Raw genomic sequence first — 72,089 nt, 5'->3', positions numbered from 1 at the left:
AAGATCACATTTCTTCAGCACAACCCAGTAACAGACTTGGTTGTGGTTCTGGGCTTCTGTTTTGACCCCGTGCCCATATTTTTAAGGTGTTTGCTGTTGTCCCGCGGTTAAACTGCACGTTGTAACAAGAGATGTGATAGCAAGCTCTGTTTCACACTGCAAGTTCATAACAGGCCAGGACTGGAGCCACGAGCATGTTAGCATCAGGCATAGTTAGTGCAAGACCTGAGGCCATCTCCTAGCAATGGCAATAATATATTTACTGGATCATTAGGTGAAAAAAATACCTAGATATTAGTCACCAGTTATGCTGTATCTCTGCACTTGAGTTCAAAACAAGCTGATATCACTCTTGTGATTACTGTTTCAAGTGAATATTTTTAATCCTGCTTAATATTCTTCTATGTTTATGAGTGATATACTCCTCTGGTTTAGTATATTATATGTACAGTTCCAGCCATCTGCTATTGTGTCTTTTAGCTCTGAGGGGTGCCCTTATCTATCCAGCCACTGTGGATTCCGCCTGCTGTGATTCTCAATTATTTTCTTTAAAGTTGCTATGGAAAAGGCCAACGTTTCGTAATTCACCTAAGGCTAGCTCCTTAGTCTTATATTTTAGCAGCTATCTATGTCCTGGAGTTAGGCAGAAGCAGCAGACTTGTATTCAAAAACATTATTTTTTCCTCCTGTTATTCATGCTTTTTTACCACTCGGGTGTATAAAACTCAGAATAAAATGAACAATGATTATGTAAAAAATTGATATTTCCAATAGCAATGATTTTCAGTTTGTTTGTTTGTTTTGTTTTTTTTTCCTTTCCTAGTGGTTTCCAGCACTAGTGATTACAAAAAAAGAATCCATACGGAAGAAAAAAAACCCAAACAAACAAAAAAACCTCAACTACATATTTAACTGTCTAAAGTAGAGCTGAACAAAAGTATGTGTGAAGTACACTGATTAAAGAACTTCACACATACTCATCATGAGTAAGAAACATGCTGCTGAGCTCAGAAGATGTGTTATTCCCCAAACCAATCATTTCATATTTATGGTATCTTGTAACATAGAATTTCATAGAATTTCTAGGTTGGAAAAGACCTTAGAGATCATCCAGTCCAACCGTCCCTAATCCCCATTAAACCATGTCCCTAAGCAGTTCATCCACCCTTTTCTTAAACACATCCAGGGATGGGGACTCAACCACCTCCCTGGGCAGCCTATTCCAGTGGCTGACAACATGTTTTGCTTTTTCCTCAAGAGGCAAATTGCCACCTATGTGAAAGCACCAGAAGACTTTTCTGACAAAAATAATCAGAGCAGATCCGTGATTCAATTATTCCTAAAAAAATCTACACTGAGGTTCTTAATGAAATAAGAGGTCAACGATCATGCTGTTGAACTGCTGGAATCTGGAGTGGGATGCCTTCTTTCAATTTGCTTGAAGAAACACTCTTAACATAATTCCTTGTTGAACTTCAGAAAAAACAAACAAAAACTGAGTTTCTGACTCTTAAAGAACATCTACATTTACTTTACTGTAAGCTCTCCTTTAGGAATTTTGGGTAACTAACTACGATGAGCCTGAGCAGAGACTTGGGATTGATGGTTTCCCTATTATTTCTGAATTGCTGTCATTCACATGGAGAATAGCCAGCCCTGGGCTTGGGAAAAATAGAAATGTTTCTCCTCAAAGTATTCAGTGTGAGGGATATCCTACTGGACCCTGGAAAGTCTGATACTGCTGGGTTTCAGCCCTACAGCACAAAAATGAGGATCACCAGAGCCCATTTCATCCCTGAGTCTTCAGGGGTTTTAATTTCCTAAAGTCAGTGCCCACACTACAAGAGAACTTTACAGTTTTTTGGCTCTTCATTGGAAATTCCAGAAGCATTGAACTTTCTGAGGCAATTAGTATCTTGGGATTGCTTTATAAAAAGGCAACTGGGAGTTTACCAGATGCAGTGGCAAGGAGCTATGTGGTTAACCCTGCCTATTTTGACATCAGCCAGTGTAAATCAAAACATTCTCTGGGAACGCATTAGGATTTCAGGAAACACTTCCTTTCCACAAGGAAGTTTTAAAAAAAAGAAATATTTCCCAATTCTGGTACTACAACAGCCTAATTAATTCACTGTAACAGTAAGACAAGTATTCTAGCTTGGTGTTTATCAGAGTTTTAAATCCAGTATTGACTTACAATATTGTATTGGGGGAAAAAGTATTATGGTGACATAGAAGCCATAGCAACGAGATTATCCCAGGAAAATCATGCAAGACACAAAGAAGTGTTTTATTTTTCCTGTATCTGTACACAGCTGATGCCTGGTTTGGAATAAAAACCTAAGAAATATTTAGATGTATCTTTATATCGAACTGACCTGCTGATAACTGTAGCATGCTATTTTTGTTTTCTTTATTCCACACCGCAAATTGATTTTGGAAACTACAGTCATAAGTGTTCAAGGTCTTCAGGATGCTAAAAAAGCATTTTTATAGATACTAATTTTAAGGAGAAAAACGCCATAATGCAATTTTTTTCCTGTGTTTTAGAGGACTCACTGAAACGTATATGTGTGTTTAACATAATGAAACAAAAACAAACTTTCCTGGATACTTTTGTTGTCTCTTCTGCTCCATAGCAAAGTCTATTTAGTGCAGTTTCCTAATTTCTGATGCTTGCTAGATTCTTAAAAAGGTAAATATTGTCCTCAGCAAAAATGTTGTCTCAACATTAAAATCTTTTGCTTAGACAAAGAATTATCCAAAAGACAGTCAATTTTGCTGTTGTCTTTCATTATGATTACTAATTCTTTTCATGATTGATCCTGATTGTTCTGTGTCTGCTTTCTGTTTGTCCTCTCCTTCAGTACAGATTAATCTTTTCACATGATTTTCAGTTTTCTCTGCCCATATTTTTTCTCATCATGTCTGATTCATAGAAACGTAGAATCATAAAATGATATGGGTTGGAAGCGGCCTTAAAGATCATCTTAAACCCCCCTGCCATGGGCAGGGACACCCTCCACTACACCAGGTTGCTCAAAGCCTCATCCAACCTGGTCTTGAACACTGCCAGGGATGGGGCATCCACAAGTCCTCTGGGCAACCTGTTCCAGTGTTTCACTATCATCATTGTAAAAATTTTTTCCTTAGATCCAATCTAAATCTGCCCTCTTTCAGTTTGAAGCCATTGCCCTTTATTCTATCACTACATGCCCTTGTAAAAAGTCCCTCCCCAGCTTTCCTGCAGGCCCCCTTTAGGTACTGGAAAGCTGCTCTAAGATCACCCCGGAGCCTTCTCTTCTCCAGGTTGAACAGCCCCAACTCTCTCAGCCTGTCTCCATAACAGAGGTGCTCCAGCCCTTGGATCATCTTGTGGCCTCCTCTGGACCTGCTCCAGCAGCTCCATGTCCTTCTTGTGCTGGGGACCCCAGAGCTGAATGCAGTATTCCAGGGGGGGTCTCACGAGAGCAGAGGGGCAGAATCACTTCCCTTGACCGGCTGGTCACGCTTCTTTTTATACAGCCCAGGACACGGTTGGCTTTCTGGGCTGCCAGTGCACATTGCAAGCCCATGTTGAGCTTCTCATCCATCAGCACTCCCAAGCCCTTCCCCTCAGGGCTGCTCTTAATCCATTCTCTATTCAGCCTGTATTTGTGCTTGGGATTGCTTGGAACCTTGCACTTGGCCTTGTTGAACTTCATGAGGTTCGCACAGGCCCAACTCTCAAGCCAATTCCTTATCCAGCTGTCACCAATCACCTCCTTTTCTTCCATGTGCCTTAGCTTAGTTACCAGGAGGATCTGCTCCATGATCTTGCCAGGCACAGAGGTGAGACTGACTGGCCTGTAGTTCCCTGGGTCTTCCTTTTTTCCCTTTTTAAAAATGGGGGCTGTATTTCCCCTTTTCCAGTTGGTGGGAACTTCACCAGACTGCTGTGACTTCTCAAATATGGATAATGGTTTAGCAACTTCATCCACCAGTTCCCTCAAGACCCACGGGAACTGCTTTCTCAACTCGTCTCTCAAGATCAAAGAAGACATACTGGCCAATAATGCTGATATTTTGCATAAACTGTGCTAATTCCACACAATTCCCATCTCACTTCCTTGAGACAGCTGTGGTGAGAGAAGGCTGTTGCATAGCAAAACCAGCTGATAACGCAAGACAATTGACACATCTAAGTTTGTCGGCCCTTTGATGTGTTATTATTTTCAAGCCACGTAGAAGATTCGTGAAAGACATACAGTCCGTTGTCTTCCATCTGCGTGTCTCACAAACTCTGACCCAGGAGCATGAAGCAATGAATTGCTTGTGCTGCAAAGCTTCCCAAAACTCAGAGCCTGTGTGATGCATCTTCTGCCATCTCTAGGATCCATCCTGTCGCTTTCGTTGCATGCATATGCAGTACCTCTCACTTGCCTCTATGCCTATTAAGGATTTCTCTCTACAAGGTTTTCATAATTCATGTCGTGTTCACATCAGGACAGAGTGTCTTCATAGATGTTGACTATTTTAAAGGAGCTTGCCCGTTCCTGAGTGGGATTCCTGCATTTTCTCTTCACTATACAACAAGTATATTAGCTTTTGTTACTTCAAAGGCGAGCTTGAGCCACATACAAGTCATTAATCTCTAGAGCCTACTGCTTTGACACCAATGTAGTTATAAATGGTCACTTAAAGCAGTAAAAGACAGGTATATTGGGCAGAGATTTTAGGTTAGAAATATCTCTTCTGGATGATTTTTAAGTTAATTTTGGTTTGGATGCTGAAATAAAATCTGACATTGCCATTGGAGGAGGATTAGTAGGATTACTATTTCCTTGGCAATGGGTTAGAGAGCAAATAAAAATCTAATTAACAAGTATTAATTAGAATTCTATATTCTGGTCAGTGGATGCATTTGCTGAATATAATTTATGCAGGTTTTTCAGGCACTTTGTACCAAATACACAGGAAAAGTGACAGATGCCAACAGCAAAAAGAAATATGTTCTCATTAATGCAGTAGGCTTACATGAGAAGTTTTAAAGGCAATTAATTGTGCTGCATCTTCAGCTGATACGAAGGAAAGACAGTGCTGCTTTACATCCTTGTTATCTATCTCAATTTCTAGACATATGCAATAGCCACGGTTTTCAACTTTTTTATGAGTTCATGAAACTCATCTGTCCTTTCAACTGACTTCCTTCTAAAACCATACTTATAAACAAATGATTTTTAAAATGGAATTTGTGTATGGAATATATTCCATTTTTATATATATATCATTTTAAAATGGAATATATATGGCCATATATGGAATATATATACCATTTATATTCATATATAATTATATATAATTAATATATTATTAATATATTTTTATTAATATATGATTTCTTAATATATAATATAATTTTAATTAATATACATTTCCAATATATATGGAATATATGTTCCATTTTTAAATGGAATTCTTATATTTTCATGAAGGTAATACCCCAATAAAAGTACATTAAGGATTGGAATTTGAATTGGAATTCTTACCCTTACAGGCCCATACTACACTGTAACAAATGGGTGGGGGTTTTATATCACAGTGAATGAGGTATGTGTTACTCTTGTTTTTTCATGTCATACTTGCCTTTTTCCTGTTTTGAGACCTGCTTTATAGTCCATTCTTTATTTCTGAAAACGTCTGCTGTGACAATTTATATTTAAAGGTAAATACATGGATTAATTTTCACGGTCAGTTTGCTCGCAACTCAGCTTCTTATAGAATCGTAGAATCATGGAATGGTTTGGGTTGGAAGGGACCTCAAAGATCATCTAGTTCCAACCCCCCTGCCATGGGCAGGGAAACCCTCTGCTACATCAGGTTGCTCAAAGCCTCATCCAACCTGGCCTTGAACACTTCCAGGGATGGGGCAGCCACAGCTTATCTGGGCAAGCTGTTCCAGTGCCTCACCACCCTCAATGTAAAAAATTTCTTCCTTATATCTAATCTAAATCTGCCCTCTTTTAATTGAAAGCCATTTCCCCTTGTCCTATCACTGCCTGCCCTTGTAAAAAGTCCCTCTCCAGCTTTCCTGTAGGCCCCCTTTAGGCACTGGAAGGCTGCTGTAAGATCACCCCGGAGCCTTCTCTTCTCCAGGCTGAACAGCCCCAACTCTCTCAGCCTGTCTCCATAGCAGAGGTGCTCCAGCCCTCGGATCATCTCCGTGGCCCTCCTCTGGACCCACTCCAACAGCTCCATGTCCTTCTGATGTTGGGGACTCCAGAGTTGAACACAGTATTCCAGGTGGGGTCTCACGAGAGCAGAACAGAGGGGCAGAATCCCCTCCCTCGACCTGCTGGCCACGCTGCTTTTGATACAGCCCAGGACACGGTTGGCTTTCTGGGCTGCCAGCGCACATTGTCAGCTCATGTTGAGCTTTTCATCCACCAGCACTCCCATATCCTTTTCCTCAGGGCTGCTCTCAATCCATTCTCCGCCCAGCCTGTACTTGTGCTTGGGATTGCTCCAACCCACGTGCAGGACCTTGCACTTGGCCTTGTTGAACTTCATGAGGTTCTCACAGGCCCACCTCTCCAGCCTGTCAAGGTCCCTCTGGATGGCATCCCTTCCCTCCAGCGTGTCCACAACACCACACAACTTGGTGTCATCTGCAAACTTGCTGAGGGTGCACTCAATCCCACTGTCCATGTCATCAACAAAGATGTTAAATAGCACTAGTCCCAGTACTGCCCCCTGAGGAACACCACTCGTCACTGGCCTCCACTTGGACATTGAACCATTGACCACAACTCTTTGAGTGTGACCATCCAGCCAATGCCTTATCCACCAAGTGGTCCATCCATCAAAACCACGTCTTTCCAGTTTAGAGACAAGGATGTCGTGTGGGACAGTATCAAGTGCTTTGGACAAGTCCAGGTAGATGATGTCAGTTGCTCTTCCCCTATCCATCAATGCTGCAACCTCATCATGGAAGGCCACCAAATTAGTCAGGCAGGATTTGCCCTTAGTGAAGCCATGTTGGCTGTCACCAATCACCTCCTTATTTTCCATGTGCCTTAGCATAGTCGCCAGGAGGGTCTGCTCCATGATCTTGCCAGGCACAGAGGTGAGACTGACTGGCCTGTAGTTCCCTGGGTCTTCTTTTTTTCCCCTTTTTAAAGATGGGGGCTATGTTTCCCCTCTTCCAGTCATTGGGAGCTTCACCAGATTGCAACAACTTCTGAAATATGATGGATAGTGGCTTAGCAACTTCATCTGCCAGCTCCCTCAGGACCCACGGATGCACCTTGTCTGGTCCCATGGACTTTTCCAGCTTCAAGTTCTTTAGATGGTTTTGAACCTGATCTTCTCCTACAGTGGGCAGTTCTTCATTCTCCCAGTCCCTGCCTTTGCCTTTTGTGACTTGGGCTGTGCAGCTGGAGCTCTTGCCAGTGAAGACTGAGGCAAAGAAGTCATTGAGAACCTCAGCCTTCTCCATATCCCGGGTTGCCAGGTCCCCCGTTTCCTTCCGGAGAGGGCCTACATTTTCCCTAGATCTCTTTTTATCACTGACATCTCTATAGAAGTTTTTCTTGTTGCCCTTGGTGTCCCTGGCCAGATTTAACTCTATCAGGGCTTTAGCTTTCCTAAGCTGATCTTGGTTACTCGGACAATTGCTCTGTATTCTTCCCAGGCTATTCTTCAGGGTAAGCCTGTATTCATTTAGTAGCTTTTTACGTCAAGGTGTTTAAAGAAGCTGCTCATTCCCCCACAGTGAAAAAGATAAATGTGCATAGTTGAGAGACATTTAGATTTCACTTCCTATTGTTTTGTAAACAAGAACTCAAAGAACATATGCAAAAGACAGACAATTCCTCAGCTTGTGTAAATAGAAGTAATCTCATTATGTACTTAATGAGGTTACAGAAAGGAGTGCTAATCTCATTTCCTCTGAAGGACATTCAAAACGAAATTTCATACCATAAGTTGAAGATAAATATTACCTAACAGGTCATATGAGTAAGATCATGCCTAGTTTCTCTGTTTTCTCTTAATCCCTGTTTCTTTTTTCTTAAAAGAAAAACACATTTGATTTAATCATGCTAAAACACCAATGTTTCTATTGAGATAAAGGAAGCCAAACAACATTCCTATTATTTCCTTTTAGAAATAATTTTTGATTTCTCATTAATTAATTTGGTTTGCTGCAGTTTCAAAATTCTATATCACAAGTCATAGGTCTATAATCATTCAGGAGTGAAAGAAAAGACGAATGGGTGTCTTGTGACAGCAGACACCATGGTCCTACTTGTCATGCAAGTAAAACACATTACAAAAGCACTCAGCCATCACTTCCCTGGGTAAGGAGACAAAACTGAATCAAAACTAGGTGAGTTTGGAGAACAAAACATCTTTACAATCCTGCGGTAGTGAAGGAACAAAAGAAGTTTCTAATGGTTAATGCATTGGTCTTGAATGCCAGGTAAGTGGTTAAAATCAGTTTTAACATCCTTAAAATAACCATCTTGCTTGTAAACATATATATATATAAATTAATTCTATAAGAATATATAGTTCTATGCTGCAAGCTAGTAACCATCAAGAAAAGACATTCAGATGATTCATTAGGTTAATTTTTTCATTTTCATCTTGGAAGATCAGAAAAAAGCAATTAGTATCCCAGCTAAAAGAGTCAGCACTTCCCATGAGTTAAATATCAGCAGTAATGTCATATAAGATGAGAGTATATCATAAAAGATTAAATACTGAAATAGCTAAACTTTTATATAAAAAGAAATCTTATATGAAAAATGGTCGTCAGATTTCAAAATTGAAAACTTCTCTTGCAGTATTTTGCTTGTCTTTGTTCCTTTTAAGCTGAGGAAAGTGGCTCCTGGATGTGAAGTGTTTCAGTTACTACTCCTCACCTAGAACCATGTCTAGCTTTTATTTTGCCAGATTCAGATATCTCTGGATGAACTGGAACTTCCCTATTCTTTGGCATGAGTCTAGAAAAAACACTAAAACATTGTCATCGCTTAGAATTGAAAATGGGCTACCAAAACAATGTTCGTTTTTCATCCTTTTCTAAGCATGCTCAGAACATTTATCTAAAATAAATAAAAAAAAAAAAAAGAAGAAAGAAGAAAGGACTGCTGCTTCAACAGATTTTTTGTGCTGTGCTGCACTAGCAAATCCTTTAGCCTTGTAAACAAGCATTCAATTCCTTCTTCCCACCTCCCTTTTTCTGAGCATCCTCAAGATTATGAAGAATCCTAAACCGTTTGAAGCCATCTGAACAACACAGCCATCTAAATTTGTCGTGTATGACTGCAGAATTTGGGCATCAGTAGAGCTCAGTTAGTTCAAGTCCCAGTATCACCTTTGAAAATGAGTGTCATAACATTTTATCTTTATACAATTTCTCTTTAGGCTTGTCTTTTTTTTTTTTTTACATATTCTTATTATTCTTTTACTTTCAAAGAGGGAACAATGCTGATTCTGAGGTAAAGAAATATGTTAATTCTGAAATGCTCCGATACTATGGTAATAGTATTTTTAGATACACTGAAAAGGCTTTTCTCTCTTTTTTCTTCTCCCTTGCTGTTTTAATGGTTGGCAGAGAAGCTGCACAGCCAAGGAGCAGTTCTGGCCAGCTGTGCTAGTTGTCACATGGCTTAATAGACTGCACTCAGAAAAGCAGCAGAAATTGTATGAAATACTTGGTTCGATGACTGATCGCTTGTGTTTCTCAGATAATCAATTTAATTTGTACTTTCATCTGTCGTTACTCTGAAAAACGTTTAAGTACATTGATTGACGCTCTAAAGGAGCAAGTGCTCAGGTATCCTATAGATTTTCTAAGTTCCCACAGTAAAAACTGTTACAGACGCACAATACTAAGACCATCTTTAAAAAAAAAAAAAAAAAAAAGCTTTATTCAGGTAATTGAAAATGAAATACATTTTAGCCTAGCATATGATATACTCAAGGATCTTTGTTATTCCTGTTAAAAAGTTGAAAAAAATAATCATGCTTGCTTATCATCAAACCTTTGCCTAGATGTTTTTCCTTTGATGGCAGAAGTATAGTAATGAAAATCACGTAACATTCCAGGATTTATCATATTTCTGCTTTGCTTTATGTTTGTGGTTTTTTTTTTTTTCCCCAAGAAAACAGTCCTCACATATCTCGTCCTTCTAAGGAGTTCTCATAGACCTAAATTAGGAAAAAAGATCTTGAAAAGGAAAGCTTTGAGGAGATTTGAATGTTACAACAAGCTTTTGGGTTATTTGATAAATCATTAAGTACAGTTTATTAAAATACAGAATAAAATTCCATGGCCCATATGCGCTCTTTTCTCTATTGAATTTATCTTTTACTAATGTTGACTAATTTGTTTTTTTTCTTCAGAACAAGGGGGAGTCATTACTTGTACATTTTTGCAGCAGTGTTACCTAATGTCACGATCTACATTATTTTTAATAATATCTAGTCGTATGTCATGATCTACACTATTTTTCTGACAATATTCAACCAATAGGTATGAATTTTATTTAAACTTTCTATGGACTCTCCTTGTTGGGAAGCTTTCTTACAGTAGTCTAAATGTAGAAGATCTTTGCACATTTTCCCTATATAAATTATTTTGCTCATCAGAATTCTGGGCCATAATTAGCAGTTGAACTGGAAAGAGATTTATTTAGACTGTAACTTGTTTTAATTTTATCTCATAAAGTTATCTTTATTTTTACTTAAGAACAGATACGAAAAAAAAAGTAGCATTAACATCAAAAATCCTTATAGAAAATAGACTTTTCCTCTGCATGGAGCAGACTTTTTTTTCTTTTTAATGCAGCAACCTCACTTCTCATAGTGTCTAACAACAGTTTATATTAATGGTATTTTCAGCTGAGACTGAGATGGTTTGGTCTATTACTGTTCATTGTCAGTGTCTTATCCAGAAGCAGTGGGATGAACTCTGCCTGCCACTAATGCTCAATTTATGTCTCTTTGTGTCTTTATTTCAGCAGGAGAATGTGTTAGATGAGATACTGAAAACAGATGTACAACCAGATGAAAAAATGCTGCATCGTGTTGAATTTCTGTGGGCAGCTGTTATTGCACCTTTTAAATGTCGCTTTATGTTTGCCGGAATAGCATAATAGTCAATTCACTCCTCAATAACAAGCTGGCTGTTCTTGGTAAAGAGAAAGGTGTTATATCTATTTCTCTTTCCATAACAGAGACTTTCTAGTTCATCCATTAGTTTCACACCTGAATTAAAAGCTAAACAAGTGAAGGGAAACACCATCCAAACTAAGTCGTGCCCAAGTGCTGACAACAGGAAGGGCTGAAGGGACAGTCCCTGATGGAAGTACATTCAACAGATTGCAGTTGGTTGGTTGGTTGCGTGTTTTTTCTTGAATTACTTTGCATACTTACACTAGAGCATTCTTTTGGGGCCACTTTTCCTTGAAGATGCTTTAATATTATGCACATAGATACATTGAACTGGCACCCATTGTTATAAACGCGTTGTAATTCTTCAGACATTATTTATGATATAGTATAAAAAATCCAACACAAAAAAAAAAGGGTAGAATTTTTAGTAACATCCCTTTAATCTTATGTTATACTTTTCCACAATTTTTCTTTTTTTCCTGAGTATTTCTATACCTTATTTCTTCAGGAAAACATTTGGAATGAATCACTGTAATCACAAGTTGATTCCTGAAGCTTTACTCATATCGAGTAGTATTTCATTCCTTATGTTGCTCCATCAGCTACGGGATCACAGTGAAAGACACAATTTAACATTCCTAGGGAAATTAGAATTTGACCCTGAATAAAGCACTAGTCTCTGTGATTGAACTGAACAAATCTTGAACCATTGGGCATTCCCAAGCCCAGAGAAATTAATGTTTTACCCTTGACCTGAAGTTGGTACTGCGAAAACATTGTTTGGCTTTCATTGCTGGAATCCGAGGCTTAATTATCTTGCATGAAAATATATTCTAGAACATACAATATAGCCATATCTCTGTCTTATTACTTCTATTGATTCCTACTAGTAGTAGCACATACAAGGTGAAAAAGTGTGGGAGGCACCTGTTATACTTAAACTCTTTCTTTTACTGCTAGCCCATCTCACAGGCTGAGCAGGCATCTGCCTTGAATGACAGCTAACAGTGGGTGGTAGAACACATCTGCCAGCAGCTGAGGAGACTGATCAGGTCTGTCTGAGTCTGGTTTGTCCTCCTGATGTGTATCAGGCAGTCATTACTCAAAGGTCAGCTCTTTGCAGCAGTCGTAAAAACCACCTCCATTCACCTCTGGAAGTAGTGGTAGAAGAATGTCTTTTCCTCTATGCTATTTTCTGCAGACTTTCTTCTGTTTTCCTCCTCTTGTGGGAACAGCCATAGACCTAGTTTCTTCCTCTTCCTACTTCTCATGAAGAAGTGAACAGAAGCTCTTGAAAAAAAGAAAACCAATTGATGACTTTTGTGGATGTTGGGTAGGATCCCAGTGGAGGGTAATCAACTGGAAGAAGGATTCTAGGAGGCAGGAGAGAGCCAAGATGTGATTCAGAGAGAAATTTTGCTCCTGCCACAGTCCTGATGACAGCTCCATTCCAACATCCCTTCTGAACTCCCCCCTTACACAGACTGTTTGCTGTGGACAGCAACTTGTTTTTCATATTTGGCTGAGAAGCCTCAAATTTGCTGTTAGAGTTAGAATGAAATCATTAATTCTGTAATAATACTGGGTCAAGTTTTATGAAGTGCATAGAAAATATTAATTGTGAAACAGTAGAGTGTAATATTGCACAATTCTGATTGTACTTTCATTTGAAATTTTAAGATTTAAATAGTATCTTGATGGATTTCTTGCTTTCTGCTGGTAGGTCTTACATCACAGAGTTTAGATACATTTGTAAGCCAGTAGAAATATGCTGGTTTGTAACCTAAGCCATTTTCAACATTTTCCAGTACGGTATTTCATAGCTACTATTTATAACCAGCTAAGGATCTGCATAACATGGTGTCTGCTTTCCTTCTTCCTCAGGGATATATGAGAGCTAAGGTGAAAAAAACATGAGCTATAGCACCATCTCCATGATTTGCTAGGAAACGTGACTGCTCCAGGTGCTCTCCTAGTTTATCACCTTCCTTGAAAATCCTGCTGACACGAGTAGCTTTTAGCTGAGGACAGTGAGGAGAAGCAGGAGGTGACTGAACTGGCGTGAAGGCTACTGCATGAGGTATTAGTTTCAGTGCCAGCCCATGCTGCATAATGTGGAAAACAAGGAATGTGTTCTTCACAATGTAATGGATGAAAAGTCCTCTGAGAAATATGTTATGCATACCACACATTGAGCTCAGGTGGTTTCTGAGCCCTAAATTAGTGCTTTCTTGAAGACTGGTCAAGGGTGTATAATTTCCTAGATTTCTAGGCTGGAAAAGACCTTAGAGATCATCCAGTCCAACCATCCCTAATCTCCCATTAAACCATATCCTTAAGTAGTTCTTCCACCTTTTTCTTAAACACATCCAGGGATGGATTTAAACTGGTATAATATATGCTGGCCCCTTCCTTGTAACTTTTACATGAGCATTAGCTTTTGGCCACCATTTGTATGTCATTAGTTAACACTGAACACATGAAAAAGTGGTTTAAGTAACAAGTGTAAAAACTGCATAAAACATCAGCCACAAGGTCACTTGATCATGGTTTCCTGTGGTATGAGTTAGAAAACAAAGTTAAATTTATTTATTTATTTCAAGCTTTTTGGGAACTTATAAGGTTAATATACTCCCTGAATGAGAACGATGCATTTTCAAACAACGTTCAGTAGAATTGGCTTTGGTTTAGAAATACAAACATGTTTTGTATAATTAAAATTCGTCCAAATATCTTTAATAGTTTTCTTTGATCTAAACAAATAAGTATTTGTTTAAATCATGTGGAAAGCCCTTTGTAAAACTGGTGAAAACTATTAAATTTGCATTTCAGGTAATTAAAATTTGCTTGTGTAGAACTGTGCTGATCTGACCGATATTGGACAAAGGTAAAAACCTGTTTTAATACTGCCAAGACAGATGAGATTTTTTCTTCTTTGCTTAGCCTAGATTTCAGTGGGGAGATTATCACTAATACAAATTAAATAGAAAACTTGCATATTTCAGCGGAGAAGAGGAGGATAAGTCATTAGACATGGACATATTTTCCATGATAAGAGGCTTTTTCAAGTCTTTTGGTAATACTTTGGAGATGCATTTTTTTAGCTAGCAATAATAAAATAAATAATAAATAAAATATATGATAAAATAATAAAAATAAAATAAAAAGTATTTCTTGAACCTGAAAAGTTCAGTTTTGCTTAATAGCTTAATATTTTTTAAATATAGACGTTGAATGTACATAAAGTGGCAAAAGTTTTCCTCAAGTCTTTTTTTCTCATGAAGGTAATTGATAAACAATCTCCCTGTCTTTCTCTTAACCTACAAACTTTTTCATCCTTTTTCCTCCCCTGTCCTGTTGACAAGAGGGAGTGACAGAGTAGCTGGGTGGGCATCTGAGAGCTGACCAAGGTCAACCCACCACCATACGTACTGCAAAGCAATAATCAATATTCTGAACTATAAAGACTGATATAAGTATTGTTGCTGGTTTATTTTTCAAAAATAGAGAGTAAGAAATAAGAGCAAAAGACCTTTCTTTGACATTGCATCATTCTAATACTTGAATTTATCTGCCTACTTTAACAACATTTTACGTGAGGGTAAAGTGTAGAAGTGGTAAAGGCAATCAAAGTGAAATAGCACAGGAAGTTGTTACATAAATTTTATTGCTGGAAGCAGAAAACCCCTCAGATTTGTAAATAATTGCAGCTTCTTTGACAGTCCCTGATTATTCCTGAAAAGTTATAGTGATTAAGAACTAATTTGTATTGTTTCCACTGGTAGTGCTTTGCAGCCATGAATAGGTTATGTACTTTTCTTCACAGGTTCAGACCACAGGCAGTTTCATAAAGTTGCTGTTTCTTTTGCTTTACTCACTGCTTTTACTGACTTGGGGAAAAAAAAAAAGCAAGTAGAGAAATAAATATTCCTGTTAGATATGTTTGCAGGAATTTTTAAATATTATTATTTAAACTTTATTTACCAAACCCTCCCCAAATCTAATTACCCCTTAGCACCATTATTATTAAAAAACATGTTTGATTTTCTGATTTAAGCCAGGAATTTTACTACAGATTTTTCCTTCCCTGAAAGATCACCTGAGAACTTCTCTCCGTGCACAAGGCTATCTTTTGGCAATTTCATATAGCCTTTGTCCACCAGGTAGAACATGTACCAGTCCTTCACTAACCCCACTAAGCAATTCTGTTGCTAGTAGACTACTGCATGTAAGTTTATGGGGAAAGGAAATAAAGGCCAAATTCAACCCAGCTGAAGTAAAAGGAATAATTCCAGTTTATTTCACTGGGATATAAATATAGGATTATTTCTTATGTACCTAAGAGGGCATTGACATTAATTAGATTGTCTAAAGAACATTTGCCTGACCTCATTACATGCAGAAAGAACAGAGTACAGGTACCATCCTCGCTCAATCACTCATCCTTTCTTCCTGCTACCCCAAATTTCCCTGAGAGGGAATAATCAGGAGGAAGATGATGGAATAGGCCTTCAGAGTGATGCAACCATGACCTGCAGATTTTTTTTTTTCTGTCAGATATAAATGATTAAATAGCTTCTGTATTTGAGGTAGGAGAAATAAGAAGTGCAGACATCATAGAAGTCTACACAAACAAACCTTGACAAGAAATAGTCTTAAATAAATTAAATAAATTAAATAAATTTAAATTGAAGCTGAGGCTACAAATGATTCTCACAGGTGAATATGGCTTGCAATAATACTTAGGCATGTGTGTATCATGCATACAATATTCTGATTTCTATAATCTCTACAGCACAATAGCTGCAGTCCAATTACTTCATCCGCCTTTTTCTGCTTATTCCAGGTAAATAATGTCTCTCCACTCTATGAGAGATGCAGTTGGAAAAGGGAACTTTTAAAATACCTCAGAAAACTTTAATATAATTGTAAATAAAAATTAATTCTATGTTGGAAGCAGATGTTTTCATGAATATTTAAAGATTTGTCACTTTCAGGTTTTTTATTGATATTGTAACCTTTGGAGGAGAGGACTTTACTGCACATCTTCATGATTTATTGCTATACATTGTTGCCTTATAGCCTTGGACCAGACATTCAGTACCCATATTAATGTGTGATGACTAAATGCTTATTTTTCAAGAACCACTAGAACAACTGGGATCGCTACGAGCCCCAGAGCTGACCAAGTGCAAGGCTTTTAAAATATTTGGCACTAGAATATAAGTTTTTTATCAGCATAAACGCAGATCAGCCCCCAGACTCATTGCCTTCGGAAAGAAGTGCAAGACTTGTCTGCACGTTGTTGTTTTGATAGAAAAATGTGTGAATAACGTCTTGGCAGCACATCGTTAAGATAAGCAACAGAAATTATCTAGAAGAGAAATGAGATACCAGTACAGTAATGCAGGTTGGAGAATCTAGTGAACTTTATGTAATTCGTTGGCAAGAAGATTCAGAAATGATGGATGTCTTGTAATTACTGAGATGAATGCGAAATATATTTTGCAGGTGTAGACACCACTTAACTGATGTCATTCCTAAATTTCACTTAAAAGTTCCATTGTGTTAATGGTTTGTGGACCAGGAGCTCTCACCCTTGAAAGAACATCTGTTGTCAATGTGCTCATATTTTTAAATTCACTTTGATGTTTATTTCATTGTAATTCATTCTGCTTATTGGATTTGAAAGAATTGCTATTAATGGAAGCATTGGACACTCACAGATGCTTTCATCAAAATTTTTAAAACATTCACATGCTTTTAGCATGCAAGGCTTATGATCAGGCATTTTATAGCTTTTTTTAGAAGAATGCTTGGTGCTCCACCTAACAAAATTTTGCATATTCAGGTTTTTTTTTCCACATCAGATTCTACTTTGAAAGCTAATTTTGCGAATAGCATTACAGAATGACAGGATCATAAAATAGTTGTGGTTGGAAAGGACCTCTGGAGATTGTTTAATCCAACCTCCCTTCCCTTAAAGCCACATCAAATAAAGTCTGTTGCTGGACTCACCCTAGTAAGTCCATGTCCCTCTTATCTAGCAGAGCCCAGCACTGGACACATCACTCCAGCTGTGTCTTTACCAGTGCTGCATAAAGGCGAAAGATCACTTCCCTTGACCTTCTGGATATGCTCTGCCACATGTTGTCCAGGAGGCTATTGACTGCCTTTGCTGTGAGGGCACATTGCTGGCTCATGTTCAGTTTTGGTGTCCACCAGGACGCCCAGGTCCTTCTCTGCAAAGCTGCTTTCCAGACACATGGTCCCCAGCATGTATAGAGCATGGATTTATTCTTCCCCAAGGGCAGAACTTCACATTTCCTTCTGCTGAATTTCATGAGATTCCTGTTGGAATTCCTGATAACATGAGATTTCTTCCAATTGTTCAAAGAAACTCGCATCTACTTCTTCCCAATCGAATGATCTGTAGCAGACAGTCACTGTGATACTGCCCATTTTGATCTGCCCTCTACTCCTCACCTATAAGCTCAGAGCTCGGTGATCAGCTGTTTCAAGGCAGAGCTCCAAGCTTTCCCTTGCCTTTGTGGTGTGCCCTTCCCCATAGACCTCTACTCATCTATTGCAGTGCTCCAGGCATGTGAGTTATCCCACCACATTTCCATTATGTTGTGAGACACCCCTGCAGTGCTGCGTTCAGCTCTGGAGTCCCCAACACAAGAAGGACATGGAGCTGTTGGAGCGGGTCCAGAGGAGGCCACAAAAATTATCCGAGGGCTGGAGCACCTCTGCTATGGAGACAGGCTGAGAGAGTTGGGGCTGTTCAGCCTGGAGAAGAGAAGGCTCCGGGGAGACCTTCTAGCAGTCTTCCAGTACTTAAAGGGGCTACAGGAAAGCCGGAGAGGGGCTTTCCACAAGGGCATGTAGTGACAGGACAAGGGGCAATGGCTTTAAACTGAAAGAGGGCAGATTTCGATGAGATATAAGAAAGAAATTTTTTACAGTGTGGGTGGTGAGGCGCTGAAACAGGTTGCCCGGAGAAGTTGTTGCTGGCCCATCCCTGGAAGTGTTCAAGGCCAGGTTGGTTGAGACTTTGAGCAACCTGGTGTAGTGGAGGGTGTCCCTGCCCATGACTGGGGTGTTGGAACTAGGTGATCTTTGAGGTCCCTTCCAACTCAAACCATTCTGTGATTCTGTGATTCTGTGATTATCCCAAGGAGATTTTAGCCCTATAAATGCAAACAGACCTCCAATTGATCCATTTCTTCCTCATGCTGCATACAACAGTGTAAAGGCACTTCAGAGAAGCAATGAGTCATGCTGATTTTCCAGTTCCTATTTTAAAGATCTCCTTTCTAGATGGGCCACTCTTTTGGCAAAGACATTTTTACCCCACTTTGTCAGGTGGATCTTGTCTCTTACATGCAGTAGTCAGTCTTCGAAAATGGCTGCATGGTTGTAGAAACCAAAACACTCTTGCCTCCATCAGCTGCGCAATGATTTGATCTCGAGGGTTGTCCAGTCATCCTCAAGCACATGCCTGTTACTATAAGGATCAAGGAGACACAACCCTGTCCTTGACCATCACCTCCAGGTCAATGTGGTTAAGCATGATACTATTGCTGAGGTTGTGTATGACGATCTGAGCAGTGTTACTGGCCTTTCTGTACGAACAATTAACTCATTAGTGCTCAACCAAACAACTTTCATCCATCTTAGCTCCCATTGATTCTAGACCTGATATTCAAATCAAGAGAAATACAGTTTCTTCAGTCAAAAAGAAAACCTCTCTATTTTGAGATCTCATTGCCCACTTATTTTTCTCTTCTTTTTTTTTTCTTTTTCCCCCCAAGTACAATGTGATTTAGATTTTTATGTGGCAGATGGTGGCAGTTTTGAAGTTCCATTCTATAAAAGGTCAAAGAATTCTTCAATGTTGAACTGACATCAACCAGCTGAGGGATAGATCTGTGCCAGTGAAAACCTGGAAAGTACTAAACTTTTAACTAAGAAATATTCTTGTGTTTCTCTGGATGAACAGAAGGATCTGAATCAGAAAAAAAAAATGTACTGAAAAATTAAATAGATTTTCTTGTTAAGGAATGTCAGGGTTAACAAACTTTGTAGTGAGTTAGAGAAACTTGCCAAACAAAATGAATCTGAGTTCCTTTTGAAAACAAAGGGTGAAAAGTTATGGGTATGTGTTCCTTCAGGAAAAAAAGGAAGGGAAATGAACCAAAGAAAGATAAATAAATTTAAAAATAAATATTAAAAAAAATACAAACAACAAAAAACTCACATGATAAATTTCAAGCACTGTAACTTTAATTTTTACTCTATAAAAGCCCTGAAAGAGTGTTTTTTTGCTTGAGTTCAGCATAGCAACAAAGTGGCAGTACACTTTGTAGAGTTAACATGGATACGTGTACCACATTCCCAGAAAATTTCGGTTGTGCTTCTTGCTTATATGAAGTTAGGTCACATTTGCTCTCAATTTTAATAGCTGATCTAGTGCTCAGCTGTAGAATTCAGAGTTATATTGGCACACAGCAGTAACTTGTCTATCAAACAAAAGCTGAAATAAATTGTTCCATACTATTGTGTTGTATTAAATAAGACAATACTTCATCTGTAGAAGAAAGGGGATAACACATTTTAAAATTACAGTTTTCATGGGCAGTTACAATTTTCTGTCTTTGAGTTTAATGAGGTCAATAACAACATAAAAAAAAGGTAACAACTTCACAGTTTTGGAGGTGCTTTTCGTTCTGATCATTAGCAGTGTAAGAATTAGCTGTTCTCCAGTTCTTGTCCTGACCCGTTGATCTGTGTGCTTATGGACAAACAAACATTTACTGCATTTCTGCAGCGGATAAAATGAGGCTCCAGTATGCTCCCTAATGCTGCAAAGTGTTTTGGAAGTCATCTGAATGTGGAAATGGTCTTGCAAGGTGGAAACAACAGTCCACCTGTCTGCTATCAGTTTTACCACAGTGTTCAGGCACTGAGAGATGTTGTCCCTCACGTGTGAGAAGGATAACACCAATATATGTGACACTTCTTCCTATTAGTAAGCTAAAATGCTAACAGTTTTCAGTCAGCAGAGCATTACCAGAAGGTCAAGGAGGTGATCTTTGCTTGGCACTGGTGAGACCGCATCTGGAGTGCCGTGTCTCGGGTTGGGGGGCATGAGGAGATGCTGAGAGCGCTGGGACTGTTCAGCCTGGAGAAGGGGCATCTTGCAGTGATCTTATCCATATGTATAAATAGCCAATGAGAGGATGTAAAATAGAGACAGGTTCTTCCAGTGGTGTCCAGTGACTGGACATGAAGCAGTGGGTGCAAACTGAAATAGAGGAAATTCCATTTAAGCATAAGAAATTTTGTTTATTTATTTATTTATTACCATGAGAGGGATCAAACACTGGCACAGGTTGCCCAGAGAGGCTGTGGATTCACCATCCTTGGAGATACTCAAAACCCTGGCAAACACAATCATCAGCAACCTTCTCTAGCTGACCCTTCCTGACCAGACATTGGACTGGATGACTTTCAGAGGTGCCTTCCGACATTAGCAATCCTGTGATTTTGTGATAATGTTTAAGATATGCTAAGACTTGAATTTTAACAGTGTTATAACAGCATATGTTGTTTTGCTCTTTCTTCCTTCCCTTACAATTTCTAACATTTTGTCTGACATTTCATTCTGTCGAGATGACTTCCTTGTGGGCCTGCCTATCCCAACACGAATATCACGCTCTTGAGTGATCAGCTTAGAGCTAATCATAATTTTATGTTTTTCTTCATATTTCTTACTTCACATTTACCTATAATGGATTTATAAATTGGGAATGCTATACTTGGGAATGCTCAAGTGCTCTATTTTCAATGCTGGAGCAGACGTATCTCCTCAAGCAGCGTTAGTCTTAAGATTGAGACTGTAACGTTAGACCTTTCTTCTGGCAAATGTACGAAAATTAAAGTCCTTCTAACATATGTCTGTTCGAATACGTTGGAATAGATACAGCTGCTCTTCTCAAACCAGGGAGAGCACTTCTTGGAATGAATGAAGAGGGAAGAAGTGTGATTAATAACCAACTACTGTTAATTAGCAGCCTCTCTTGTACTCTACGCCAGAGGGTCTAGTAGTTTAAATGACTGATTCCCTACAGTGCCATATAAACACAAGTTCATTATCCTTAATTTTCAATTTCTTTTTACAACTTCCCTTCCAACAAGAAAGGGGTTGGCACATGACATCTAAGTTCTTACAGGTTCATAGGTGTTTTCTTGTTTGAGAGTGTGGGCCAGCACAATAGCAGAATCCAGGATTCCTGATTGTTATCCCACCCAGGTACGTTTACATAATGATGCAACAAAGAAACAAAGGATCACAACAGTGTAATATATTAGTGTAAATCAGAGCTTAATATGTCATTATTTAATTGGTATCTTGCATAATCTTCATGGAAGGTTTGGAAAAACGATCTCTTCTCCATTGATTTTCACAACCAGGACAGCTCACCGAGTGCTTGATCTACCTCCTTTGTGGCTTTATGCTGGTTGATTTTTTGGTTTTGTTCTGTGTTTGGGTTTTTTTTTGTTTTTTTTTTTTTAGGGGAACGGGGTGGAATTGTGTTTGCATCTTTTGCAAAGAGCATTTTAAAACTCTGATGTAATTTCTTCAGAGATCTCGTCCTTGCACTGTGCTGTAAACATTTACCATGAAATAGTCCAAATCTGAACTAGTTTATAATGCTGCAATTTCAAAGTGCAGACAGAACTTGCCATCAGCTTTCAAGGTCCTGATAACTGCTGTGATCCTTGGGTATTTCTGCACTTGCAGATCCCTGACTCCAGCCTGCAGAATCTAATGCTTACATCAAAGTGTCTCTAGGAAATATAGAAATAGCAGAAACAACTTTTATACTTGTATTGGCTTACGTTTATTTTCCAAATATTATCTCAGACATGAGTAATTTTTAAAGCACTATTTTTCATATATGCAGCCCTAGATAATGTCACAACTTTAGCCAATTTGGGCAGAAGCAATACAGGCCTCTTGAGAAAAGGTAGAGTGACATTGTATAGAGGTGGACACAATTTTTTAGCGATTATTAAGTTCATTGAAAAGTACATTTTGCATTAATAAAGCTATTAATAAAAATAGATAAAATGCAGTCATTAATTTCGTATGTGAAAAGAGGTTTTTTATGTTAAATGTTTAATTTCAGCATTTTTTAAATGAAACGTACTCTTTTAAAGTAGTGTCTTCATTTTTTAATTGATAAAAAAAGAAGAAAAGTTAATTAGGTCTAAAATGAAATACAGCATTTAATTACATGTCAAATTGAAAATATTGAGTTGATTAAAACATTTCTTGGTCCAGAATTCTTAGAAGGACCTCATTTCTGAAACTAATTTTCTCCTTGTCATCTAATGTTGATCCTAATATTCTTGTTCTACTTTTACAAAATATGTAGGTGTTTTGGGAGACAAAACCACCAGGGTGAGGAGTGCGAACTCTGGACGTATCTTTAGGATTTCAGTGCACACAACTTTTAATTCACTTTCACAATGGAGGGCAAGGGCAACCGAGGCATGACAGAACTGCAGAACACCATTAATGTAACCATTCCTTGGAGCTTGATATACAGGGTGTTACACACAAATATACAAACACATATGCATGCATGCATCCCTATATCCTGTCCCACGGATGGACTTTTCTCCTTCCTTGTACTACCATCTCTTTTGCATGGCAGGTGATTGACAGATCTGTGTATACAATACACTGACACAGTGTTTCTGAATTTTCTCATCACAGGATGCTCTATGTGCTTCCCCTGGACCTTCAGGATTGTTTTAGGTTTTGTTTTTAGGCAAATGTTTGCTTTCCTCATTTTATTCCAAATGATCAGGACAATATATAACTTTCGAACGCGCTGAATTTCACACTGTGTTGTTAGCCATGTAGTGCCTCCAACCCAGGGCGTGCTGATTCTGCATAAGTTAGTCCCAACTTTCTCCAAAATCAGTATCATTCATCATCAGTATCATCACATCGTTCATTGAAGACTCATTGTGCTGGTTCTAGTAAACGCATGTAAAATGCACAGTACATTAGATGGTCTCACCTGATCTAGGGGATGCACCAAGGATGAACCCCGAAATAAATAATAATTTTCATTTTAGTCAAGATCATTTCATCTAGAAAGTTATTGGAAGTAAACGTAGAGCTTCATTGCTTCGTTTTACAAAATGGCTTTTTGTAGTAAAATAGGAGAATAATCATTGAAAAAGATTATTGCACTGAGACTTTCAAAAATATTTGGTGAAATCAGTCGGATGGTTATGTTGCTGCCGTGTTGCCACTGCAAATGTTTAATATTCATTTTTTTATTTGTCTTACATACTTCACAAATTCTTCTGGGTAATAACGTCTAACGCTGCTGGACACATTACTGCACTTAAAAGGCTCTTAGGAAAATGTTGTTTAGGAAGTATCCCGTTATTTAAATATAATTATTAAGTGTGAAGCAGCTCAGCATCACATCTCTGCTGACACTTTTTTTTTTTTGCAACACTCTTTAAATACCCATGTAAAAATTCTGTCTTGCCCTAGGCCATAAGTAGTTAAAAATGTTTCTAACTAGTACATGTATGAATAGACATATATATATATATTCATATTTATATCTCCACTTTTCAATGTACAGATAGAGATGTTTTCATTTTCTGTTAGAAATCTGGGGACTATTAAGCATGCAAATGTCAGACTCCTTGAAGGCAGAAGCTGTTTGGTTCTAAGTTCAAGTTTATTTCCATACTTGCAAGTTGAGAGTATAAATGTTGCCGTTATTTTTTAGTCAATTTTAAATATGTTCGTGTTGTAAAACTCCTTCAGATTTGGCATTTTTCCCCTGATTTTACTGCGTAATGTATCTCTCTAACATTTGTCAGTGGGAGAAAATGCTTTCATGCTAAATTGGGTAATGTGCAAATCTCAAAATGAAGCCTCTGTATAAACTGAATCTTACATTCCATATGGACATGCAAACTGACAAACACACTTTATGTAAAGTTATGAGATTAATGGGAAAAAGATGGAAAAAGAAAAGGATTAATGCGTGCAGTGACTGGATATTAGACACAGTAGACAGTCAGCTTTAGATAGCTACCCCAAAACGTAGCTTGGAGGAATACCTTGAAAATACTGAATTATAACAGACATTTTATTATGATTTCAATCCAGCAAGAGGAAAACCTTGCAACAAAGATCTCGTGTTTCAGTCAATCTCTGTTAAATTCCATGGTGCTGCATCCATTTGTATTACCCAACAATGTGGCTTTTTGTTTGTAGAAGAATACAGTTGATAGTGAATTGAAGGAATGAAAGATCTTTATTCCTGGAAAAAAAAAAAAGAAGCCAATAGCACTCGCAATACATATACTGGTAACCTGGGCAAAAAGGTTTAGGAATAACTGCAAATATTAACCCAGACATTGCCTCTGTGGCAGAGTTGCAGGTATAAAAGCACAGCAGTTACGAGAAGCTTGCATTTCTGCAGCTGCAGGTTGTGAGAGGTTTCCTCTGGGCTTCTTTCTTTACAGTGTTTACTACTCATAAAAATGACACAGTAAAATATTCATGAATAGCAGGTGTAATGCATTAAACATGATGAGCCTGCAGTGGAAGAATAATACTGTTGAAGTAATTGAAAGTTGTCAGCGCAGGGATGTACACTAAGGATATCTGGAATGTAAGGATATGTGGATGGCAAGGACATCTGGTTCGTGAGGATATCTGGTTAATGACATGAAAAACTACTTTGAGGTTTAAATTTTCCTTGAGAGTTTATACTGTGTGCATCTGTGTGTGTGTGTGATTCACCAGCAAACTTCAATCTGGACTAGGTGGTGTGGGGGAGGAAGCCAGAATCTGGAAATACTCGAATCTGGAGCTGTAGAGTGGATAAAAAGGAGCCCAAGTTATGGGTATTCAACATGTCCATAGATGCTGGATAGGATTAAGGTCAACTTCATTGACTAAGCAATCTGTGGATGGATTAAGCACGGACTTGAGCTAAGACAGTTTTAAGAGGGCTGGAGCACCTTTCCTATGAGGACAGGCTGAAAGAGTTGGGGCTGTTCAGCCTGGAGAAGAGGAGGCTCCGGGGTGACCTTATAGCGGTCTTTCAGTACCTCAAGGGGGCCTACAGGAAAGATGGGGAGAGGCTGTTCAGGAGGGCCAGTTGTGATAGGACAAGGGGTAATGGTTTTAAAATAGAGGGAGGTAGATTCAGGTTGGATATTAGGAAAAAATTTTTTACCATGAGAGTTGTAGAACAGTGGAACAGGTTGCCCAGAGAGGTGGTGGATGCTCCATCCCTGGAGACGTTCAAAGCCAGGTTGGACGAGGCCCTGAGCAACCTGATCTAGTTGGAGATATCCCTGTTCCTTGCAGGGGGGTTGGACTAGATGACCTTTGAAGGTCCCTTCCAGCCCTAACCATTCTATGATTCTATGATTCTAAGGCATAGGTGTGCCTACGCCCCAGGAGCAAAGTACAGTCCTGATCAGCCATGTTTCTGCTCTCTGGGCAACCTGTGCCAGTGTTTGACCCTTCTCATGGTAACAAATAAATAAATAAATAAATAAATAAATAGATAGATAAAATTTCTTATGCTTAAGTGGATGGGAAAACTGTCCTCTGGGCACAGCGCCGCGCAGCAGCGACGCTCCCCACGTGCGGAGCGTGGAGGCATGGCACGGGCTGCGGGGCGTGGAGGTGAGTAAGGCACGGGGTGCAATCTGGCATATCCCTTTTTTCTAAAGTTGGCACTCCTTTCCGTTTATAAAAGGTTTTTGGGATGTAACTGCTGAAAACAAGCCATTCGGTAACCAATCCTGCGAAGTGCAAGATGATGGATATTTTGCAGTCGACTTTTTTTTTTTTTAAAATGTTATGTTTAATGTTTAATCTTTTCTTTTTAGCTGTCCCTCCCTCAGCCTTCTAGGCTTTTAATAATTGAAGCTTGGAGAAATCTGAAAAACAGCTGCAAGCTCCATTTAACACTTCTGTACTTTTTTCCTTATATCATAATAACATAGGGTTCATTAAACACCCCATGAATTTTGTTATTGAGTTGTTTCAGATACCTTGCCCTTGCCAAAGGCTATTCTTTTTATTAATGTGCTAGGGTGTTTGTTTGTTTTTTTTTTTTCCAAATGTATTTTTATTTTATTTTTATTAAGCTTGCTTATAATGGCATCTGTCTCAAGAATGTATTTGGACTCTTTTAATATTTACCCCCATCAACTCTCCTTTGAGTACATACACAGTTTTAAGTTTTCTAAGCCACTGGCAATACCAGCTGGTTGCTGTGAAGAACTTCCTAAGCAAAATTATTTAAAAAGATAGAAAAGATACTTAGAGCTGGAACTTCTTACATCTGTTTCCCTGTTCATTTCTGGTCCTTGTAACGCTGTGTGAAGTGTGTGGTTTTTAGTGAAGGCAGAAAGTAACTTTGGGATTCTGAAGGAGAAAATAGTGCACAGAAAGAGCTATATTACACAGGTATTACATAGAAATGGGTGTTGAACAGAAGAGTGATGCCACAAATGCACCACGAACAATGGAGTGGTTTAGAATCATGGAATCATAGAACGGTTTAGGTTGGAAGGGATCTTCAAAGTTCATCCAGTCCAGCCCTTCTGCCATGAAAAGGGACATCTGTCACTAGATCAGGTTGCTCAAAGCCTTGTGAAGAGGTATTCCAGCCCTCTGATCATTTTGGTGGCATTTCTCTGGACCTGTTCTAATAGGTCCATGTCTTTCTTGTAACAGGGACCCCAGAACTCAATGCAGCACTGTAGGTGGGGTCTCATGAGAGCACAGTAGAGGGGCAGAATCACTTCCCTCGACCTGCTGGCCACACTGCTTTGGATGCAGCCCAGGATATGGTTGGCTTTCTGGGCTGCAAGTGCACATTGCCGGCTTATGTCCAAATTTTCATCCATCAGCATCCCCAAGTCCTTCTCTGCAGGGCTGCTATGAATTCATACATGCCCCACTCTCCAATGAAGTTAAGGATAGCCCCTGACCCGTGTGCAGGACCTTACACTTGGCCCATTGAACTTCATGAGGCTCGCATGGGGTCCTGTCGGGGTCTGTCTGGACGGCATCCCTTCCTTCTAGTGTATCAACTGTACCACTCAGCTTGGTGTCATCTGCATTTTGTTGCAGGTTTGCTCAGACTGTTATGAATTATCACCGTTTGGCAGTATTCTATAAGTGTAGAAAACAAGAAAAATACGCATTAATAATGGTTTAGTTCAGTCAAAATTTATTAACATACCTTGGGAAGCAATTGTTGAATATTTTTCGTATAAATTTACACTAACACATAAATCTGATAATTGTCTGCTTCAATTTTAATGCAGCTTGGATTATTGTCAGCCAGTGCCAGGTGATGCATCCTAGCCTGGCCAATCAACTGCACATAGACCTTCAGAGAGACAGAATGAAAAGAGCTGTTCTTTTTTTTTAACTCTCCCTATCTGTCAAGTAAGAAGTCCTCTCTCTGCTATGGTGCGTTTTTTCTTGGTGCTTTTCAGTTCTCAGCTGCATGCTAGTCAGACCTGACAACACTGATCACAAAGTCTCTTTTTTAAAACACTTGTATACAGATTTTTGGTATTTCAAAGTTGTTTAGGAGCATATCCTTTGTGCTTTGGAAAAATGTTTCTTTGTATTTATTTCTAATTTTTATGTCTTTTTCCAAGGCTGCATAGTACCATACATGACTCTAGTATCACCTCTAAGTCTACCTCTGGTAGGTATACTGGTTCTTTGTTATAGGACCACCTATTAAATTGAGCCATGATGTTAAGGTCGTTCTTTAGTCCAGACTAATACTTTTCCTATACAGGAACACACAAAACATTAAGAAGCCCAGTGACAGACTGACCCTGGTGTCACACGTTATTCAATGCAAATAAGTTACTACAACCTGTGTCAGTAGATTTAGTGTTTAGAAGGACCCTTCAAATTTTTAAAGACAGGCATACAATGACTTTGATTATTACAGACAAATGCTTTAGAAATTCAATAAATACATGAAAACCTTACTGTTGCTTCTTTTAACTGTTAGCTTGCATTGATTTGATACCTCATATCTTCAAGGGTATGCTGAAACTCTTTCTACACTTTTACAAAACATAGAAAGCTTGAGAAAAAACCACAATGAATTAATTAAACAATATACTCAAAAAAGGCTCATTTGCTACGGTTTTGAACTTTGCCAGTGATTATAGAATCATGTTGTGGTTAATTAAGAATAAATTGTAAACATTATGTCAGCAGCAGGAAATTATAAAAAAGTGATACAGTCCCTCCGTCCCAATTTAGAAGTAAGAAAAAAAGAAAAAAAAAGGAACTGTCTGGCATCTTCAGCACATAACGACAGACTTTAATAGTTCCAATTTTTTAGTGAAAAAAACTCAGCTGGTACATTTAAATAAATTTCATCTGTGCTAGGCAGATGTTTATGGAAGTTTTTCAGGTCTTAGAATAGACCCATAATAGTACAAAAAAAACCCCAAACCACAAAGTTCTTTTTTTCTGTACCTGGTGCGTGCACACACTTAAATCACATGTTCAGATCTTCAGCTTTCAGTTGAAAGTCAAGGAGAGTATACATACATTTTCCTTCAATCTGTATATTTACAGGTTATGCTGGTCTATAGATGTGTTAAGTACTAATTGATAAACTTCAAAGAATAATTTTTTTTTTTTTTTTTTAATACATGCAATTATATTTGGAAGGACTTTGAGGCTTTTGGGTTGTTGTTCCACACATATGTTCCTGTGAGGCTGGGGTTTTGTTCCAGATTTCTGTTTTAGCTGTGTCAAGCAGCACGGCTTAAAGACCATTTCTGACATTTCACAGGGGCTCTGTCACCTGTAAATGTCAACCCTTGTTTAAAAGTTTCATTCTTTAGCCCTGCAACAGTATAGAAAAAATTATGAAACTGGTCTAGAATGGAGTCTGATTATCAAAGTCTAGATTTAACCTCGTCTAAGAAAACATCAGTTAGTGCAAATATTATTTTGTTTACATTTTTAACCCTCGCTTCATAAACAATATTGTCTTATTGTATTTTTTTGTATTTGTTTTCTAAAATTTATTCAGGAATCAATGGAAATCTGATGAACATTGCATGTATTGCATCAGCTTTTACATTTTCTATGGCAGATGTGAATGCTTCTGAGGTCATTTTAGAATAACTTGAGGATATTCTACTACTTAACTTTTTTTTTTTTTCCTTATAAGAAGGCATTATTTATCAAGAAAGTATTTTGCAGGAGCCCTAGGGTATACAATTGCATTTTACATGTGGTTTGCTACTAAGTTTAGCTACAAAAGGAAGACTTGTTGTTCATTCTGATTTGGGAAAGGAAATCAGACCAAAAAATTTATATCCCATGTAACTAAAGCAAAAAATGTACAAAGAATAATGCAAATTTTAAAACCCACAGCACATAAATATGAGTGTCATACTCCTCAAAGCAATCTGTAATGGATGAGCAATCTCCCACAATGCATGAATTTCATTTGCAGAAGAGCTTTATATAAGTTTTGGGCAACCTGGTGTAGTGAAGGATTTCCCTGCCCATGGCAGGGGGGTTGGAACTAGATGATCTTTGAGGTCCCTTCCAACCCAAACCATTCTATGATTCTATGATTCTGTGATTCTATAGAGGCTTTTCAAAGCCAGGAAACCTCTGGGTACATATATATCTCTTCGTGTTGAAACATGGTCCACTAGATGAACAAGACTTTGTTCATTTTGTGTTGTGCAGTAAAACTCCAGGTTATCTAAAAAACGCAAGACCAAAACTAAATGGAATCACTACGCAGAAATTGCTGTTGCTGATTTTTCAGAAGCCCCACCAGATGACATGAGAAGACTTGGGTGGATGTTGAACAGGACGCGGGTAGAACATGCTCTTTGGTTTTTGCTGTCAAAGCAAAACCAGGGCCTTGCTTTCTGAGAACTACTGTTTTCTGCTCTATCTGAGGATTTTGATCAGCTCTATGTAAGAAGAACACAGCTGGACAGTTGGAGATTTTTTTGTGAATTTTCTTCTCTAAGATTGACTCATCTTCTTTTTTAAGTTTTAACATGAGACGGTAGAGAATTTGTTGCTGCAGGGATTCTTTTTTGGTTTTCTTCTGCCTCTGCGAACATGAAAGTGCCTTGTTTACATCGTGTACACATTTGGAATTTCTATGTACTCCTTTTTTCTTTTTCTTAAAATAAAATATCTGAGTAGCTCATGCCCTTCTTTCTTTTCAGTTGAGGACTTAAAACTTCCAGTGCCTGTCTCAAAGGGCTATGAAAGATGAAACTGGAGTTTAAAGGGACACCACAAGTTGCTGTTATTTTTAGTAAAGAATCCTATATGATAAAGGATGGTATCTTTTTGATAGATATTATTCTTGGCTGTTTATATTAGGAAAATGCTAATTATTTAATAATATGGCTGATCATTTGAGGTACCTTGCCAGTTGTCAGTAACACTGACAGTAACAGGGAAGGAGGGGAGGGTTTGTTGCAACATCATTAATACCCATGTGAAAGAGCAGGAATGGATAGCAGTCTGAAGGTTGCTCTAACCTCTTCAGTCTTGTGTTGATGCCCCTAATTTAGGCTCAGGGAGATGGCAAACTTCCCTGAAACAAGAGCCAAGTCTGCAAACAGGTACTTCTGTTGCACACAGGATGGAATCACCAATGACCTTAACTCACTGTGGTTTGTTCTCAGTGCTGGTCTCAATGAAGTTCTTGTTGCGAGGGGTTGGTCTCTGTGGCCTTGGCAAGATTGCTTGCTCAGGTTCCTCCTCTATCTCATACACCTCCTTTACTGCAGCCAGGGCCTTGTAACAATTCTGTAACTGCATCTTAGAGGGTCAGGAGGGTTTCTCTTACCGCTCCATGCTGTAACCTTCTTTCACCCTTCTTTATCCTTTGTAACACTGTCTTCCTCCTGGCACAAACCAGATCCTTGACTTGCCTCCATAGTGGCCACGCTGTTGGCCTGCATGCATCAGAGATGACAGAACACAGCTCCATCAGTCTCCTTCTCTAATTCTCAAATACTACTCAGTCTGTACAATTCTTCTCGCAGTTCAAGCCCTGAGCAGAGCAGTTCATCTATCTGGTCATACCTCCCATAGGCTTACTTGCTGTCAGTCTCCACCTCCGGGAACATCCCTGTGCAAATCCCACAGCCAGAAACCTGGATGGTCACATGCTTTGGCAGGAGCTCTGCCTATGAGGCTGCATTGGTTCTACCAGGTGCTGGAACCTCCAGAGAAGCAGAGGACACTGATTTTTGCCAGGTGGCCACCATGCTGCCCACTGCCACACACCTGCCTGCTGGGAACTAGACATGCTCGTCCATTGCGATCAGCTGGGCCAACTGCTGTCACTTGCCTATATCTCCCACGCAGCTGGATGCAGGCTCTGCTGTCTCATCCAACCAGTGAATCCAGGCTCAGTTCCTTGGGGAACACTCCCTGTTCAGTTGAGCCTCTCCTTGTCCACGTGTACCCGTCATGTGCCCCCCGTGGCCGCTTGCTGTCGCCGCTGCTAGTGCTCCTCACACTGCTCTGCCATCCACTGGGAATCATCCTTGAGTCTTCCATAAGAAATTCTCTTTGGATTTCTACTTTCTGAAAACGTCTCTTCTTTTTGCCATGCTTATTCCAACTTGATCCACCTTGAGCCCTCCTTTTCCTAACTTTGTCTTCCCTCTGACATCCCGTAGGTTTCTCTCAATCCCACAAGCCCCTTATAACATCCCATGAAGAGTTTGCCTTTTCTGCAACACCCATGATGTTCTCATTTCCCTTTTTTTCATCAGATAAAAACTTCTGGGGGAAGCTGTCCTGGAGTTTAGAGAAAACTGAAAAGGCTACTGGAGACTTGCACCTTATGCCTGGCGAACCACCGTCCTGATCCTGTTGTCCTCTGACCACCACAAAAGGACTGGCAAATCTAGATGTCAGCTAGTGTCAGAATCTTCTTTAGCCACCATTTCAAAATTTACTTGAGTTTATGCTTTAGAGAATATTCGATCTCTTTCTGAAATTAAAGAAGGAAATAATTTAATATTTTATTTTCTCCCTCAAATTATAATGTTCACAATTTATCTTCATCCCAAATGTGGAATTTTCATCAAAACAGTTCAAGGCTTTTAAACTGACTGCATCCTTCTTAGCAGAGATACTATTGCATCCAGGCAAGAATCAAAAAATAGGAGAGTGTGAGGTAAAACTGAGAGAATTTTCTTTGTGTGTTTTCAGAAAGTCTTATGACTTCAGATAGTATTTTGATTTTTTTTTTTATTGTAAAACTACAGGTTGCTTTTTTTTCTTTTTCTTTATTTTTTTTTCTTTTTATTTTAAATGCTTCATTGCTGTTGTGCATTTTGATCTTTGGCTTCTTTCCACCCTGAAAAACAGTAGCTATAATATGTGAATGAAATCTTGTTTTATTGTATAGATTTGATAATATATGAACCAATGAAGAGAAGTTACAAAAAGAGAAGGAACACTTGGTATAGCACAGAAAATACTAGTGTAAATAGGCCAAATGTAAAGATTGAAGGGATGGATACAATTGAATAATTTAGAGGTTTTTGATGGCCTTAAATTTAAAACCATTCATTTGGGCATAAGTAGGATACTTCTTCCAAAAAAAAAGGAATATCTTTTGGATTGGAAGATAAGAGAGCAGCAGTAATAAACAGCTAATAGCTGTTCAACAAGAGAACTAATATTTAAGAGTGGCACAAAATATATATGTCAAACACAAGCATGTCATGTACAGAAATCTCCGTGAGTGCCACTAGAAACTGAGGATCTGACTATTTTAGATTCTTTTGAAAACTGGGGCCTGAATTTACAAACAAGTTACATACTATGAACTGGAGATATAAGAACAACCAGTAATACTCAGGACAAAAGTAAATACAGTGAAAGAAGAACATAAAGATTGTCTCTGTGATACATAAATATAATAAAGAAAAGAAAGAGGAAGAAACAAAAAGAGAAAAGGAGAGTTCGATGAATAATTAATAGTGAATGGTGTTGTTTGTTTTGGCTAAACATGAGGAAGTTGATATATTCCTTTTCTGTATTCTAAAAATGTGTGACTTTTCCAGTGATACAAGGTGAAGTTAACTTTTCTGACTGATATAAGGGGACACTTTCTAAAGAGAGATGAGGGTGCTGTATTTTTCAAATATTGAGATGAAGTCTTTTCATGAGGTGATAAAATGCTCTTTTGAATTTCATAGAGGAGTAAGCTGAGCTGGGCAAACAGAATCCCCAAAATCCTAACACGCGTTACTGGGGTAGGTCTAGCATCCATTTTGCGCCAGGACGAGGGCAGTGACACGAGGCATAGGGAGGAGTAGAAGCAAATTGCTGCATGGAGCTATAAGAAGAACCCCTCCTTGCCCTCTCAGCTACCTTTACAGAATAGATACAAAGCCCTGGGTGTAACAGACAAAGGACACGATGAGATGGAAGAGGAGGGATGTGTGTAAGTTCTCTCATCAAAGTCAGATCAATGCAAGAGCTGCATTAAGACCATCACTGAGAAGAAGCGATGGTGAGTTATGGTCATAGGTAGTTGCCTCCTGAGGGGAAAGGAGGCACGCATATGCAGACCAGACCCACTTTTCAGATGTTTGCTGTCTCCCTGGGGCTCAGATCAGGGGTGTCAGCAGAAAACTGATCAGTTAGCACAGCCTTCAGATTATTACTCACTTCTGCTCCTTCCTGTGAGTACTAATGATGTTGCAACAAGAAGTCCAAGGTCAATGAAGAGAGACTTTAGAGTCCTGGGAAGAACGTCAAAGGATTCAGGAGCACAGGTAGTGGTTTCCTCAATCCTCTCTGTAATAAAGACAGACATTGGAAGAAACAGGCATGCCCAAGCTATCAATGCCTGGCTCCAGGACTGGTGCCTCCACCAAAACTTTGTGTTTTTATAGCTGTGGAAGAGTCTTAGAGACACAAGATATGCTGGGGCCTGACAGGATCCACCTGTCCCCATGGGGGAAATGCTTCTTTGCTCGTAAGCTGTCAGGGTTGATTGAGTGGGCTTTAAACTAGAATAGGGGAAGGGAGCTCTCCATCAGGAGAGCTGAAGATAAGTAAAGGTCTTGGCATGACATTGCCTGAGGATGGCAATACTAATGGAAACATTTATGCTGCTTCAGGGATTTAGGATCATATCTGAAATGCTTGTACACTCATGCACTAAGGCAAACTGGAAGCGTTGGTCCATTCCCACAGCTATGATGTCTTTGGTATTAGTGAGACTTGGTGGAATGAGTCCCATGATGGGACTGCTGGGATGGAGGGCTACAGGCTGTTCAGGAAGGACAGGCAAGACAGGTGAGGTGGAAGAGTTGCACTGTATGTAAGGGAGAAGTTTGATTGTATAGCCCTTACATTTAGGGATGATGTGGTTGAGAGCCTGGTGAGGTTGAGTGGGTGTCTACTACCAATCACCCAGCCAGGATGCGAGCACCGATGAGTTATTCTGCAGGTTCTGGATCAGTAGCCCTTGTCCTTATGGGAGATTTCAACTTCCCAGACATCAGCTAAGAATATCATACTGCTATAATAAGCCAGACTGGGAAATTTAGAAGTTTGTTGAAGATAATTTCTTGTCACAAGTACTCAATGAGCCAACTAAGAAAGACACCCTCCTAGATTTTTTATTTGTGAATAGAAAAGGACTCGTAGGAGATGTGATGGCAGGTGACTGTCTTGGTCACAAGGATCACAAAATTATTGAGTTTAATCTTTGGTATAACGGAGAAAAAAGGACTGCAGAGTTGCAACCCTGGATTTGAAGAGAGCAAACGTAAAGCTACTCAGGGAGCTACTTGGCAGTGTACCTTAGGAGTCAGTTTTTGAGAACTTAAGGGTCCATGAGTGCTGGTTGGTCTTTAAGAACCGCCTTTTGAAAGCAGAGCTGGACAACATCATCGTGTCACAAGTCAAGCAAATGGTGCAGAAACCAGTTGAACAGGGAACTTCTTTTGGAACTCAGGCAGAAAAAGAAATTGTACTATCTCTGGAAGCAAGGTCAGACTTCGCAGGAAGATTACAGAGCTGTAATCTCAGAGACCTTGAGCAGCCCTATCCCCTGAGTTGGAGGACCACTGACAGACCTTGAGCAGCCCTATCCCCTGAGTTGGAGGACCACTGACAGATCTTGAGCAGCCCTATCCCCTGAGTTGGAGACCTTGAGCAGCCTTATCCCCTGAGCTGGAGGTCCACGTGACTTCCATTTGTGGACACTTAAATTGTAGAGGACCAGCTGTATCAACTGAATGTTCATTGGCCCTAATGGGATTCATCCTAGAGTACTGAAGGAACTGTTACAGGTTTTAAAATCCTGTTACAGCATGGGACCTCTCGATCATCTACCAAAAGTCTTGGGAGTATGGGAAGGTCCCCGCTGACTCGAAGCTAGCCAACATTATTCCAATTTACAAGAGAGGCATGAGGGAAGGCCCAGGAAACTACAGACCTGTTAGTCTAACCTCAGTACCTGGAGTATTGGTCAATCATTAGTTGCATGAGATTTAACAAGACCAAATGTTAGATTCTGCACTTGGGATGGAGTAATGTCAGACACAAGTACAGACTGGGAGAGGAGTGACTGGAGAGCAGCCCTACAGAAAGGGATCTGGGGGTGCTGGTTGGCAGCAGGCACAATAGCAGCCCGCAGTATGCCCTGGCAGCCAAGAAGGCAAACCACATCCTGGGAGGAATCAAACACAGTAGAACCAGTTTGTCAAGAAAGGCGATTACCCCTCTGTATTCAGCATTGGTGTGGCTTCACTTTGAGAACTGTGTACAGTTTTGGGCCCCACCATTTATGAAGGATGTGAAGGTCCTTGAACATGTCCAGAGGAACGCAACCAAACTGGTGAAAGGGCTGGAAGGCATGTCCTATGAGAAGCAACTAAGGACTCTCGGTTTCTGTAGTTTGGAGAAGAGGAGGCTCATTGCTCTCTACAAGTTCCTGAGGAGGAGACATGGAGAGGGAGGGGCTGAACTCTTCTCCCTGGAATCCAGTGATAGGATGCATGGGAATAGTTCAAAGCTGCATCAGGTGACATTCAGACCAGATATTAAGAAGCAAATCTTTACCGAGAGAGTGTTGAAACCCTAGAACAGGCTTCTCAGAGGGGCGGTCAATGTTCCAGGCCTGTCAATGTTTAAGAGGTGTTTGGACAGTGCCTTTAATAACATGGTTGAACTTTCAGTCAGCCCTGAAATGGTCAGAAAGTTGGACTAGATGATCATTGTAGGTCCCTTCTGACTGAAATTCAATCTCCTCTCCTCTCCTCTCCTCTCCTCTCCTCTCCTCTCCTCTCCTCTCCTCTGAGCTGAACGCAGTATTCCAGGTGGGATCTCATGAGAGCAGATTAGAGGGGCAGAATCACCTCGCTCGACCTGCTGGCCATGCTTGTCATCTCCTTTTAGCTCTTCAAACCTTTCTAGAGCAATAGATTCCATGGGATGTTTTGTCAGTAATTTCTACAGTTTCATTATGCAGCTGGAGAAAAGCTTAATTTTCCCCTGTTGTATTTAAATGTGCTGCCATGATATTTTAAATCGCTAAATTGCCGTTCTTAGATTTTTTGTTCTGACTCTTTTCTCTCCTCCTAGCACTATTTCACCCCCTGGCACTTCTTTTCTACATGAAGAGCCTTCCCTCACTATCTGAAAGAATTAATTCTATCTCCATCACCTCACAGCCTGTCTCCATATCTCTTCTAGCTATACTACTGGTTTTTGTCTGAGATTGCAAAGCAAATCTAGAATAACAAATAAGAATTCTGCCACAGACTTAGTGGCATAATGTTGCAGGTGTGCCCTCCACCACTTGCTCAATTTTTAACACTCTATTTGTTTTTGACTGCTACTGAACTGGCTTACTCACCGAACTGTACAAATACAAGAATTTAACTCTACTTATACCAATGAAAACTCTGTCGCTACCTTTAAAATAAAGAGCAGTTCTCTGATTTATGCTAACAGCAGATCGACACTGAGCATCTTTAGGTGCAGATTAATTTATGAGTGCAGATGGAAAGATTTGTTTGTATACTTAAATACTCATTTTACATCCAAAGCAGCTGTTTATAACTGCCTGGGGTGAAAATGCAGATTGGTATAGCAATAAATTATTCCAACTGAACTCCGACCAGAAAGGTCTTTTCACTGGTAAGAATCAAGTTGAGCATCCGCATGTCCTATAGTTTGGAGTAACAGTCCCCCAGCCCTCACTGGCCTGTGGGCAATGTTACACCAGGAAAACCCTCTGGGCAACATCAATTTTTGCTCTCCCTATTACCTGCAGTTTCAATTTTTCGTTTTCCGTGGCTCCCAGCAACATTGCTGCCTCTTGCACGCGACATATCCCTAGAGAGCTGAACGGGAGGAGGAGCATACTGTGGTTTTCTCACTCCAGTTCCACCTAGCCACTTGCACAGCCTCTGTATCACAAAGTGGGTCTGCCTGGGAGGGATCACTTACGTCTTTATGAATCCAAAGTGTCCGTCAGAGCTACTATGTATGAGGACAAGCTGGCACTTAGATGTTGATGCTTGTTGGCACCATGCACGGTGTTGTGTGCCTGTCACATGCTTATTAAGCTATTTTACCTGATGTGTGCATATCTACATGTTTACATATCTACATGTAAAGGAAATCTCTTTCTCTTAAGGGATAAAACTGTAAAAGCTGAGAAGAAAAGCTTTTTTGCACAAGAGGTGTCTAAGTGTTGTCTTTGAGTTAGTACTCATGGTTTGGTGTTCAAAGACCAGCTACTCCAGAGAGAGATGTTCACCCTTAGCAGTGTACCTTGGAGGTCACTTACCTCCTCTGCACAAAATGCAAATGGTGAAGTGCTTGACCTTGTCTTCAATTTCTCTCAACCATGTTGCTGAGTTAGAATTTTTCCTCTATGGGTCTTCCAGACCTAATAATTCTTTGAGGTTTGTCCTCTTTGTATTTTCTATTGCTTGATTTTTTTCCTTTTGTTTTCTTTCCTTTTACTTGTTTCTTTGTTTTTGCTCATCATGTCTTCCCCTGCTAAGAAAAGAAATTGTCTCCTACTTATGATCTCTCCTCTGTGAGGGACTCACAGATGCTTTTCCTTTCTTGTGGAAAAATATATACATAGAAAATGTATTTTTTATTTTACCAGCCAGAAAAAAAGAAGCAGGAGAGGCTGAAATGTATTTTTTCCCAGGCAGATCCATCAGCTTAGCCTCAGATCCTGTCGGTCTCAATTAACAAACTTTATCTCAACAGTATACAGTCACTAAAAAGTGAAAGCAGTATTGGGATGTTTTTTGGGACGTGTTTGGGACGTGTTGGGAAATTTTGGGGACATGCATATCCACACTTCCACCCCTTCTTTCTGCTCTAATCTCTCTTGCTTTTGCTGTGTGTTATTATTTGTAATATGATAAGAGAATTTGAGAGTGGACTGCAGTGCTGTGCCTTTTAACAACATTTGTGGCACGAGGGAAGTTCAGCTGTAGCTGAAGGGAATATTCATCTGTCCGGTGTAACTGTGCATATGGACAAAAAGTCTCAAAGAATATCCACTTACTAGCAAGTAACCATCCTTTCTTTCCCACAGAGACTTCAGGCAAATCAGAATGGATCCACTAAAACCAATAGATCAATTCTTCTTCTTGTGTTGTCTCTTTACTATCGAGTTCTTGTTTTCTTCAAGTAAAATAAATAATTTAGCCTGGAAATCCATGTTTTTCACTTGTTTACTCAACAGACAAACTAATAAGGAATCCAAAATACAAATACAGATAAAAAAAACCCCAACAAACAACCAAAAACCAAACCAACAACCCTATCCAAATCAAACGCAAAAAACCCCTATAAATACAAGTAATTAATCAAATATATATTCAACCTGGCACACACTTTTGACTCGAAAATTACTCTGATGTTGTTTTTTTCAAGGTTCTGATTGCAGGATATGCTTCTTTCTGGTGAAAGAAATTTGGAGCATGTGGTAGAAAGATTTGAATTACAAAAGATGCTGTTTTCAGTTAATAAGACACACTCAGTTTCCAAAAAGAGGAAGCTCTAGTTTCTTTCACTTCTGCCATTCTCAATGGCAGAGACATGGAGTCAGCCACTCAAAAAAAGCCTCTCATTTTTCACACAGTAACATGAAGGAGGAGTGTTATGTCAAGAAGGTTACTGTTGGTTCCATGTTAACACTGACATATTTTAGATAAACCCAGGATTAACAAATACTGAAACATGACTAACCCGTTTTTTGTTGAGTAAGACTTAACAAAACTGTTTCAGTGAGTTAGGACTTTTGTGCTACATTTTCTTTATCATTACATCTGGCATTTGGTAACACCTGGTAACTGAAACTGGTGTGAGGTGGCTGGCTCTTGCTTGGAGGGTTATGGTTGCAGCCTGAAAATTACATCTACTGTTTGACCATGCAGTGAAACATTCAGAGTTTGAGCTATTTTGGTTGATAGGCTTGGATTTTTTATGTGTGAAAGTAACTATGCATGTTTTCATATATTATTTTATCACCTTTTCCTGTTTGAAATTGCCATTATTGTGCTTAGAACACAGAGAAACTCAGATACTAACATATGGTTTTCTAAAAACATCAATGAAAAATTTTCCAGAGAGTCTTTTAACCATTATTAACAGAAATTAGTTGTGGTCTTTGGATAGTTTTTATCTGTCTTGATACTTGACTGCTCACTTGATATTTTTGATGTACCATAAAGATGAATTTTAGAATTGCAGAAAAGATATGGAGAAGAGGTGGGGCAATGGTTTTAAACTGAAAGAGAGGAGATTTTGATTAGCTCCAAGGAAGAAATTCTTCTTTTTGAGGGTTGTGAGGCACTGACACAGGTTGTCCAGAGAAGTTATGGATGCCTCATCCCTGGAAGTATTCAAGGCCAGGTTGGATGAGGCTTTGAGCAACCTGGTGTAGTGGAAGGTGTCCCTGCCCCTGGCAGGGGGGTTGGAACTAGATGATCTTTGAGGTCCCTTCCAACCCAAACCTTTCTATGATTCTATGATTCTATGATTCTATGATTCTATGATTCTATGACAAGGTGATGTTAGCTTTGCTATGCAAGGAGAAGAAAGAATTACCTGGATTTCCCCAGAATTCTATGATTGTAATTGGAAGCCAGTGCTAGGGAGGGATTATATACATGAGATAAGAACCTGTTTACACCATAAAATTCTGTAATATTGACAAAAAGGAGTCGATAATAAGGAAGCATTCATGGAAGCAATGAGAAAAAATACAGTTGCAAGATTTCTTTTCAGTAATCTGCCTCTGCTAGTGACTTTAAAAGTTAATGACATTTTGTTGGTTTTGGCTGGGATAGAGTCAATTTTCTACCACAGGCATTGTCGTAGAATGCAGATAGTGATGAGAACTTGTCAAAGCCCTTCTGATACAAATAGTTTAATAACATTGATATTTTTGTCAAAAAATATAGTGTGCTAGTTTCAACGACCCTTTTTAGTTACGCTGGGAAAAGATCAAAGCATTCCTTTTGAAGATCATAACGGGTTCTGTTTGTGTCGTTTGGATTACTTTCAGTAGGTTGCACATGAACATAATAACTATATATCTAATTTTTATAATCTGATAAAAACTAACCAAAATGACTGTATTTAATGAAATGTTTTAATGACGCCTAAATTGTCCTTCCTTGCGGATACCCATGTTTTATTACGTTCTTTTATTAGCTACCACTAGTATTTGCAATAACATTATCTGAGATTGAGATCTCTTTCTCTTGTAGCATTACCTGAAGACAAATTGTGTTATAATCCAAGTAAGATGCCTGGCCTTTGTGGAACAAAAAGGGAAAAGCATAGTTGCTGAAAACTGAGTAAATAAGGTAGTTCATACACAGGGATGAAGTGTACACCCAGGACTGTAGGAATTTTCAGACCAAGAATGCCATAAGAAGACAACACTTTTGCATTCTGTGTGGACTGAAGAGATCTTATTTCAACCCTTACTGGTGTGTACAAAGGGTGGTGATGCTGTGCCTCATGCAGAGTTCTGGTGCTGTCATTGCCTTTTCAGAAAATCCTGTAAAACGACAATCTGTTATTCCTAGGAATTTTAGCAATTGTGTTGTAAATAGCAATGCATATTTTTTCGCAAATAAAAGTTTCAAAAAGGAGTCTAATTTCAGGTCGTGCAATAAACACCAAGTTTGCTATATACTTATTTCAAAGCTATGAGAAAATATATCAATTTTTCAGTGAACGTGAAATGAGTTTCAAAGTTGATGGGTTTTTGCTCATTTCCCTCCAACTTTACTAGGGACAAATATGTGATTTGGAGTGAAAATGACAACAGGATGTTTTTTTTCATAATCTCGGTCTTAAAATGAAAACCAAATTTGGTTATTGCAGGTAATGTTACTGACTCAGGAAATACATACTGCGTGAACTGAAGCCAAAATGTAAGTCATAGTCCCTCCCCCCTGCAAACTTTCAGGGCTAACTTGCTCATTGCCCTAGTCATGGCACAGCTGTGTGGGAATTCTTGGCACCCAGGAGCACTCCATTTTCATTTCATCTTAACATTTAAAAGTAGAAATCTTTTAAGGCAGTCCTGCAACACTAATTTAGAGTTAATAACCAATTCTCCTGGGGTCTGGCATTGTGGGGAGAGGGAGAATGCAGTATTTTAGTAGTGCAGCTGTAGTGCAATAAAGAGCACTATCAAAAAAAATATATATAACATTACTTTTCCTTCTGCTGGAAAAAAATAGCAAAACATTCTTCATTAGGTTGAGCAGAGAATAGCTTTAAAGAGCTTCACCACACTATCTTCACATGCTGATGGAGAGGCAATGATGTGTCTGAAAGGTCATAGAATCATAGAATCATAGAATGGTTAGGGCTGGAAGGGACCTTCAAAGGTCATGTAGTCCAACCCCCCTGCAAGGAACAGGGATATCTCCAACTAGATCAGGTTGCTGAGGGCCTCATCCAACCTGGCCTTGAACGTCTCCAGGGATGGAGCATCCACCACCTCTCTGGGCAACCTCTTCCAGTGTTCTACAACTCTCATGGTAAAAAATTTTTTCCTAATATCCAACCTGAACCTACCTCCCTCTATTTTAAAACCATTACCCCTTGTCCTATCACAACTGGCCCTCCTGAACAGCCTCTCCCCATCTTTCTTGTAGGCCCCCTTGAGGTACTGGAAGACCGCTATAAGGTCACCCCGGAGCCTCCTCTTCTCCAGGCTGAACAGCCCCAACTCTTTCAGCCTGTCCTCATAGGAAAGGTGCTCCAGCCCTCTTATCATCTTCGTGGCCCTCCTCTGGACCCTCTCCAACTGGTCCATGTCCTTCTTATGTTGGGTCAGAATTCTGAAGCCACGCCGAGTGCTCAATAGAAATCTTTACCTACTTTTTACCAATCTAAAGCTTAAAAAAACCCCACCCATTGCTGTTGGAAGTGGTTTGTGGTTTTTAATATAAAGCTTGAAAATTATCTTTTTACAACAAAAGAGAGCTAGCAATATGGCAGTTATGCAGAGAAAACAGAATGGAAAACTGGCCTTAATTTTCGCTGTAAATTTTGGAGCAGACTATTTTTAATCATAAAATAATGTCTACGTATTTAATTCTGACTAACACATGTTCCTTGTTTAAGCATTAGATTTTCTCTGAGAAGTAGCAATATTTATTATTATTATTATTATTTTAAACAGAGGTAACAAAAAGGAAATTTAATTTTTTTTTTATTATTATTATTATTTTAAATAGAGGTAACAAAAAGGAAATTTCAAAATTTTTTATTATTATTATTATTATTATTATTATTATTTTAAACAGAGGTAACAAAAAGGAAATTTCTCCATTTCCTTTTCAAGGGAAGGTTGTATAGAGAATTACATCATACGTTTGCATATAGTACAAACCATGTGAAAACCTGTACCTGTTTGCAAACAGGTTCAAATTTTAATGGCTGGATAAGACTTAAGAGGTTTTGTCTTCGAGTTTGTTCTTCTTTTCTGAAAGCCTAAAGGTCTAATTTCCTAGATTGTCTTACAGTTTTTCTCTAGAGTTTACAGTTGGTAACAGCTTTCTTTAGAAAGCAGAAAAAAAAAGAATCACGCAGATTAGCAGCTTTATCTTTTTCAACAGTGCAAGAATAGCTTGGCAGTATCCTTACTTTTCTAGTAAGCAAAGTGGTTACATATTAAGAAAAAATAAAAACCTTAGCATTTGGTGCTTCTTTCAAATCTGCTTTCACAGATCTGCATTGACAAAGCTAATTTAGGGTTTTGATGCTTCTGTAAGAATAGCTTCCTCAGTTTTCAGTACTGAAAGTTTTGGTGCTATATTGGGTCCAGCTTGGCAGTTCTGTACAGTTCCGTACACAGAAGAAGGAAAAATAAGTTTGGATAAATGTTATGACCTACGTGTTTATGTTTGTGTATTTGAAGTAACAACGTACACACTTGGAAACTGAAAACTGACTCACTATTTTGATGTTTCTTTTTAACCACCAACATTTGAGAATCAGGTTGGTCCTTTTTTGTGGTGTTGTTGTCGTTGCTGTTTTTGTTTAATGTTTATTCACCAGCAAAACCAGAATGGCATTAATCTAAGCAGTAACAATTGTCACAGATCATTCTGAAACATGATGTTAAGTACATCAAGATCCATTGCTGAATGAAGGATTATTTGTAATAGTTGCTGTTATATGTTCATTATTTTAATGTTCTGTAACAGTCAAACACTCCAGACTCTGAAAGAATTTTAAAATAGAATTCACCTTAAGTACTCTCTTAACTTCTTTAAAATACAAGACAATCTCAGGATCTTCAACCTTCTTATGTATTTTTTAAAATATGTTTTTTAGTGAAGAGCTTCAATTTATTTTCCTTAACCTCTTTGTGAAATGCAGTAAGCTGATTAAAGTCTACTGCCTTTGCTTTAGAGATAATAGGTTTCACTTAAGAGAGAGCATGCTCTCTGCCAGAAGGCTATAAAGAGAAAAAGTGCTCTGAAGTACATAGGCATTGATGTCTTAGATGGAAAAATACTATATGTTATTCCCTTAAATCAAATCTTTGGCCACGCATCTGGCAGATCTGTATTCTAAATATCTAAAAATGATAGGCTTTTATATTTGTTAGCCACATGCAGTCTCAAGCCATCCATTTCGATAAGGCATTGAGTGGTGAGTGCTAACGAAGAACTGAACTTTAAAGAAACTCGAATAGGTTTTTCAGAGGTTTCAGAGAAAACACAGAGACAGATTTTAAACAGTTTTTGTAATGCATCAGTGGAATACTGATACTCGGGTTATCAGTGAAATACTCCAAAGAGCTCTGCTGAATTCTCTGACATTCAGAATGCTCATTCATGATCTGAAAAAGCAAGTGGATAGTTTGCTGATGGTATAAAATTAATTCAGAGTAGTAAAATATCCTGTTCCACCCCAAGGGAGGTGGCTGTTACTGTTCTCCTTTGCAGGTCTGACCAGGAGCAAGGAAGAACATGTAATCTAGAGAGAAGCAAGCTCAGACATGCAAGCACACGCGTTCACATGGACACAGATGACTGAAATTCATCAGGAAAACACACCCACACCCCTGTCCCACCACTCGTGGCACCCAGACCTATGGATCTGGCAGTAAGACCTCTTCCCCTCTCCCCAGGTAGAAAGTGAGGTCACACAGGAACTATCTTGGATTAGGATGTAACAAGAAGTCAGGGCAGATGGCAGTGATGAGATACAGGGCTCAGCCAGACAAGCACGTTGACTTGTGCCTGCCCACATGGCACCGGTCCCTCTCGTTCCTCTTCTCTCCACTTACCCATGCTTTGTCTTCCTCTCATTGACTTTCCTCTCTCCCTTTCTCCACATTTGTCTCCTCTACCATGTCCCTAATTAATTTTTCCCATTTGAACTCAGTTTTGGTACATTTAAATTTGGTGTTTATGATGGTGTTACCAAGGACATCTTGGCCTTTTATATTATCACTGGTACAGTTACCCGGGAGCTGTTGGTCTTGTAAGATGGTATCCCTCAAGGGTTCCCAACACTCCCTTCGAATTATCTGTGAAACCTGACCATCACTCACACACAAAGCCCCGCTCCACCACCTGTGAGATGGAGCCATCCCTCATGATGCTCTTTGCAACTTCCGTGAGCTTCTCTCTCTGTTATCTGCTGTGTCCAGTAATTCTTTCTATCAGTTGCAGTAGTTTCCCACGGTCTTCTCAGTTGGCTAAAACTCAGGCCAAGGTGTAGACATTTGCCTGCATAACTTAACAGTTATGCCATGGTGCTAACACATGAATCTTGAGATACAGTGATTTCCCTTCTTGGAAAGCTGCAGTAAAACTAGAAGAGGAGAATGAGAAGCGTTGACAAAGATACTGAATGATACCCACAGAGAGGAATGAGAAAAACTAGTCTCTTCAGCTAGAAAAAGCATTGAAGGAATATTATAGGATTAAAAAAATCAGATGTAAAAAAAACCAAGAAAAATATAATTCTCTAGATACAAGAATGAGGATCATTAAGTAAAATTATTAAGCAGCATATTGAAAGAAGCCATACATTTCTTTTACATAGAAAAAAAAATTGTGCTATTTTGGGAGCTAGCACTATGTCAGAATTTGTACCATCTGCCTGCAGAGGCTGCTTGTGAGCTGGCCTACAAGAAGGAGTGAACATCTGTGTTCTGTGGGTGGTCTGAAGGCCGTGGAGTTTTGCAGATCTCTTGCTATGGTATGAGAAGGAAGATATTGTCATGCTGGGTGGCATTTGAGATACATTAGAATAACAAAGATACATCATTATTTGTTAGCTATGTGACAAAGAAGATAAAACCTTTTCCAAGTGACACGTGTATAATTATCATTGAATCATGGAATGGTTAGGGTTGGAAGGGGCCTCAAAGATCATCTAGTTCCAGCCTCCCTGCCATGGACAGGGACACCCTCCACTACACCAGGTTGCCCAAAGCCTCATCCAACCTGGCCTTGAACACTTCCAGGGATGGGGCAGCCACAGCTTCTCTGGGAAACCTGTGCCAGTGCCTCACCACCCTCAAAGAGAAGAATTTCTTCCTTAGATCTAATCTAAATCTCCCCTCTTTCAGTTTAAAGCCATTTCCCTTTGTCCTATCACTCCATTCCCTTGTAAAAAGCCCCTCTCCAGCTTTCTTGTAGCCCCTTAGGTGCTGGAAGGCTGCTAGAAGGTCTCCCTGAAGCCTTCTCTTCTCCAGGCTGAATAGCCCCAACTCTCTCAGCCTGTCTTCAGAGGAGAGGTGCCCCAGTCCTCTGATCATCTTCAAGGCTGTTCTCTGGACCCACTTCAACAGGTCCATGTCCTTCTTACGTTGGGGGCAATTCATCTGACTGCCTGAAGTTGTTGACTTCCCAGAACTCCTTCATCTACTACCTCCAGTCCTAATGAACAACTATCACAGCCAAAATCAGCCAGTGGAAGATGGTTAATAATTTCATTGTTTTCAGTAACAATGGACTAAAATGTTGTGGTTTAACCAGGAAAGGAGGCTTTCCTAACTGCAACTGGGACTGTGTAAGGTTAGATCTGTCTGAATTTTGATTCACCATTTTTAATCAGATGCAAATCAAAGCTTGACTGGTCTGGTTTTGTTTGTCCTTAAGGGGACAGGAAGATGTTAGCTGTCTACGTTTCAAATTTCCTATTCTTTGGTACAACTTTGAGACTGAAGATAGCAGTGAGAGAATATACCCATCCCTATTTATTCAGCTTTTTTGCTCAGGAAGCTTACAAGGTAAAAAACATTAATCAGCAAGAATGAATCCTGAAAATAAAATACTGAAATTAATCTGAGCATGCTGTTGAGATGATAGTTAGCTTTATGAGAGCAGAAGAAAAAAAAAAAAAAAAGAAAAGAAAAAGAAAAAAAAAATGCTGCCACTGCTGTAATCATTAAAACTGGGAGTCATGACTGATTTCCAGTAATCTGAATGTCTGCAAAACAGTCTCTGTTGTCTGAAATAGGGCAAGAGGGGTGTACTGATGTGACAAAAAGTATTAGTGAAAAATTATAGTTCTTGGTTCAGATTCTAGTATAAGCTTGGATGAAATTCCTGGAGAAATTTAACTAGACCACATTTTCATAGCTGCAAAAGAAAAGGAATGGTTCCACACTTTTAGTTTTAGTTTAATGTGTATGTTCTATAGAAGTTCTCTGGAAAAGGGAATGCCTGTGAGTTTGTAGCTGCCATGACGCAGCTATTTAGAAAAATGAAAATCTAAATTTTCATTTTAGAAAATGAAATTTTCTAAAATTTCTGGATTTTAGATTTTGGATTCTCTGGATTCAGCTGGATGAATGCTGTTTTCTATGACAAAAACTGGTTTAAAGTACGAGGCACTAAAAGTCTCCACCAATATTATTCCAGGAAGCATTTCCATCAGAGATGGAAAATATTGTGTCTTGAGTCGGCTTCGAATCGAGGTTTTAGTCGGTGAGTTTGACTTGCCCTTGCCTCTCATGTGGGTATTAGTTCATATTAAACAAACTTAAATTTGACCAATGGGTCATAAAATCCTTTTGGGTTGTTAGCTTCCGTACAGGTCAATGATGGTATAACGAGGCCTTTGACAAGGACTTTGAATTTTGCACAGAAAAACTATGTACTGTTTTGTTCTGGTGTTAAGACAAATAGAAGTTTTGTGCATTCTTTTTAATTGAATGGACTCATGCCAAATACTTGACTGTCATAAATTCTATTTCCTAATAAAAAGAAGAAGTAAGCCCCAAATGCTGCTGGCAGCTTAAGCTAAAAAAAAAAAAAAGAAAACCAATTAAGCTCGGATTAAAATAATTTTCCATTCCAGGAAAATTTGAGAATTCGAAGGTGTTTTTTTTTTCTTATAGCAAGAGTCCATGATCTAAAAATAAATAATTAATTACCCAACAGGAGGAAAGAGGTAAACTTTGCTAATTCTAAATGTTCTCTTGATAATTTTGAAATAGCAGGTATTTATATAGATTTAAACAAATTTATTTTACTGCAGTACTATAGTATTATTTATTATTTCATTACGATTTTATAGCAATATCTGTGTCAACATTTAGAACATTTTAAAGGCATAATTTCTTTTGCAATTATTCAGTCTGCGTACTTTACAGTTTCAGATTTTTTACTTTCTTTCAATTCAGGCAACTTGTCAGTATCTCTAAAAAGGCTTTTTGAAATATTTCTTATGAGATAAAGAAATTACAGCCATGTCCGTTTGTGTAAACTCATGATCAAATCCTTTGCCAATATAAATCTTTCTGAGTTTTAGTTTCTCATTTAGCCCATAACTCTTGGAATTTTTTTAATACCAAGTACATTGTTCCATTCAATCCTGGACATCAATATCCTACAACTTATTCCTGAAATAAGAGTCAGACAACTGACACTATGGGACAAATCATGACATGAAAGGAATTTTTCTTTGGTTTTGCTTTTTTTTTTTTTTTAATTGTGTCGTCGCATATCACAGGCTTGGCACAGACAGGTGTAAGTTTTGTGTTTATACAAAACACTGAATGTAAATAATACTAGAAACTGCAAGGTCAGAAAGACTTGGAAACTTTTTGCTTAGTGTAATAGAATCATAGAATCATAGAATGGTTAGGGCTGGAAGGGACCTTCAAAGGTCATCTAGTCCAACCCCCCTGCAAGGAACAGGGATATCTCCAACTAGATCAGGTTGCTCAGGGCCTCGTCCAACCTGGCCTTGAACGTCTCCAGGGATGGAGCATCCACCACCTCTCTGGGCAACCTGTTCCAGTGTTCTACAACTCTCATGGTAAAAAATTTTTTCCTAATATCCAATCTGAATCTACCTCCCTCTATTTTAAAACCATTACCCCTTGTCCTATCACAACAGGCCCTCCTGAACAGCCTCTCCCCATCTTTCTTGTAGGCTCCCTTGAGGTACTGGAAGACCGCTATAAGGTCACCCCGGAGCCTCCTCTTCTCCAGGCTGAACAGCCCCAACTCTTTCAGCCTGTCCTCATAGGAAAGGTGCTCCAGCCCTCTTATCATCTTCGTGGCCCTCCTCTGGACCATCTCCAACTGGTCCATGTCCTTCTTATGTTGGGGGCTCCAGAACTGGACGCAGTACTCCAAGTGAGGTCTCACGAGGGCAGAGGAGAGGGGGAGAATCACCTCCCTCGACCTGCTGGCCACACTCCTCTTGATGCAGCCCAGGACACGGTTGGCCTTCTGGGCTGCAAGAGCACATTGCCAGCTCATATTGAGCTTCTCGTCCACCAGTGCTCCCAAGTCCTTCTCCTCAGGGCTGCTCTCGATCCATTCACCACCCCGTCTGTATTTGTGCCTGGGATTGCCATGACCCAGATGTAGGACCTTGCATTTGGCCTGGTTGAACTTCATGAGGTTGACACGGGCCCACCTCTCCAGCCTGTCGAGGTCCCTCTGGATGGCATCCCTCCCTTCCAGCGTGTCGACGGCACCACACAGCTTGGTGTCATCGGCGAACTTGCTGAGGGTGCAATCCATGCCACTGTCCACGTCACCGACAAAGATGTTGAAGAGGGCCGGGCCCAACACGGACCCCTGAGGGACGCCACTCGTGACCGGTCTCCACTTGGACATTGAGCCCTTGACCACTACTCTCTGAGTGTGGCCATTGAGCCAATTCCTTATCCACCGAGTGGTCCATCCATCAAACCCATGCCTCTCTAGTTTAGAGAGAAGAATGTCGTGCGGGACAGTGTCAAAAGCTTTGCACAAGTCCAGGTAGATGATATCCGTTGGTCAACCCTTGTCCACCGATGCTGTCACCCCATCATAAAAGGCCACCAAGTTGGTCAGGCATGATCTGCCTTTGGTGAAGCCATGTTGGCTGTCACCCACCACCTCCTTGCTCTCCATGTGCCTTAGCATGGTTCCCAGGAGAATCTGCTCCATGACCTTGCCAGGCACAGAGGTGAGGCTGACCGGCCTGTAGTTGCCCGGGTCCTCCTTGTTCCCCTTTTTAAAAATGGGGGTTATGTTCCCTCTCTTCCAGTCATCGGGGACCTCGCCAGACCGCCACGACTTCTCGAATACAATGGCCAGTGGCTTGGCAACTTCATCCGCCAGTTCCTTCAGGACCCGCGGATGGATCTCGTCAGGTCCCATGGACTTGTGCACCTTCAAGTTCCTCAGATGTTCCCGAACCTGCTCTTCAAGTACAGTGGGCGGTGGTTCATCCTCACAGTCCCTGCTAGTTCTTTCCACAGCTTGGGTGGTAAGACAAGAGGCTTTATCAGTAAAGACTGAGGCAAAAAAGTCATTGAGTAACTCAGCCTTCTCTATGTCCCGGATAACCAGAGCACCAGTATCCTTCCGGAGGGGGCCTACGTTCTCCTTGGACTTCCTTTGGTCCCCTACATACCTATAGAAGCTTTTCTTATTGCTTTTTATATCCCTTGCCAAATTCAATTCCTTCAGGGCTTTAGCCTTCCTCACCTGACCCCTGGTCACTCGTACAGCTTCTCTGTATTCCTCCCAGGCTATCTGTCTCCGCTTCCACCCTCTGTAGGCTAACCTCTTCATTTTCAGTTGGTCCAGGAGCTCCTTGCTCATCCACGCGGGCTTCCTGGTCTTTTTGCCCGACTTGTTCTTCATCGGGATGCACCTCTGCTGAGCTTGGAGGAGGTGCTCCTTGAATGTGGACCAACTTTCCTGGGCCCCTCGTCCCTCCAGGGCCGCCTCCCACGGCACTTTGCCCATCAGGTCCTTGAAGAGGCCGAAGTCCACCTTCTTGAAGTCTAGGGCACAGAGCTTGCTGTACAGTTTCCTTGCTGCCCCATGGATCTTGAACTCCACCGTGTCGTGGTCACTGCAGCCAAGGCTGTCCTTAAGTTTCATATCGCCCACCAGTCCCTCCCTGTTGGTGAGCACAAGGTCGAGCATGGCACCCCTCCTTGTCAGCTCCTCTATCACCTGCAGGAGGAAGTTGTCGTCCACGCATTCCAGGAACCTCCTGGACTGCCTGTGCCCTGCCGCATTGTCTCTCCAACAGATGTCAGGGTGGTTGAAGTAATCAGTTGGTCTTTGTTCAGAGAACTTCAGGATCTTCCTTAGCAGCAGCTATGGGATGTTATCAAATTCTCTTCTATTTGAAGTTTCATTCTGCATCATTCGGTTATTGATTACGCTTTCCATTTTTATAATTGTACGTGATTAAATCTAAATGCAGTACAATGCCTTCCTCTCTCAACCTTGCCCTTCACTGAAATTAGTCAGTTGTACTAAACTGTAGAAAAAGCAGTTTAATCATTAGTGGATGTGGTCTTTCCTATGTAAATTTTGAGGATCCTGTGCTAAATGCAAAGACTATAGTTTTTTTCTGAGATATCTAACTTCGGTTAATTACCTTAAGTTTGTTCATCGACTAGAGAGGCAAACAAAATGAAGCCTTCCAAAACCCCTGGGCTTATCAGAATGTTAAAATAGCTTTTAAATTAAGATAGCAGATGAGAATTTACCTTTTGATCTTTGAAACCACTCATCATTTACAAAGAAAGGGAAGCTCTAAGTGAGGGAAAGCAGCTTATTTCTTTATCAAGGAGTTTAGATCCTCAAAAGGGCATCACTCACATCAAGTAGAGCTTTTTAATTAAGTTCACTAAACGAACGCTCAATCTTTCTGTGCAAGTATTTATATTCAGTGAGCAGCACTTCTTGCCTTTGTTAAACAGTGATTAATATCATAGGCATCTCACATGCAATATTTTAGGAAGACCATTAAGTCTGATTATTAAGTCTGCGAGCAGCACACAGAGCCACAGCAGTTGTTGCAGCTCCCAGGCTTCTTCTTCAGGGACTTCTGGTGGCTGCTGGGGGAGAGGGCTCGCTTCTGCAGTGTGCTGAGCAAGGCGAGAGCCTTGCTTGTTGCTGGCTGGGTAGAAAAGGTCCACGTTTTCTCCAGTTAAGGTGGCATAGCACCATGCGTTGTGGCCAATGCAAGCTGAAGACACAGTGTCCTTAGAACATCCCAGACCTTGACCAGAAATTGCTCCTGAAAGAGGATGTGGATGTCCAGGTCTTGGCTGCAGGGTGTGCTGGCTGGCTTCACATGGAACAGTGCTGGCTTCATCTGTGAACGGTGTGTTCTGGTCAAGGTGTTGAGGCACTATGTGAAGGAGCTGTGAGAAGTGGTGATCGCTGGGAAGGATGAACAAGGAGATCAGCAGGGTCTTTGCAAAAATGCAACAGGGACAAGAACCTGAACTCTGTGTCCCTAAGAAGGAGGAAAGTAGGGGAGAGCTGATAAATGGAAATTCCTGAAATGTGGGAGGCTGGAAGCTCCCTCCTTTGGGTAATACATGTAAATCTCCTTCTCTGCCTCTGGTTTTGCAGAGGGTACTGCCAGTGGAGGGACCTTGAGTGTATCAAGAGCAACTACAGGGCTCTAGGGGTGAAGGTCAAGGCTGTGAAGGTATCTCCTTGATCTTGCTGGTGCAGGCAAAGGACATGAGGAGGAGCAGATTGATTCTTTTGATTCATGCCTTCTTCTGCTCCCTCACCATAGCTTTTGAGGAAATATTGCCCCTAATTTATGAATGGGGGGGTACATCTATTGTTTCACCTCTCTCCTTAATTGCTATTGCACTAGAATGAAAATCTTGATCTAGATATAGAATTATGTTATTGATATTGAAAATCCTGCCAGCACACTCACTCATGACAGCTGTTAAGGAAAAAAATGCACATTCTTTCTGGGATTTTTTTCACCAGTGTAAAAAGGTTCAGCAGTTTTTAACAGCTATATTACTATTTTTCCTATTAATATTAACCTACATTGCTGGATTTTTCAATTGCCTTTTCTTAAACCCATCTCTTCGGTCAAGATTAGCATTTGGCAGCAAAGTGGACTTGGCAATACTTATTTAGGAATTGTTTGCTCATACTTCTATGCCATTCAAAAAGATCTGTTTGCTCATGCTTGTGTGACAAAATATTGAGTTCAAATACGGAAATTCACTGATTTAAAAAGTAGCAATAAAACAACGAAAAATGTTAGGTTGTTTTTTTTTTCCCCACAAGTACTTTCTTTATGGAAAACCACAACAACAACAAAATAATCACAGGTCCTATCTTAGTCTTCCCTACCTTTAAACACAGACAGTTCTTTCCCTTAGATGATGAAAGATGACTGTGGTGTCTTATCAGATGCGATGTTGATATTCTCCAAGAAGTTTAAGTAAAGAAATTTAAAAATGTTGCATGGTAAGTGAAATTTTTCAGAGCTTGCCACAGCTATAGAGTGTATTGTTTCCATTAGTTGAGGAACTGCCTTATTTCTGTCCAGGGGAAATATTCTCAAAAGAGCAGCCCTTGTAGAAGGATGAAGCTGTAATATTTCAAATTGTTGCTTTTCTGGGAGCAAGGCAGTCTCACGTGATTTTCATCCCAACTAACCGTCTGTCTCAAATAATACCCAAAGCCCAAATAAATAAATAAGTTGAAAATCTGCAAACAATAGGTTGTAAGAAAATCAATAAAAATGCAATCATGGCCTAGCAATAAATGAATGGCTTTTAGTTAACTTCTTTATGTAGGAAGAATGAATCTGTTTCAGAATCCTCTTTTTTTCACTGATTAAGTCCACCTTTTCCCAAAAATATTTGTTGGGTTTTTTTCTTTTTTTTCCCCAATGTATTGTATCACAGATAACCTTACAAGGAGGAATGGATACGACAGACATCTTCCCTGAAGGAAGCTGCTGAGTTGCAGTTTCAGTCATATTATCTCTTTCAAAAAAGTTTGTGCAGTTTTGGGTCTTTAAAACACTTGCTTTTTTATAGGAAAAAAAAAAAAACACCACAAAACAACCCAATAAAAAAAAAAAGAAAAAATCCCAACAACCAGACAAACCTCCCATCAAAAAATTATCAAGAATATTGTGACAAATAAGACCCACAACTGACAGAAAGAAGGTAACAAAGGTAAATAACGAAGTAATAGTAATCTAAATGCCACATCTGTTATCTGTATGATTAAGATACCACAATTTTGTGAATAGATATAACTGCATCATAGGTAATAAATGAAATAAAATACAGGTATTGTAAATACTTCTCAAGGTAAAAGATTAATGTAGTCTTTTAAAATGTGAGTAGGAAAATGTTATGTAAGCTCGACATAGCGTGCTAATTACGGACTCAGGGAAGCTTGTCATTTATCACCTTTGGTTTTCAGATCCTAATCCCAGAAAACAGAAGCAGGAAAATGGTGAATCATCACTGTGCTGTTTGATATTTAGTTTTAACATAGAATTTCCAACACTCTTGGGGGTAAGACCCTGAAGCAATGTTGAGAGAGAGAGAAGTCTGTTTTACCTGCCCTCCAATCTAGCCAGCAGATTATTGCAACTAGGAAAGAACCTACTTATTCAACACAGTCTGTATTTTTTTCACTGGTTTATTTTACCGATGGAAATTGTTTCCAGTGTTATCAACTAGAAGTAATTCAGCGGTTTGCCAGAACATATGCTTCATTCTGAATCTTGTTTTCCTCAGAGGTAAACAAATTCAGAGGAAGTGTGTGCAGATAAACTTTTAGATGTTTGCTATCCAGGAGGAATCTCAGGTCTTGAGTATGTTTCCCTTCAAACTAAAATTGCCAATCGTATCTGATTAGTTGTGGTAGACGGTCAAGATAAAAGTTTGCAGTAAACACTTTGACTATGAACCCTCAGATTCTGCTTCCACAGCTCTGCCTCCATTACCCTTCTAAAAGAGATTTTTACACTGGTTAAAACTTTCAACTTCCATACATACCTACATAATCCTTTTAACTTTCACACATACTTTTAATTTCCCTTCTCCTTAATTATCAGACTCATCACTGTTTAAACAAGGATTTTTATTTTCGTCATCGTGGAAAGTGCTGTAAGAACAACTCATTTAAACCGTGTTTGTGAAGCAGGATGGGTTGCTGTAGGTGCATAACAATTCCTCTTCTAAGATGTCTATTCTCCAACATTCACACAGTTCACATACCACCCCAGGCTCTGCTCCTCCAGCCCAGTTAGAATCAGCATTGCAGACCCAAGGGACCAGGACATTCTCATCCGACTGCTCAATGTGTCCAGTCCTTGCTGGTGGCCTGGCCCCTGAATATAACGGTCCCGCTGCAGGCTGAGACACTAAAAAGATGTCAGAAAACCATGTACAGATGTTTCCCAAGAGGATTTACTGTTTTCACTATTCCGCTATTTCACCGGCTTTCTACCTGGAGCACTATCACTGTCTAGTGTCCTCCCCCAAAAGTATTGCAAGAGTTTAAAATTGTTAGCAGTTCTGTGCATCTGTTGCTTTCCAGCACATTCCTAAATCATGGCAGATATCATCCAGAGCTTTTGGACAAGCTTTTCCATTACGATTATCTCTGCTTTGTTATTTTCCCAATACGCACCAGTATCTTCCAATGAGCTAAACTGGGGCAGTTGTAGTCAAGATGTCACCTACCTGAGGGGTATTTTCAGAGAGGCTTCACCCCACGATGCTTATCTTCTCCTGCACAGCTACAGAAAATTTTTATGTCAAACTGCTAAACTTATCTCCCTTTTTATTTTCATTTTTCTTATGCCAACAGACTGATATCGCCAAGAGAAAAATTGATTTTTCTTGCAGGATTAAGCAGTAGGAAAAGGAGGACCGAAGGAAGAGGGAAATACTTTCTTTCCACACAAACAGCTTTAATTCTAAACAATGGGAAAAATGGATAATGCTGGGACATTAGATTGATCCTTCAGGTTTGGTTTTGAGGCCTCTTCCAGTGTAAATAATGGGGCAATTCCTTTGTTTAATGAGATAGTGGGATCGAGTGCACTCTCAGCGAGTTTGCAGATGACACCAATTTGTGTGGTGTTGTGGACACGCTGGAGGGAAGGGATGCCATCCAGAGGGACCTTGACAGGCTGGAGAGATGGGTCTGTGGGAACCTCATGAAGTTCAACAAGGCCAAGTGCAAGGTCCTGCACGTGGGTCGGGGCAATCTTAAGCACAAGTACAGGCTGGGCGGAGAATGGATTGAGAGCAGCCCTAAGGAGAAGGACTTGAGAGTACTGGTGGATGAGAAGCTCAACATGAGCCGGCACCGTGTGCTGGCAGCCCAGAAAGCCAACCGTGTCCTGGGCTGCATCCAAAGCAGCGTGGGCAGCAGGGCGAGGGAGGGGATTCTGCCCCTCTGCTCAGCTCTCGTGAGACCCCACCTGGAATACTGTGTTCAGCTCTGGAGTCCCCAGCACAAGAAGGACATGGAGCTGCTGGAGCGAGTCCAGAGGAGGTTACGAAGATGATGCAAGGGCTGGAGCACCTCTGCTCTGGAGACAGGCTGAGAGAGTTGGGGCTGTTCAGCCTGGAGAAGAGAAGGCTCCGGGGTGATCTTATTGCAGCCTGCCAGTACCTACAGGGGGCCTACAGGAAAGGTGGAGAGGGACTTTTGACAAGGGTGTGTAGTGATAGGACAAGGGGCAAGGGATTCAAACTGAAAGAGGGCAGATTTAGATTAGATATAAGGAAGAAATTTTTCCCTCTGAGGGTGGTGAGGCACTGGAACAGGTTTCCCAGAGGAGCTGTGGCTGCCCCATCCCTGGAAGTGTTCAAGGCCGGGTTGGATGACGCTTTGAGTAGTGGAAGGTGTCCCTGCCCATGGCAGGGGGGTTTGGAACTGGATGATCTTTGAGGTCCCTTCCAACCCAAACCATTCTGTGATTCTATGATTCTATAGTAATTGCTAGGGCCAGATGGAAAAATAACAATTTAAAATTGTGATGCAAGTTTTGCACGTGAGTATTGCTTCACATGCAACAACAACAGAATTGTACCTGTGGCTAATGTGATCTTCAGTGTGGAAAGGAAACAAAATACAAGGGCCAGGTTGTGGCTAACCCCTGATGAGACTCTGCTCTGTGCAGCCCCCTTTAGCCTGCTCCGTATCTCAATCGCAGGTTGTACCAGATGGTCTTCCTCCAAGATGAATTATTTCCAAATGAAATAATATTTTAGCTTCTTGCTCAGTGTGCTAGTAAGAAAATCAGAGGCAGTATAGACTAAAGCATCTGCCATGTTCAGGATAGGGGAGCAAAATCGATCCCTTTGCACTCTCAGGAGCAAAGGAGGAGTTGAGGTTGGGCTCTCCTTGTGCAGTTATTCACCGCCTCTTACCTGGGACACAGAGGAGAGGTTTGACAACATAGCCTCAAGTAAACATCCAACACATTGATTTCTTCTCTTTTTGCATCTTGCAACTCTGGAAAGTGTCTGTACGGATCCATTTGAATTGAAATCTTATATTCTACTTTCTTTTCTTTCTATGTTTATTTATCTCTTCATTTTAATCCCTCAGAAGTTGCAGGTTATGTACAGAATTTTCAAGAACACAGGGAATGGCTTAAAGACTGTTGGTTTTGTCTGTCTAAATTTTTACTATCTCATTTTAGTGTCAGAATGCTGGGGTGTTTTTCTTTTTTTTTCCCCCTCTATTTTTTTCCTATTTTTTTTTCCTTTTTTTTTCCCACAATGCTGACCTATTTTAGGAAGTGCTAGAAAGGAAGGTCTTTATATGTGACTCTCCTTTTTTAATGAAGACCAGTTAGTACTGAAAAGATTAGCAAACCTTTACATGTATGTGGCATTATGTTTTCAGTTTCATATCTTGTAAAAATCAGAGACAGAGTAGAGAGGTGGCCTCACAAACATCAGATTTTGTGTATATATGATTGAAAATAATTTATACAGAAATCCTGAATGCATATAAATAATTCAGTTGATGGAATTTTAAAATTAAATGCTTGGTTAATGTGTTAACTGGGAGTCATCAATAGATAGCCCAGAACTCAACTGGGCTTGTAAAGTGATTATTTTTACACAGGACAAGAAAATTTAGATCTTGTTTAAAACTTTAAATTTTGCTATTACAATGTGTTCACTTGCACATTTTCAAAAAGCATGTTAAAAATTATTTGGGTAAATATTGTCACTGAGTATCTGAGCCCTGTTATCTTGTACTGTAAAAGATTATTAATTGTGTCAGCTGGAATGTCTTAGGAAAGGTTCTTCATAAATTTCGTCTAGACAAAAGCTATAAATGGAAAAGAAGTTCTGCATTTCCAGCACAAGTAACAGCAGAAAGTTCAAAAGGAGAACAAAAGGCTAAAATTATCAGCCGGGTCCAGATGCATGATAAATTAAAACACAACTCAGAGTACGTGACTTGACCCCAACTTCATCCCTGCACTGAAAAATTATACTTGTCTTTTTCTAGTTCCTTCTTGAATTCCTTAATTTCTCACACCTTGTTCTCAGTCTTAAACCGAATAAACTTTGTTTCCCTTAAAGGAAACACAGTGAATTTACTTATTCAGATTATGCAACAGGTAAATGGCAAAGGAATGAAAATTTGGCTCCCTGGTTCCTCTCAGAAGACTTTATGTGCTGAACAGCTTATTCCCAAGAAAAGAAAAGGTACTTTGAGCCTTTTTAAGAGAAGTCTTAAAGAAAAGAAGAGTCAGAAAATACATTTCTTTTATACAACTGTAGAACTCTTCCCCACCAAGATTTCTTCTCTGATAAGAGGGTTGTTGGGCAAGATCTGGGATTGTTAATACTTGCCTATTTTTTATGTTGAGTTATTCTGTAGTAATGAGCTCCTGATGAAGTTTCTTTTATGTTTGTATAGTGATGTGAAAAGTGTGCTGAAAAATTCAAGTGTACGTGCTAGAAAAGGTTATAAATTGAAAAAAAATCACAATTACATTTGTCTTTCAACAAAGAATGGAATTGTGAAAGATTGGCAGATGTCAGAAAATGGTTTTGTCATTTGTCAGCTGATAGCAAGATGCTTGGTTCATACTGATTGATGTTTCTCCTGTGATTATCAGTAATAAAAACCATCCTCCTAGAAGAAGAATTAACAAATAAAAATACTGAGTTTGAATTTAAGAGACCATAATAGTAGATTGAGGCATTGTTGCTAAGAGTTTGTATAAAAGCATTATTTCAAAACAAACATCCTGAGAGATTGAAGATGCAAGGAGTCTGAAGAAAGTTGAACAGCCCGGCCAGTTCTGGTGAGGTGCAGTAAAAGAAAAGAATGAAAAGAGCAAAATGTTACCAGATGTAAGAACCTGTAATTATCACAGTCCAAGACTCTCTGAAGGATTCTTCAGATATTTCACATGGGGAGATTTAGTGTTTAACACCAAATTTACTTCTTTGAAGCTATTTGAACACTACATGGGGCTCAGATTTAGCAGAGTGACACAAAGCAGACCACGCTTGGGACATTCCTGGATCCCTTCATTGACCTCAGGCATAGCTTTGGCCACTGCTGTAGAGCAGAGAGAGTGAAAAAGCAGAGCAGAGTTGGTGCCCCAAGGATCCCCCACCACTGATGCTGTATAGAGCCACTTACGGAGCTTCAGTGGCAAAACAAGCTTCTAAAACTTCCCAAGTTATATAGTAAAGCTTTGCAATATTCAGTGTCTGAAGCGATTTGATAAAGATGAAGGTCACTAATGGAATACCATAGGTCCTAGGGTCATAAACAGAGCAATTTTCTCTTCCTTAATAGGCTGGTAAGAAGAACTTAACAGGCATAAAATTTAAGTGGTACAAAACCAGACAAAACAGAGAAGGTAAGAGGAAGCATTAAAGGAAACACGGGTGTAGTTTCGGTGATGTTCAGTTGTGGCTAGGACAGACTGGAAACATCACTAAATACGTAGGCTTTTTGATTTCTTGTGGGAAAATGTAAGGTAGGAAATTTTAGAAGGAAAAATCTTAACAAATTATAGTAAATATTTCTATGTAGTATAAAATGCTAAGAGAAATTATAGGAGCTTCTAAAGTGAAAATTTGTAAATTATGGAGCTATTGTCAATATGTGCTGTCTTTGTATCCTGCCATTGACAGCAATTTAGTAATTATTTGTGGATATGCATAAAGATATGGAAATAATTTAAAATGCATTACCATTGGAATTGAAGATTGTCCTATATAACAGATAGAAATAAGTTTAAATACTAATATTTTTGACCAATATTTAGTATTAGTATAACATAACATCAAAACCATCAAATATGCAACAATAGCCTCGTTGTTGAACTTGTCATAAAAGATAGTTCACAGGGTGATAAATCACCAGAGATGGGGAGAGGTCACTAGCACCCTGCACTGAAATTAAAACAAAGAGAGAAGAGGCCTGCAGGTGAACAAGATCACTCAAATGAGAGCAGCATAAAGGAAGAAGCAACAATATCTAGCGGAAGAAATACTATTTTTCAGTGTGAAGGGGATGACATGAATTCCCAGTCTAGGTCAAAAATCAATGGGATTTGTCATTTTGCATTCATAATATTTGAGAGATATTACTATAATCCTTCCCATTTTTCTTGCCTCTTTTCCATAAATGAGGATCAGACAAGCCCAGCTTACTAAAACTTTTATTTAAATATTATTTTATTCCAGTTCATTGATGGACCTGATGGCTTTACGTCTGACTCGGTGATACATTAAGGTGTGAGAGATACGAATCTCTTGAGTCAATGCCACCAGTTTGATGTTGTCAATGAATAGGACTGCAGTGAAGGAGGACGATGCTCCCTTGAACTCCTCGCCTGCTAAATGACAAGTGGTTACAATGCAAAGTATATCTCTCTCCCACTCTTGAATTGCTGTGGAAAGGAGAATCCTATGGAAGAAACATAGTAAGGAAGTGACATCTTCAAAGTTACTATATCCCACATATATGGCTGGGAAGATGCGTCCTAGATGTCAGAGGATCACATATATGTGAAGAATAGACATAGATCCAAATGTAGGTGTCCTGTTGCTACTTTCAAGAGTGGAAGTTCTGAACATTTGCATGAATCCTCCTTTTTCCATCACTGTAAGATTGAAGAGAGGATGGGATACAGCCTGGTGATTCTGATTTTAATCTGACTAGTAAGAGGTCACTGGTTTTGCATTGACCTGCCAGGGCAGACATTGGACTTGACTGGGCTTGCCTTCAACTGAGATGGTTTTAGTATTCTTTAGCTGCGGTAACACTTGCACATGGTCAGTTGGCTATTGTATAACTAGTGTTATTTAATACCATTTACAACAAAAGTCAGGGCAAAAAAAAAAGGAGAAAGTCAGGGAAAGGTCAGGTTGCCACTGGATAACAAATAATAGCCCTCTGTGTTAACTGGGCTCGGGAAGACTACTTTGCAATTTTCAAACTTCAGCTGCAAGTCAATGAAAAGGAAGCAGAATGTGTAAATAAAATGTCTAAATCCAAGCACATCCATGGCTGTGGAGTAAGAAAACACCAGCAGCAACATCATACTTCATCCCAGAGGAGAACTTGTTTCTCTGATTACTCATAGCCTCCATGTCCTGTCCCACTGCATGCTCCTGGAGGAAGGTGGAAGTGGTGCCCCTTCGGCTCTGAGGAGCACTGGAAGGGTGAACCTAACACCAGAGAAAAGAGGTGGGTGCCAGGAAGTTTTTACATATCAGCTTTAGCTGTGCTAATAACTAATATACAGCGTTGTAGTTGAACTACAGACAAAAGCTGCTGAATTTTGGTTAGACAGTCTAGACATTAATGGGACTAAAAACCATGTTTTAGCTCTACAAATGAAATTTGTTCCATTTTGCTTGTAACAAAATTTTGAATTGCAACGAAATTTTGGCAGGCACCTGCGTGGAAAAACCTGAGCATATAAGAAGGAGGGAAAACAATGTATTACTCCTATCAATGCACTTCTAAGAGATTCTTGAAGAATTTGCAACTTCAAATCATTCATAGTTTGATAGATGATACATCCTACTAAGAATAAATTATTCCTCAATGAAGCCATAGTGGGGGAAGCCATCAGCAAGGGTCCTTCTCTATAGCTGAACTCTTCTGACCAAATATTTTCACTTTGCAAGTTATGAGAAAAGCTACTTCTTTTTTTTTTTTCCTACTGGTTGTTTAAACAAAGGCTCCACACGGTGAGAGATTTACATTTTATCCTTAATCAAAGCTACACGAAGCAGCCTGCGTCACCTAATGATAGGGAGGGAATGGGGATTTGAACAGGATTTAAAGCAGTGAAAAGCATGAGGAGATTAATGATCAGAAAAAAAAAAAATAAAATAGGAAGGATTCCTGGAAGATGTGGATTTAATGAATTATTTGAAAGAGGAGAGAGAGGGCACTTGGCAAAAAGACACAGAATTGAACGTTCATAGCACATTTAGCATTAGGAGAATAATAGCATAAAGGGGCTTTAAAGATATAATGAAGAAGTGCATAATCCCAAAGCATGAGAGTTTAGAGCTGAAATGTACTTTGCCTGCCGAATGGGAATATATATGTAGAAAGTTTATTGAGTAATAAGGGTGAAAAGCGTAGTGGCTCCAAAGTCTTCACCGTTTTTATTAGCTCATGAGCACAAAGTGGATTCATATTTTACAGACCAGATGTGACAGCAAGTGTATCGATGTACACTTTTTAGATTATTTTATGTGGTATAGTAATTGTTGCTTCCTGAACTCTAATAATATTTTATGAAAGGTGAGAATTTGATACCAAAAATTTCATTTAATTTCATGTTTTTCAGGGGTAGGGGAAGAAGTAATGAATATTTAATGAAATTAACATCTTAGTGAAATCATAACTTATTTCATTTGCACCTATTTATTATTTTATAAATCATCTGGAAGGAGATGTGCCAGAAAAGCAAGATGTTAAATTATTACACATATCATACAAGATCTTCCAAATGGCAATAACTGTGCTCATGTAAGATTGCGTGTTGGACTGGAAATTTCTATTCCATTAGCCAGCAAATATGTTTTTTGAGTGCTTTTCTTATTCTCCTCCCTCCAAAAAGATCCATGCTTTTTTTATATGTAATCATATGCATTCAGTAACACTGCCATATGAAGTGTATACAAAACTATTATGACTTTAATAAATCTAGTTTTCCAAAGACAAAAGACTAGTAGAATTAATAGAAGGCAAACACATATATCTTATACATACCTTATGATCTTTTGGGATTCCTCGTGCTTTTTTTTCTGTAAATCTCCATCCTAGCCTAGTGTTTTCGTCTCATATTTAGGCACTTGACTATACTTAACTAAATGTCATAGATTTTTATGTAACAGTGAGTTTATTGCAGTTAAACTAAATTCTATATATTCCCTAAATCATGCTTTTTATGTAGACTTGTTATAATTTTCCAAATGTATTTTTCTAAACTGCGGATTCAGCACTAAACACAAGGAAATATTTTTTATTTTATGGTTTGTTCAACTGACTATTGTCAGTCAATTCAGGCTTAAATCCGTGTCATTTTTTTGCATTAATCACAGTCACATGATGGTTAAAGGGTGCCACAACAGAGTAGGATTGCCTTAAGTTAGCACTGACAATGGTTTTCCATTAGTCTTGCATATTTTGGTTTCTTTCACAATGAAATGTACTTCATCTTCTTATGATGCTTAAGTCATACAGAAGATTTCAGACTTTTTCTAAGGAGGAAAAAAGTGCATTTTATAACATCTGTCCTGAATAATTTGGTACTACCACTGCCAATGATTCAGTGCAAGAGAAAACTGCTATACTTTTGTTATAATTGAAAGGAGATGATGACATAAACCAGAAATTTTTCTGACACCTGATGCAGAAATACCTTCATGGTCACTGTGCAGTCAGGTTCTCTGTGAACTCTGCAATATGCCCACTAATCGAAATCAGATGGGAAAACATCTTTTAAAATTAACCTCTTCAGGGATGTTCTCACATCAGAAACTCATCATATCGCTGAACAAAATGTATTACTGATGACAGCATTATTTTGGATTTGGGGATATTTTTGGTTTTATGGTTTAGTTTTGGTGGTGTTTTTTTTCAAGTTCCCATATAGATTTTTCAGAAGCTCTCAAAATGTGCTATTAAACAAAATTAATTTATTGTTTTGCCACGTACGGGTGTAGAAGACACTGTGCTAGTATTTCAACTGTGGCTGGAAAGGCACACCCCAGCATGAGGGTCCCCAGCTTATCTATTTCTAAACTGGTTCTTAATGGGACAGGCTGCTATGTAAAACTTTCAGTAAGACAGAGGCCATTGCCACTTATGATGGATTATGACTGACATTCCTTTTGCTCAAGGTCGATGCCATGTGAAGAAAGGTTGTAAACCCAGAGTATAAGTCTAAGGTCAGTTTTAATTGCTGGATTTGTTTTTTCTACCCCTTAGTAATGTAGAACACATCAACACGAAGGCTGACAATGTGGGACATTAAGACTAAGCAATAGGTGTGTGTGGATATAAAAAATTACGAAGACATCTCTCTCTCAAATGGAAAATTGCTCTTTTTAAAATAAAAATTATATTGTGTCCTGTAATAAACTGGACTTTCCAAATTCTAGGCCTTCATATTACCAGGTTCTGTTTCTAAAAAGAAAGAGAGAGGGAGAGAAGGTGAGTGTGACTTCAAGAGGCAGAGGGGGAGGCCAGGATGCAACAGCGAGTGGCAATAAAGGACACTTACCTGTGTGGTGGGAAATCTAGCTTTGAGTACTCATTTTGTCCTAGTGCCACGTTATTGTTGATCTCAGCTGATTTGCTTTCAGTTTCTGTTCCAAGCTGCATAAATAATTAATTACAGGCAGAAGAAATAAGAGAGAGACTTTAATCTTGTATCTTACTGTGAATGTGGAAGCGTCAAGCTACTAGGAACACAGAAAGTGGTCTTCATCTCTATTTTAGAAATCTTTTAGAAAGATCTTTCTAATGAATAGGAACTTTAAGATAACTTTTACCTTTTTAGAAGGACAAGAAAGCATTTCCGTTCATATTTATGACCAAATGATAATGTTTTTTAAATCTTAACAAAAAACAATACCTTTGCTTGAGGAAAAATTTATTTCCTACCACTTTGACTTGCAATCCTGTCTGTCATTAAACATTATCTTTAGCAGTTTTTAGCTCAAGGTATATGTTTAAATATTTCTGAAATCATCAATTTAAGCAAAAGTTTGGAAAGGCCAAGTGGTGACTCTCAGGCTGAATGAATTACAAATATCAGACTGCCACCCTGAACAAATGCATCACCTCTCATCTCTACTGCTTCCCAAAGCTGGGCGTAGTTCTAGCTACTAAACCTGATTTCAAAAAGGGAACAGAAACAGGAGCCTTAGCAGCAAATATCTTTCTGGCATTAATTTGTTATTTATCACAATATCCACTGGAAGCTAATTTTATTCCTCTTTATAGCATAGTTGCCCTCAATTACTTTTTTTTTTTTTTCATAGTTGTGAAGTGTTTTCTTGCTCAGAAAGACAGCTACATTTTATTTTCTATTGTTAGAAAATACCACTCTCCTGCATCATTACATTATAATGGAAAAGCAATTTGCTTCCTCAGTGAGTGGAGGATTGCCTTCATTGACAGGAAGGAAAAAAAAAAAAAAGAAAAAGAAAAAAGTGAATTAAAGCTTTAAGTGAGTATCAATGCATTGCACGTTGCATCGTAAGCATGAAGAGTAAAATAATATTTGTACTGTGACATTGTGCAAGTCATAGTGAAAGCTAATTGCAGTGTGATTTCCTTGGTAAGACAGCACACTGAAAACTGTTGGAAAGAAGACTAATTTTAGGGCATTAAAATTCTGATGTTACTATTAAAATTGTCATTGCGATGTTTGATGGCAAGATTTCGCAATTTTCTAGTAGCACTATTCTGTAATGCTATTAGATACCTCGGCATCAATGATGGCATTCCATTAACATTATGTAAATCACAATGTGACAGTTTCTGACAACACATGATAATTAATAATGATGGAACTTTATGGATTTTTTCTCCCCATTCTGTCTCAAAAATTGCCTATTTTGACACCAGATGAACAAATGCCTACTGCGACTTTCCTTTTCTGCTATGTGAATTTTTGAAACAGCATTAAAATTTATGTCAGTTAGATGATTGCAGTTTTAAGATCTCCAGTTGAAACATGCTTTCTTTTATTTACAGTAGGCACATGCAGTTTTTCTTAATAATCTCTACTATGTTCCCAGGCAAGTAGGCCCAGAGAAAAGAGCGGTGATATTTACTTTAATCAAAGTATCAGAATATGATTCGGTATTAAATTGCTTGCTGAACAATCTGGCACATTGTATAACTGTGTGTGTCCTCCTCTGATATTGGAATATCATCTGAATCACTACATTTTGATGGATTTCAGACTTAAATGAAGCTAAGAAGAAATTATATATATATATATATATATATATATATATATTATTTGTTTGAAAACAAACCCTCTTAGCAAATGCAACTTTAGGCACCAACTGCCTGTAGGTCCGTGCCAGAATGCAATCTGGAAAATGTGAAGGTTCCTTAGATTAAAATACCATACCGATGAAGAAAAATAAACCCATTGGATTGTTCAAATATTCCAAGGTATTTAGCAATGTTGTGATTATTGTCGCAAATGAGGACAATCACATCACCTCTGGGGCTATGATTTTAAGGAAGAGAAAAATTATCCTGAAAAGCATGGAAACCTTCTCATTTATGGGAGGAAAAAAAGCAGTAGGCTTATTTGGTTTTCAGAGGGGTTAAGAAACAACTGAGGTATGATATATGAAAGTTTGAATTCTTAAAAAAGACACATTTTCACTGTTTCTTACAGTATAATTCATACTCCTGTGAAAAATGAAGTTTTCTCCAAAGTAAATATAGCCAATGACATTCGCAGGGAACTAAATCCCCATGCACTGCAGCAGAAGTCAAGCTAATACTTGAGAAGGGCTGGTGGGGAGGTGGGGGAAGGGCTCTTTACATTAGTGATGGGTGATAGAACAAGAGTAAATGGGTACAAGCTTAGTCAGGGGAGATTCAGGTTGGATGTTAGGAAGTATTTCTTCTCTGAAAGGGTTGTCAGCCACTGGAATAGGCTGCCCAGGGAGGTGGTTGAGTCCCCATCCCTGGATGTGTTTAAGAATAGGGTGGATGATCTACTTAGGGATATGGTTTAATGGGGATTAGGGACGGTTGGACTCGATGATCTCTGAGGTCTTTTCCAACCTAGAAATCTATGAAATCTAATACAGAAAACAAATGTAAACAGAGAACGACTTCCACTGTCACTTTTACATGATGTTCTGTATTACAAAGGTGAAACTGTTCTTTATATCAGAGACATATATTAGTACTAATTACATAACTGTTACAAGTTGTGATTCTCAAATTCTTATGAATAGGAAGCAAGATTCCTGCCTCCTGGACCTGCTTGTCTTCATTCTCTTTCGAGCTGCCTTATGTTGGCTGAGACAATAAATACGGTGTTCAGCACACAATGACTCCAGGTCACTCTTGTCTGTTTAAACATTGTGGTTATGGCATACAAAGAGGAAGTAAAACAAACTGGGCACAATTACCTGGTCTTTAGAAACACTGTTGTTACACCTCAACAAGCTAAAACTGAGTCCCAGGAAGGCCAAGGAATGTTCAGACAAAACCTGACCCACTCAGGTCTTGAATCCTTGCAAAGTCAGTACAGAGATCAAAGCCTGTTACTAGCAGTAGCCACATTTATTTACTGAGCTACAGAGCTGCATAAAATCCAGGGTTTATCTTTGCAATTCAACTGCTTTGTAGACTTCTGTTCAATAAAATTTTGACACTGAACGCTTGCATGAATAAAACCAGGCAAACCTAACTCTTTACTGAATATTAGCAGGAAAAGACTTTTTTTTACCAGGATTATTTAAAGCATAACCTGGCCACTGTCAAATAATAAGTTAAATAATGTATTTTATGTGGTGTTGCAAAATTGTCTGTATTGTCTGCCACGTGACAGTGTTACTGATGTTAAGAGAGGTTTAACTTAGTCAACATATCCCTATGGCAGAGCAGTCATATGTTTGCAGATTCAGAAGTGGTTTATTTGTCACCAGCATTACGAAGGTGACACGTGGTTTCATTTCCCTCTTGCTGGCAATGGATCTGTGTTGATACCAAACGCCGTTCAGCATCTTTTGGAATCAAGGATCTAGATGTCAATGAACATCTATAAACTTTAGATAAAACAAGTACTAATCTGTGACTCCAGACATTTGCTATCTTACTTTTCCTTTTTGATAGCTGTTAAACACATGCAGATTTCTGCAGTTTAATGAGCCAAGATTGAACGCCGCCTTCTGATCTCTCTGTATCTGAGAATGTCTTAATACGTTCTTGTCACCCTTCTCTCTCTTTCTTTCTCTCTCTTCAGGAAGAACTCCAAATGTATTTGTATTCTCTCTTCAAGAAATCTGTAGAAAGACTAACAGCATTATGAAGTCATGCTAGAGTGTTGCATTTCCATATGCATTGTTCCCTAGCATCAGAAAGCCTTTCTTAATATATATTGCAGAAAAAAAATCAATGGAAGCTTCCTTCTCCTCAGCAATTTAATAACTTGTTCAAGTGTCCTACTGATTGCATAGGTTGCCTTTAGTGGTGCAACATATATGGAGATCAGAATGAAGGGTATCATGAATAATTTCATGAAGGGAAAGGATTTCATGCTACCGGTGGCCTCACCAGTTAGTTCCAGGGCAGTTGTGGACACTGGAAGGCAAAGATGGGCACGTGGCTCCTTGGGAGCCTCCTGCCCATATACTGCGTGCTGGCTTTTATTATGCTGTGCATTGGTTGGCGATGACTTGGTGTGGGTGCGATTGTGTCGGTGAGGTAGACTTGACACTTATTGATTAATATTATCTGACAACAAAAACACTTCCTCACAGTGGTCGGGCATCTGGGTGGATGTTCCACAAGGATATTTGGAGGATCTTCCGCAGAGTTTGCTTTGCCATGCTGCATTTATGCCGTTGCCTTCCCGATGTAGGCATTACGTGGGTCACCCAGTCCAATGGCACTTATTCGACCGAAGATGACTTCACCCAATCATTACTCTACTTTTATCTGCAGTTGCACGTTAGTTCCTCATGCCATTTTTGGGTACAAATCTCCAGGCCGTCTTGTTTACTTCTTCATGTCACTTTTGGACCATTGTTGTCACTAAACTCCAGGCAAATATCGTTTCCTTCCCTCCTTCCACCAAACAGGCTCAAGGTCAGTCTTCATTTCCTTTCATTACATGCAATAGCTATAAAGTTTACTATGTGCTTATATATACATCTGGCAAGGTTGTGGTTCCATGGAAGGACTGTGAAAATTCCCCCACAAAGCTTAGCTTTTTGTAAAAAGCAAGATTATTCAATTAGTTAATTATATCAGAAAACAGCTATTTAATCATCATTCTTTAAAACATTACTATTTTCATTTCAAATGTGCTTGGTTTTTTTTTTTTCTGTCACAAGTAGGATATGCAATTCATTAATAATAAAAATGTTGTCAGCCACACAATATAAAGAACAAAAAATGTGAATTTAAGAGGCTGTACACAACCTCTAATAGAAAAACTGTGGTCCAAACTCTTCTTGCCTATGTCTGTATCATGTCAGTTCTAAAATTCCTTCTGTGGGGGAGATTTGTTTTCCCCATCAGCATACCATCATGTTTATGGATGCGACAAACATAAGTAATACTGATAATGATTGTTAGCAATAGGGTATCTTTTCCATTTGAAAAAGGTCTAATTTTAATACTAACTAGACCTAGTGGAAGGGACTGTGTATCTGCTGTCATTACAGATTTCTTCTTTACATACGCATGCACGCACATGTCCATCAGCTTTTAAAGAGTCTATACTGAAATGTGTTCATTTATATGTAAATTTTATATGTATTTAATTTGTAATTATAGTTTCGCTTTATCTACCACCTCTTATTTGTTTCCTACATGAAAATTTCTCAATCTAGATTTTGACGATACAGAGAGATCATAGAATCATAGAATCATAGAATGGTTAGGGCTGGAAGGGACCTTCAAAGGTCATCTAGTCCAACCCCCCTGCAAGGAACAGGGATATCTCCAACTAGATCAGGTTGCTCAGGGCCTCGTCCAACCTGGCCTTGAACATCTCCAGGGATGGAGCATCCACCACCTCTCTGGGCAGCCTGTTCCAGTGTCCTACAACTCTCATGGTAAAAATTTTTTTCCTAATATCTCTTTACAAATCCCTCTGTAAGGTATATTCCCTACTTGCAAACAATTTTTGTGGGATCCTAATTTTCCTTATCCACTAAAGAATGTAGAGACCAGCGCTTACCTCCATCTATCTATAAATATATCAATAATATCAGAAAAACTGTATACATAGTACTTACACCAAATATATTTTGGAAACGGTGAAGGACTTGTTTTTTTACCTCATAAAATGCTCAGTCTGCAAAACTTACTTGTTTTACTTTTTGTTAAATGGTTGTTTTAATAAGAAGAAAATATTTCAAAGTTTACAAGGTGATAGGTATACGGCCTTTCATTAACATTCTAATTATAAGTAATAGAGGTTCTACTTACATGACATGCAGTTAATTTCCTTATATGTGCTATACTGAAAAAAAAAAAATCCAGAGACAGTCTATTATATAATTTGCTATGTTCTTACTGTTATGTGCAGATAATCATAGCCAACCAGAAGAATTCCCAGTGCACAGTAGAGCTGAGATAGTCTTTCAGGTACTTGAAAAATTTAAAACTGCTACAAGCACTATTGTTCCTACCAAATAAATTTTATTGGGGGATTTCTGGGAACTTTACTCAAACTGCACTCTGTTCTAGTTTTTCATATTCTTCCTGATAGAAAGTGTTTCCTATGACTTATCTTGAATATTTGTTGTTATGGTTTGAACACGTCACCGTTTGGCCATGGGAGATAGACTATTCCCTGCCATTCCCATAACCCAGTGCTTTACTCTCTAACATATTTTTCCTCGTACAGTCTCCAAAATCTTAGTGAATATAAGTCCTCAAAATATCAATATCCCTTGATTTCTTTTCCCTTGAAGTATCTTTAAAATATGGCATTGAACAAACAATATGTAAAGATAGCAAAATTACTTAAATCATACAGGGAACTTTCTATTAAACGTACACTGCAAATTTTTGTGTTGAAGTTAGCATCCCTGCATTTTCCGTGGAAGTTACAGTGCTTTGCACTGAAGTTTCCAGGAGTCAATCCACGTTCTTATGAACTGGGACAATCCTTTCTACAGAATACACATTATGACATAAAAGATGAATTTTAAAAGTGCTTTAGACTGAATCATGCCTTTGTAACTTCATAGAGTGCTACATTATAGTAATTTCTGGGCACAGGAAAAAGAATCATAGATAGATAGAATAATCGAGGTTGGAGGGCACATCTAGTCCAACCCAACTACTCAGGCAGGGTCATCTAGAGCACGTTGCCAAGACCATGGACGGTCAGATTGTTAATATTTCCATAGATTGGAGATATTCAAACACTGTTCCAGTGACCACCCCTACAGTAAAAGACTTCTTATGTTCAGATGAAATTTCCAGACTTTCTGTTTATGCCCATTGCCTCCTTTCCTATTGCTGACAATCAGTGATAACTGTGGCTCCATCTTTTTAACATCACTCTCCTTCCCACCCAGTATTGACACAGATTGAGAAGATCTCCATGAACCTTCTCTCCTTCAGGCTGAACAGTCCCAGTTCACTTGGCCACTCCAAGATGCTCCACTCCTTTAGTCATGCCTTTGCTGAACGTGCTCCTGTAAGTCTGTATCTCTCATGTACTTGTGAGCCCAGCATTCCATAGATGTCTTAAAAGTGTTGAGTAGAGGGGAAGGATCAAC

The sequence above is a fragment of the Tauraco erythrolophus genome, chromosome 10, assembly GCF_009769465.1.
Source record: "Tauraco erythrolophus isolate bTauEry1 chromosome 10, bTauEry1.pri, whole genome shotgun sequence".
NCBI lineage: Eukaryota > Metazoa > Chordata > Aves > Musophagiformes > Musophagidae > Tauraco > Tauraco erythrolophus.
This window is presented reverse-complemented; position numbering follows the sequence as displayed.